The sequence below is a fragment of the Eubalaena glacialis genome, chromosome 2 (assembly GCF_028564815.1).
Source record: "Eubalaena glacialis isolate mEubGla1 chromosome 2, mEubGla1.1.hap2.+ XY, whole genome shotgun sequence".
NCBI classification, from domain to species: domain Eukaryota; kingdom Metazoa; phylum Chordata; class Mammalia; order Artiodactyla; family Balaenidae; genus Eubalaena; species Eubalaena glacialis.
The window spans coordinates 147349518-147421606 of NC_083717.1; the positions used below are offsets into that span (position 1 = coordinate 147349518).

The window sequence follows — 72089 nt, forward strand, 5'->3', positions numbered from 1 at the left end:
GGAGCCAGAGAGGAAAAAAACAGGTTTTAAATGTCATCATAAAAAGCCAGAATCTTATTCCTATGGTAACTGTAAACCATCAAAGTAGTACCCTAATGAGATCTGCACTTGAGAAAAAACTCACTCCAGGAGATTCCCATTTCCAGTAAGATAGCAGACTGAGATAACCAGAAAAAATTCCAGGTACAAAAACATAAAATGGGTTAAAGTTTTAAAATTAGTTTAAAAGTATAGTCAAAAGTCACAAAAGACTAAGTGAAATCGCTAGGTAACAAACACAAAGAGGGAACTGAAAATTCAAGTGGTGAGTGCCTCAGCTGATGCAACACTCAGTTAAAAGGGTGGGAAATTTTGTCCTATTTCAGGAACTTGAGCTTAACTGACCCCAGGCGAGGTGTGGGCCTGGGAGAAGCAAGGAGTTGGAGCGAAGACTCTTTGAAGAGCTTCCCCCTTCAGTGACCTCATCCTTTCTCACCTACTCAACAGCACTCCAGCAGTGCTTCACTTTCTGCTTACGACATCAATGTTTTATCCTTACTGGGTCATTCCTATCAGCACACTAATAATATGCTGTTATCTTGAATATCTTAAGAATCCTGTCTTTGACCTCAGTTCTCCTGCCAGCCACTGCCCCATTTCTCAGTTCCTCTGTGCAACACACCTCCTCAATAAAGTTGCCTCTACTTAGCATCTCCAATTCCTGAAAAAATTCTAGGTACAAAAACTTGAAATGGTTTTTGTATTCTCTCTTAAACCCAGGCCAATCAGGCAGCATCCACACCCTTCACTAAAATTGCTCTTGTCAAAGTCACCATGAGCTTCATCTTGCCAAACCCCTGATCCTTAGTTGACACAATCTGGCAGCATCCTTGACATAGTCAATCATTCCTTTTCTCGGGTACACTTTCTTTACTTGGTTTCAAGAACACCGTATTCTCTTGGTTTTTCTTCTACTTTGCTAGCCACCTCTTCCTGGTCTCTGTTGTTCACTTTCCCTCTCTTTCACTCAGTGCCAGAGAGCCCCAGAGTTCAGTTCCCTTCCCGTTTCTATCTGCACTCACAACCTTCAGCATCTCACCCAGTCTTATGGGCTTAAATACCAAGAAGCAGACACCAAGCTGGGATTAGATGTGCAAGAGATTTGTATGCTGTGAAGCATAAAGGAAGTAGGAGTAGGCTGGGAGAGGCTTCAGATCATGATGACACCCCTATGAAAACAGAGAAGGAGGGAGGTTTGGGTAGGAAGAGTCTCAAACTGCAGCTCAGTTCCAAGAAAATTTGACCAGGCTGATGGGGAGTCCTTGACTTTCCCATTAGAGTTAGTCCATGCCCTACAGGAATGGGTCTGCACTAGTACCCAGCTGTGCTCCATTACAGCTGGAACAGCCTCTGTGTGAACATGGTGGTGGATACGGAGGGGTTGTCAGTCAGGAACATTCCCCACAGCAGGAGATCTGAGTGGTCTGTTCCCATGGCAGCCACAAGTCCACCCTTTAACTTACATAGGTCTACTTTTCCAGGTAGGTTTGGGGAGCAGCTCTTCCATGGTTCCCATGGCCTCCAGTCTTAAGGGAAAACTTAGAGGAGAGGGAATTGTTGGAGTAGTTTCCAGGGCATAACTGGTACTCATCATCTCCTTCCTCCATTATCCAGTCTAAATTTCCCTCGCCCTCAGCTATCACCTTAGCAGGTCTTGGTGGCTTCCTTGGTGGTGTGACCCAAACCTTCATTCCTGAGGCATCTTCTCAGGTTGGGGTAGCTGCACGTGTCCATTCACAAGTAACAAGGAGCCAGGGAGCACCCAGAGGCTCCCTAGTGGATCATCTAGCTCCACATGTCTTCCTCCTGCCCCCCTGTGTAACAGCAGCTCCACTTCCTGCCAAGATAGCGACACCTCTCCTTGCCTGCTTGGCCCTGGATACAAGAAATCCAAAGGGCTTTGACGGTGGCCGTAGTCCCTGGCAAGGGGGAGCCTCTTTGGGAGACAAGGATCTCTAACCCTGCAAATCCCAGAGTTGCAGCGTCAGGAAGGACAATACCTGCCAGTGGATCATTGGGAGTGATGGGGTGGGGGGGTCACTCATGCTTCCACCCTTTGGTTCCCCAACCCATATATTATTTCAAATGGGGACACAGTGCCATACAGAGGTCTCTGATTTAACATATACGCTGCATCCTAAAGGATAACGCCCCATCCTCTCAGAGTATTGTCTGAGCTGATTCTTCAGCTGTGCCTTTGGAAGACAGTTTCAGAATTCTCTGACGCCTGCTTCTTCTGGGAAATGTGGTTTGTGATACAACCAATGGATCCCATGGGCATGGGTTCACTCCCATATGTTCTTCACTATGAAATGATTCCCCTATGCTGCGTGGGATCCTATGCCTGTGGATCGGACATTCTACAAGCCCCCAAATAAGGATGCTGGCTGAGGCTTGCTCTATGGGCAGGCGAGGCAAAGCACGCCTAGAATAAGCATCTAACCCTGTGAAAACCAATCACCGATCGATCCTTTCAGGATGAAAGGAGCCTAATGTAATTGACTTGCCACCAGGTGGCTGATTGGCCTTCTCAGGGAATAATACCATATCCAGGTGCTCAGCGCTGGTCTCTATTACTAACAGGTCAGACTTTCAGAGGCCACAGTAGCTAAATCAGGTCAGTAGCCCTCATCTCGATCACTGTGGCACACTCCATTTGTGTGCCCATCAGCCAGTTCTGGGGTGGCTGTTTATGAAGTCTGCCTAATGCCATCTGGCTGAGCCAATTTGTCTACTTGATTGTTCAGAGTCTCTTCCATGGGGGATGCTTTCTGGTGGGCATTACATGTGACACAAAGATCATCACACTTTGTGCCTCCTCCCGTCAGTCCATCCATACATCTTACACCAGATTTTCCAGTACATTTCCTGTCCAGAGAGCCAGCCCATTGGCCACTGCACAGGAATCTATGTGCATCCTCACCTCAGGCCATTCCAGCACAAAGTAGATGAACAGGTGCACCTCTCACATTCCATCCTTGGGAAGATTTTCACTCTCTAATGTCTTTCAAGGTGACTCCTGAATGTGGCTATAATTTTCAGCTTACACAATATTCCAAGCCAACTCATTTGTAAAACAAGCTTGGGATTATGCCTCCACCTTTGGCTGCTCACAAGGATCTCTCCATATGGCCACAAGTATGAGCTGGGGCAGAAGCATTGGTGCAACTGTGGGGTGACATGGGGCTCTGGACTATCTGCTCATACAGCTTATTCATGCCCTCTGGTCCTACCTGGACTTGATCCCAGATGTACCATTGCCCTCTCACTATGCACTGCTGCTGGGCTCCTCTGAATTTAAGACTTGATGGGTTTGATGACAGGAATCTTGGTCACTTTTATTCACTGATTTATTTATAGCACCTAGAAAATGCCTAGGATATAGTAAGAGCTCAACAAATATTTATTGAGGAAATAAAGAACAGAAATGAATGTAATAGTGAACAAAGAGTTAAAAGAATTTTTTTCAAAAGTTAGTTCCTTGAAAAGACTACTAAGTCAATAAAACTTTAGTAACATTTATTAATTTAAAAAGGGAGACAGTAAAATAAACAATGTTAGGAATCAAAAAATGAGACAGAGGTACAGACATGGTAGTTGAAAAAATTAATCAACCACTTCTCATCTTTACTGCTACCATCTTTACTCTTCCAAACCACATTTCTTGAACTGCTACTTATTTTCACTGTGTCCAGTCTGTCCCCACCCCCAGTCTATTTTCTACATAGCTACCAGAATCATCTCTTTTTTCAACTTTTTACTTTAAACTAATTTTAGACTTACAGAAAAGTTGCTGAAAATAGAAGAGTTCCTCCACCAAGCTTCTCCCCATGTTACATAACCATAGTACAATTATCAAAACTAAGAAATTAACATGGGTACAATACTATTAACTAAACTGCAGACCTTATTCAAATTTCACCTATTTTTCCACTAGTGATCTTTTTCTGTTCCAGGATACTATCCAGGACCCCAAATTACATTTAGTTGTTGTTTTTCCTCAGTCTGCTCCAGTCTATGACATTTCCTTAGCCTTTACATGTCATTTATGATCTTGACACTTTTGAAGAGTACTGAGCAGTTAAAGAAGTAAAATATATCACATTCAGAGAGAGAAAGCCACTAAGAAAACTTTTATGTTTATTAATTTGAAAGCTTGGATTTGGGAACAATTCCTATAAAATCTAGTCAAAGCAAACTCAAGAAGAAATGCTGCATAGGCCTAGAGCTTTTCAAGAAATTAAAATCTACCTCCAAAAAAAAAAAAAAGGAAAGAAATAAACAAACTTTAGATCTAGTCAGTTTTATAGGTGAGTTCTAGCAAAACTTTAGGAAACACATACATAATCTCAACCTTTCAAACTGTTCCAATGAGTCAAAAAGGGGGTCAACTCACCCATCTCATGTTATGAGGCAAGTAAATGCTTGATACTAAACCTAGACAAGAGCAACAGGAGGAAAGAAAATCTAGACCAACCTCCTAGTGAATAGAGAAGAATGATTCTTTCTGATTTATGTGGGTCCAAAAATATGATCATCTCAAGATATATAGGAAGAACATTTGATAAAAGATGTATAGCCTTTTAAAAAAATCTCTTGGCAGGCTAGAAATACATGGGAATTTCCTTAACTTAATGAAGAGTATCCACCAAAAACCTAGAGCAAACATTATACTTAATGATGAATCGTTAGAAATATTTCCTTTCGAAAAGGAAATAAGGCCAAGATGCTGGCTATCACTGTATCCATTTAACATTTTACTGGCAGTCTGAGGAAAAGATAACAAGGCATACTTATTGCAAGGAAAGAAACAGAACTGTCATTATGCACAGATGATATCACTCTCTGCACCAGAATTCAAGAGACTGAATGGATAAATTATTTGAAATAAGAAAGCGGACTAATTTTAGAAATTAAGAAGCAGATCTGATTTGGTGGTTGAGTAAGAGAAAGAAGAAATAAGGATGATATCTGGTGTTCTGGCTTGGGAAAATACGTAATGTGGTACCATTTACTTAGATTGCTAATTCTACAGGAAAGTGAGCCTTGAGTCAGGGCAGAGTTATTCTAGGTGGGTAGCTTCCTGAAGAACTTATCTATAGCCCTAAAGATCACTGGAAATGCAAGGAGATGGAGGAAAGTGTCGTCAGAACCTCTACTGAAGAGATTACTACATGTAGTTGTACAGAATACTCTGATAAGCCACTTGAGATGCGGGTAAGACTCCTCTCCCCACAATGGAACATTCTAGTAAAAGTGGCAACTCACTGGACTGACTCCTAAGGAGGGATGTTCTGATTAGACCCAGGGGTTTTGCTTTTCTTAATGGGATATACAAGTTTGGGACAAGCTGAGTTGGTCAGGAAAATAGAAGAGAAGCTGGGGCTTTGGAACACTGACAATTCTTTCTCTGCCCTTTTCAAAAGTTCTCAGCCTCTGTTCTAAATAAAGGTTGAGAATATTAGCTAGACTTATTGTGGTGGTCATTTTGCAATATACACGAATCATTAGGTTGCACCTGAAACTAATATGTTATATGTTATAAATTATACAATTAATCAATCAATATTGAAAGGGTGACATGGAGGGACAAATTAATAACTAGCTAAGAGGCTCATGTATCTCAGTCTCATGCTGGGTGGTGGAAGCCGATGAGTTCTGCTCAGTATGTGACAAGTGAAATGTGACAACTTCACATAGTTTGTTGGATATGTGTGTCTGGAGCCTGGAAATGCATATTTGAGAGTTATCAGCATATGAAAGAGAGTTGAAACCATGGGCATGGATGGATGGATCATGCAGAAAGTATATAGAGAGCAAAATGAGAAGAGACACACTCCAAGAATGGAATGCTGAGGAAGAGAAACTGAGAATGTGTAGCCAGAGAAGTAGGAAGAAAACTATGGCAGTATCTTTTTTCTTTTTTAATTGAAGTACATTTGATTTACAACGTTGTGTTAGCTTCAGATATGCAGCAAAGTGATTCAGCTACATATATTTATAAATATATATATTCTTTTTCAGATGCTTTTCCATTATAGGTTACTAAAGGATATTGTATATAGTTCCCTGCTATACAGTAGGTCCTTGTTTTTTATCTATTTTATATATAATAGCAGGTATCTGTTAATCCCAAACTCCCCCTGCCTTTTCCCGTTTGGTAACCATCAGTTTGTTTTCTATGTCTGTGAGTCTATTTCTGTTTTATAAATAAGTTCATTTGTATCTTTTTTTAAGATTCAATATATAAGTGATATCATATGATATATGTCTTTGTCTGACTTACTTCACTTAGTATGATCATCTCTAGGTTCATTACAGCAGTATCTTGAAAGGATTCAGGAGAAGAGGGAACACTGAGGAGAAAATGTGCATCAGTGACAAATATTTGCAGAGTGAAAAGAGCTCACTGTCAAAGTCACACAGGCAAATTAATTAAATTCGATCTACTCTTGTTGAATATGGTGATCTTAAAGCAATAAGATTTAACCCTGACAGATTCATTTCCTAACTCATTTGTTCACTCATGTTTAACAAAGACCCACTGTGTGCAAGATGTGTACCATTATCTCTCTTTCCTTCTCTCATATTGAGCCAAATTCAAACTCTCTCAGTAGCTTCCTGAGATTCTGAGAACAGGCACGGACTCAATATATAAATTTTCCTTTTTTACTTGATTAATTCCTAAACAACTTCAGCTCAGCACTTCATTCTTATGTGTGTTAAAATCAAATAGCTTTTCTGAGGTTACAACCTCCAGTTTTCTATATATTTCCCCAGTGTTTTATATTCATTAAAAACATATGAAGAACCCACGTGCTCATGCTTTTGCTTTTCCCATGCAATCTTATTTCAGAATCATCGAAGCAAACTCTGCTCAGTATTCCCTTGAGATCATCTATATTCTTTATAAAGATATTTCCACTGAATCTAATGTAATGTCTTCCTCACTGGATTAGGATACATGGCCCCATATTAATGTTTTCATGACCACCTACTACTCAACACCTACTAGGTATCCTTTTGCAATCAAAGAACTTAAAATATTGTAAGGAAGATAAATTATAGAATTATAATACAAGGCAGAAAATGCCAGGAGAATGAGCAAGAGACTATGAGATTTCATTGGAGGAGAAATTAGCTTTGGCTTGAGCGACCTGGAAGAGTTTCACAGAGAAGGTGGCATTTAAGTGGGTCTTAAAGAAGCAGAGGGATTTCAATAGGTGAAGCTGGGAGGGGCAATGGTGTAAGCAAAATCAGCAAAGCACAAAGAAAGTCCAAGAAATGATATGTAGGTACACCTGGTGGAAGAAAATATATCAGAGACAAGAGGGGAGAGATATAAATGCTGACAGCTAACTCAGTACTTATTAAAGCCAGGCAGCCCGCAAAGTGCTTTATGTTCATCATACCATTGAATCCTCATACAACTCAAAAGGGCAGCTACCATTCCCACTTCTGTTTAGCAGACAAGGAAACCAAGGTACAGCAGGATCCAATGACAAATAGGAAGTGCCTGAGCCAGGATTTGAACCCAGGATGTCTAATTCCAGAGCTGCACCCTGGGCCCAACATTGCTGGAGAAGGGAGAGGGACTATAGGAGAAGTGGGCAGAGGTCCAGGAGAACGCTGGGTCATGGATGTGAAGGGAGGAGTTTCAAGAAGGCAAGGGTTGTTCATAATCGTAAATCTCTCAGATAATTCATAACCCCAGACTGAGAAAAAGTTTTTGAGGAGCTGATTAGTTGGTTCCAGGAGACTTCGGGAGCAATGTCAAAGGAGCCAAAACACAGAGGAGTAAAGAGGGAGTAGGTGGTAGGATTGCGAGGCAGCGACCATGAGCCATTTTTTTCTAGGGTTTTGATGCCCAAGGTAAGGAGCGAGAGGACAGCAGCTGGAAAAGAGTGATCAGTCTGTGATTTTGTTTTTCGGGATAATTTATGTGAAGGAACGTTAGTGGAAAGTGTTAGAGAGAAAAGACAACTGAAATGCCAAAGTCCTTTTGGGGAATGGGGGGATAAAGAGATCAAGGATGCAGGGGAAGGCTCGGAGAGCCATAGAGAGGAGGAGAGAAAACTTTTTCTCTGAGACAAGAGGAAGGGAAGACAGGAAGTGAGGTAGTGTGGAGAGGTTGAGCAAGCCTACTTCTGATGACCCCAATCACCCTGGTGAAGTAGGAGCCAGGTCCAGCTCTGAAAGAGGTAGGTTGGGCTGGAGGCAGAGACTTAAGAATTGTGGTCGTGATTGGAAACAGTCAGTGGAATGTCAACAAAAGTTGTGTTGCGGCTGGCCTGGCATAATGAACTGAGGAGGCTGGCATCTCTCTTCACCCTGCTGTGATGCTTGCTCAGGTAAGAGCTCACCTATAACAACTCACCTCTTTTTTTCTCCCTTCCTGAATGAGACACTCCCGCCACTCCAGCCCTCTACATCCTGCTTACTCCTGCTCTCTTTCTAACTCCTTCACTCATTGCTCAAATGGTCTCATTCCATAGATTTGGCTTCGTATTGCTTCTCTAGCCAGCTCTGACTTCCAGCTTCCATACTCAATTATAGCTCCTCCCTTTGCGGTCCCTGCTTTGTAGCTCATCACGTTGTCTGTCCAGCCCGAGCCCTGGAACCTTGAATGGCATATGCTCAAGAGGCAAGCTCCAATAAAGGCTAGCATGTAGAAGGGCTGCAAACAGCTACGATGGCTTGATTTAGAGAGCCTCTGTGCTAGATGATCTCAGGTTGCCTTCCAGATCCCCTCTCCACACTTTTCTACCTGCCCCAGCCCCGAGAAGGGATCCTGTTTACTATCCAGAGGTCACTCTATGGATAATAAACAGGAGCCCTTGCCCACTGATTTCCAGTAGGGTTAGGCCAATGGATAAGTAGGAAAGAGAGGGCAAGATATTTATTCCTTCGGCTCCCTCCTGTGTGGTTGCAGGCTGGCAGCGGCTGCATCCCTCCACCAAAGAACACAGCTTCTCTCCAGCAGCTTCTCCTACAGCTATAACAACAACCACAACTCCAGCTCCACTCTTGTAAATTCCAGTAACCGCTCCTTGTCTTTCAGGACTAAGAAATGTATTGGTAGGATGTGCTTCAACGTCCCTGTTATTTTCCCCTAATGTCTTTGAAAGCAGTCCATTAACCCCTCTTCAATTTTCCCACTTAAGGATGATGTCTTTTTTTTTTTTTTTAACATCTTTATTGGAGTATAATTGCTTTACAATGGTGTGTTAGTTTCTGCTGCGTAACAAAGTGAATCAGCTGTAGGTATACATATATCCCCATATCTCCTCCCTCTTGCATCTCCCTCCCACCCTCCCTATCCCCCTCTAGGTGGTCACAAAGCACCAAGCTAATCTCCCTGTGCCATGCGGCTGCTTCCCACTAGCTATCTAGTTTCCATTGGGTAGTGTATGTATGTCCATGCCAGGATGGTGTCTTTTTCTTGCCACAACCTAACTGATACAGTTCCAAACCTGAATGGATCCAATTAGCATCATTTTAAGACACATGTAGCAGCCACTATGAATCCTGGAGGGATATCAGCGATAACTTAGACGATGGAGAATCTTTACCTGGATGTCCCACTGGTATCCTCAAATTTAATGTATCTAAAATCAAATCCATTGTTACCATCCCCTTATCTAAATTTGTTCCTTTTTTCCCATTCATTCTTTTTTTTTTTTTTTAATTTTTATTTATTTAATTATTTATTTTTTGGGCTGTGTTGGGTCTTCGTTTCTGTGCGAGGGCTTCCTCTAGCTGTGGCAAGCGGGGACCACTCTTCATCGCGGTGCGCGGGCCTCTCACTGTCGCAGCCTCTCTTGTTGCGGAGCACAGGCTCCAGACGCGCAGGCTCAGCAGTTGTGGCTCACGGGCCTAGTTGCTCCACGGCATGTGGGATCTTCCCAGACCAGGGCTCGAACCCGTGTCCCCTGCATTAGCAGGCAGATTCTCAACCACTGCGCCACCAGGGAAGCCCTCCCATTCATTCTTTAATTTATTTAAGTATTCTCTGTTTATAGAATGCTCTCCATGTGCTGGGCACTGTGCTATGCACTAGGGGTTCAAAGAGGCCCAGAACAATGTTCCATCTCTCTAGGGGCTCACTTCTATGGGGGAGACGCATCCCACAGTTGTTGGGCTGGCCATAAATAATCGGATACATGCCTTTTTTTTAACAGTAGGAACTACCTGCTGGCAAAGCATAGAGGAAGAATCCAGGATGAGGCACATGCCAGAAGACTTCCACAAGGAAGTCATATATCAGCTGAACCTTAAAGAATAAGTAAGCTTTCAGCAGTGGAGAGAGTAAGAGGGTGAAAGAACACTCTAGGCAGAGTCAGCATGAGCAAAGAATACAGGTATGAAAGTGCATAGCATGCTCAGGAAATGAAAAGCTGTCCTATACAGCTGGACCAGAGGGTACATGGTGAGTGAGCAGGCAGGCTGGGGTGGGGATGGCAGGGTAAGGGAAGGCAGGGAATAAGTGATAAGGTTTAAAAAAAAAAAAAGTAGGCCTGGTCAGATTATGAAGGGTATTAGTTGTAAAAATATTTGTAATTGTTATGACAGCTAATGTGGTATCAAAGGTCTTCTTAAGTCTTGTACTTCCGGCCCATCCCCCAGAACAAACAGACAGGGCTTTCTATCTTTGCCTTAGGGAAGAGATGTAACAATGAGAGCCAGGAAACAGAGAAAGTAAGGCCTGGCTTTTGGTTTCTACTGAGGATTTTGAAAGTATGTTAGAGCTTATAGTTCTGAGGAAAAATGTCTTCTGAATTTCTAAAATCTTGGGCCCTAAAGGATTAAGGGTGTAGCTTTTACCATAAACTATACTTTAGATAGAACAGTTGGAGAGTCATGTTGGCTGCCCTTAGGGCTTTTCCTTTCCCATTTCAGATGCCAGACCTACAGGTCACAGTTGGGAACAGGAAAGAATAGAAGAACAGAAGAGGCCTAATGTGAAGGAGTATTCCTGCTTACAGTGACTTAGTCATCAGGGGAATATCCAGATGAAATAGTGCAGGGCACAGGGCAAGACCTCTGGATAGGATACAACCACATACATTAAGGAAGAAGGAAAAATCATGAAAGAGACTTTTTTTGCAGACTTCTTTCATATTTAGGTATGTCTAATTGGAAATTCATAGATTACTGGTATGAACTTGCATCAATGTGCAAGTATACATGCTAGAAGCTACCAATAAATATCTCCTGAAAATAAACAACTGAAAAACGCAATAGAGGCTACAGCACCTTTCTGTTTCTGCTTCATGTCACTTACCCTAATTTACTAACTCATGGAAAATATTATATAATTGCAAAGTTGTTTGGGGTGAAATCAAGTGGTGCTTCCTTTAGTGAAAACATACTGCAAGAGTTACTTCTAAATAATATCTTTGATTTGGGGGCCCAAATGTCCATAAATAAAGTGATTTAAATAAGGAAAGAAGTCATTTGAACAAGCGTATGTCTATTGTGGGCCAGGCTGAAAGCACCATATTAGATGAGGCAGCCTAGTTTCTAGCTTTGGCAGAAGTTCTAAGTATTTACTAGGTCTGCTACTCTCTTTGCTCCCATCATCTTGAAACCAAGAAGGTTTATAAATGTCCACTGAACATACCTGTGGGATTTTAGAGAAAATTTGCCTATCACTCTTCAGAAAGCATCTATTCTGTATTCTGGCCCCTTTGTCTTGATACTTGCCACTCCGTACTGCTCTGAATTAATTAGACATCTAAACATCTCACGACAATGTTTTTGTTTTGTTTTACAAAATTATTATAAAAGTGCAGACTTGATGCATCACAACGCCACTTTCATGTTTTTTTTAATGGACTGGTGCTTCTCTTTTCAGTTAATTTGCCTTATAAGTTTCTTGGAATTTCAGAACTACAAGTTTTGGAAGACCATAACCATAACTGAGGTTGCCATAAGAGACCTACTCGTTTACATTCCCATTTTGCCTAAAAGCGACAGTAATGAGAACAGCTGAAAATGGGCAACTACTTAGCCCATATGCATACCTTTGTATGAACTGAAAAGATCACGCTTTTTTTGGGCAGATGTAGAGCACAATAGGAATCATGGCTTAGGGAGCAGAGTTACAGCTAGATTTCAGCCCCCACTCACTCCCTCAGCCAAGGTTGCTTCAAAAAGACTTCAACCCAGCCTCAAATCAGCTCAGTCCCTGATGGATTAAGGTAATTTGCCCTCGTTCTAATTATCCTCTAAAAGATAGGTGAAGCCTCCCTGGAGAAAGATAACTTCATTAAAGCTTCTACAGTATTTTTACACAATGCTCAGCATTTAATCAAAAACTGTCAGGACCAAGAGAAAAAGAGGACCATAGAAATGTACTTACAGATGACTCAGATATTAGAATGATCTGCCATGGACTTTAAAGTAACTGTGATTAAAATGTTCAGTAAAATACATGATAGGATAGAGAACTTCACAAAAGGACTGGAATGTATAAAAATCACAAACATAAGTTCTAGAACTCTAAAATTTGGGGTCAATATATGTAGATTGCAAATTACCAATATTAAGGACTATTAATATTAGTGGAAAAGTTGTGAAGAGAAAAGGGAGGTCAAGTATCTGGCAGAGCATAGGAAGAGGCCTTTGGAATGCAGCCATGGGAAAGTAAAAGAACCTCAAGCAAAGCCCTCCTGGGTCTTGCACCTGCATTCCTGACACCACAGTGGAGAGACAGCTGAGCTGCCTGAGCACGAGTGTGCCGATGCATGCTGGAAGGAAGTTTTCAGGGGAGTGCCAAGTTTTTTTAAATCCTAGGAACAGCAAAAGAAGTTTGAAACATATACCTGAGTCGACACAGAGAGCTGTTAGAGTCCAAAACCAAATCTCTCAGGCCATGATGGGGCCCAGAAAGAGGCTGTGATCAATTCCAACCATAACACACAAAAGGATCTGAACTTTTGAATAAACCACCAGATAGGCAAAGAAAGCATCTCTGTCTCAAAAGCAAGCAACTTCTCTTCCATTTCACCTACTAAGTTGTGTTTGTTTGACACTCATGTTTTTAATTTCAGAAAATCTTTTCTGAGCTATACCCAAATCTCCTGAAGTGCTGTTATTATTTTTGTTGTTATCACCATTCCCCGTCTGTGCCTCTGGTGTGTTAGAGCCTGTTTTACTTGTTCTTCCTCTCCTTGAAAGTTTGGCTCTTTAGGTTTATTGTTCTTTTTCTTGGAGTTGGTCATAGAGACTCAGTTTACCTACATGCCTTAAATAGTTTGCTGCTGTTCTATAGAAAGCAGCTCCCAAGAGGAAACATTTTTGTTTCTTGGCTTCCTTGACCTCTCAGGGTTAACAAGGTTTCACCCTTCTTCAATCTCCTAAGGACCCAAAGAGTCTGGGCATACTCCCGTCAACTGATCTTGATCTTCCCTAGAACATCAAGGATTCCCTTGAGTCAAGATACCCTAGGCATGAATGCTTGTGGTTGCTTGCTTGGGACATTCTTACGGTTGTTGCCTAGCTCTCTCGTTTGGACCATAGAGAAGGGAGCCCAGCTATAGCTCCCTACGACTTTGTTTTCAAGGTGATGAACCATTATCATCATTATGTTTTGTTTTTTCCTTTTTTTTTTTTTAAGGTAATTACCTTTTATTTCAGTACTTTTTGTTGTTGTTGTTGTTGTTTCCTTTTTACAGTGAACTCATTTTAAGCCACAGATCTATTATTTTGATGGCTCATTTTTTTGTGTACCCTGAAATACAAATTTAACAGAGAAGTCTTCATTGGGTTTTTACTACTGCATTTACTGCTGATTGAATTTGCAAAGTTGGTATGCAAGATCTATTGTACAAAAAACATCTATTCAAAATATAAATATGGAATTGACTATTGCCTTGAAGGTTCTATTGGATTCTGTGGGCCTATATCACTATGTGCCATGTGGTAGAGGGATGCTTCCACAGCTTTTCTTTATTGGAACAAGTGTGAAACATTTCTTTTACGCTGTGCCATGACATCATAAGGCCTTGGGACCATGTGATTATGAACAGAAACATACTGGAACAGTACTAGGTCACACTGACTAGCCAGAATAGATTTATATAAATGTTTTAAATTATTTAAATACAAATGTAAAATTAAAAGTTCTTACAAGCTTGTTAATCTTTGGGCATATGAATAGGAGTCCAAGTTTGAGAAACTTGCAGTGAAGATTGCTCCCAAATGGTCTCTGTCTAGCCATGAGTCCCAGAACCTACATTCAAAAGCCTTACTAATGTTCATTTAACTGATGTGAATTGATGTGCTAACTTCTAATTTCTTTTTCTTCAGTATCTTGAAAATATTAGTTACCTGGTTTTTATTCAATATTTAAGCACCAGCCTTTCACAAAAGCTATAGAAGTCAATTTTTTAAAGAGTTGTATGTAAGTCCTTTCCCTTTTTTGGTGTAGTGTCCTCTCATTCATTCTATCTCTTCACTGCCAGTTGACGTTTCAAAACATGAAAGACCTAATTTGGAAAAACAAGAGGCAGAAGAGATGACTGATTTATCTGTAGTTTCCAAAAAAAATTTTACATTTAAATTCATTGTAAATGATGCACAAATAAATTCCTAATTTGCTTAGTTCCACTGTACCGACTATGTGCTGTGTGCGTCTATCCAATGAGAAGCAGCTTAATTTTTTTCAAAATTAAAAGTCTGTAATGACTTTGGTTCACTTACATTTAATATTATTGATGGTATATTTGAATTTGTATCTACCATCTCACTATTTGTTTTCATATTTTATATTTTTTCTTTTTTCCCTTCTTTTGAAATAGATGAATATTTTATGTTATTGCATTTTCTTCTTTATTAATTATATATTCTTTTACTATTATTTAGCTGTTACTCTAGAGAGTATGACATGCATTATTGACTTATTATTGTATAGTGTATATTAATACTTTTACCACTTCCTAGATGATGCTAAAACCTTAAAACATTTTAACTCCATTTATCCCCATGCCTTTTGTGCTATTGTCGTCATGCATTTAGTTCTATATATATTTAAACTACACAAGGCATTACGATTGTTGTTTTGTATAGTGTGTATTTATTTAGATTTACCCAAGTGTTTACTCTTTCTTTCCTGCATTTCTGTTTTTTCTGCCTGTGATCACTTTCCTTATGCCTGAAGAATTCTCGTTATTCCTTCTTTTAGAGTGAGTCCTCTGGCAATGAATTCTCTTAGATTTTCTTTGTTGAGAAATGTCTTTGTTTTGTCTCTGATTTCGGGAATATTTTCACTGGGTATAGAATTCCAGGTTGGCCCCCAGGAGTATTTCTCAAACTCCTTTCCCTGTACCTAGGATTTTAAAAACTTGGCACTCCCCTGAAACCTTCCTTCCAGCATGCATCGGCACACTCGTGCTCAGGCAGCTCAGCTGTCTCTCCACTGTGGTGTCAGGAATGCAGGTGCAAGACCCAGGAGGGCTTTGCTTGAGGTTCTTTTACTTTCCCATGGCCGCATTCCAAAGACCTCTTCCCAGCCTTTGCCAGATACTTCACCTCCCTTTATTCTTAGCAATTTTTCCATTCATCTTCAATATTAGTGACTTGAAATCCACATATACATTATTCAACATTTTCATAATTTTAGGACAGATATTAAGTAAATTGTACTAAAATTTCATGTAAAGAAATTTGAGGTTGGGAAGGGCTTGCTATACAGTTGGCCCTTTGTATCTGCAGGTTCCCCATCTGTGAATTCAACCAACCATGATCGAAAGTATTTGGAAAAAACAAATTTTTTCCCAGAAAGTTCCAAAAAGCAAAACTTGAATTTGTCATGTACAAACAACTATTTAGATAGCATTTACACTGTATTTACAACTATTTATATAGCATTTACATTTGTATCAGGTATTATAAGATATCTAGAGATGATTTAAAATATGAAGGAGGGTGTACATAGGTTATATGCAAGTAATGTGCCATTTTATATAAGGGACTTGAGCATCCTCAAATTTTGGTATCTGCAGTGGTCCTGGAAACAATCCCCCATGGATACCTAGGGATGACTGTATTTCAGACTACAAAACTGCATTATTATTAAGTAATCCAACTTCCCATCTGATTGATAATTTTATTAGTTAGATGAAGCTAGGTGCTATCACCAACAAGCCTCAGAATCTCACAGGCCTGACACAGTGGTTTACTTTACACATTTACAGTTCAGTTGGGTTTTCAGTGGGCAGCGTTCCATGTGGAATTCAGGAACCCTGGTTCCTTTAATCCCTGGGCCTCAGAGTCCTCCACTGGATGTTCTGCATTCAGCCAGTAGGCAAAAGAAGAAAGTAACTAGAGGATCACGAATGGCTAAGTTTTCATAGGCTGAATCTGCAAGTAGCATACATCACTTCCACCTCCACTTCATGGGCCAGAACTCAGCCACCAGCCACATCCAAATTTAAGGGAGGCTGGGAAATGTCATTTAGCTGTGTCCCTGGGGAAAAGAGGAAACTGGTATAGTGAGCAGTTCATCTCTACTAGAGCAATTAGTGGGAATTCAATTTAAAATCATTAACTTTTTCCAAACCAAGTTCAAGGAGCTAAGAATTCTTTAATGGACTTTTAAGTTGTGCTCAAATTAACTCATGTATGATAAAAATTAATGTTTACTAAATTCTAAAGTGTAATTTATCCTTACTAGTGTTTTTTTTCTCTTTAACTAACTTATACAAAAATAATAAAACTAATGGCTTTTAACTAGGTTATTGTATAGAATTTTCACTTATTTGGACCATTATTCCAAAATTTACTACACTTAACATTGGAGACAGAATACTCCCTGGACTGACCCATGTGTTTCCTCTGCTTTCCTGCCTTGGGGTCACAGAGTGTGAATGCTGAGAAAGTAAGGAACTGTGCTAAAGGACCCACTATGAATTCATGCTAATTTCAGCTGTGCTCTCACTCTTGTCTGTCAACCACCATCACCATGACCACCACCCCATCACTTCCTAGTGGTGCTTTAGGGCCTTCCCCACATTGGCTCCTCCATCCTTCTCCAAATTCCTCATACCCCTGACATTCCTTACTTTCCAGACAAACTCCTCACCTCATTCTTCTTATTTAATTGTAAGTTTTTGCTCAATGGTCATCTATCCTCATTCCACGTAGGCAGGGACCATATCTTTCATGTTCACAGCTTTATTTCCAGTGATATTTGGTGAATGAATGAATGAGGCTCTCTGGGGTCAGCTCTATCTTGTACCCTACTTTTCATCTCAAAATATCTCTGTCTCCATATACACCACCTTCAGATTCTTAACTCCCATCATGGGAGAAGATCTTATCTTTCTAGGGCTCACTTCTTCACCACTATTTCCCAACCCAATATCTTTGAGTCTTGCTCCTTCAATCATCTCCTCTTCTCCAGCAGCTTTACTCTCTCCTTTGTCAGCTCTCAAAATAGGAACAATTTTCCCCCAGCTTGAAAAAGGCTTTGTTTTCCCCTCTGCCTCTTTTAATTTCTTTCTTTCCTTTCACAGCCAAAACGAATTGCTGACTCCAATGACTCCTGACCCATGCACTCCTTCATCTTCTACAATCTGATAATTGCTCTACTCTGGGCTCTTGAAGGTCATCAGTGACTTCCTACGTGCCAAATTCAATGATCTTTTCTTAGTCTTCATTTTCCTCATTCACTCTGCAATATGTGAACTATTACATACCATGGCAGAGACTGTTGGTTGACCACCAAATATCCCATTCTCCCCTTTTCCTTACCAACACAACTCCAATTTTATTTGAAGTGGTAGCATGTCCAACTAAAGGACAAAATTTCCCAGTCTTTCTTGTAGTAGAGATGGCCTTAGGAAACATAAGCTTACATGCTTGAATTCATTAGGTTAATGTCAGCTGCTGTAAAAGATAAATTCTAAATTCTCATCAGCTTAGACAATAGTACTTTCTTGCTCACATAATACTCAAAATGTATGTTCCTAGCCAGCAGAAAAACTCCTACATGGTCATTCTGGGACCCAGGTCCCTTCTATGTATTGGTTCATCTTTTTCTAGGACCTCAAAGTCCTCTACATTCAGCTAGTAGATGGAGAAAGAAGATGAAGGATAGCATTTAGGAGGCCAGAACTCAGCTATATGATGAGACATAACTGCCGAGGAGGCAAGAAAATGTAGTACGTGTGACTGCCCAAGAGGAGGAAATGGATTTAGTGGGCAACTAGCTAGTCTCTGGCCTACCGTTACAGTTAAGCCATTCAGTAATAGATTCGGCCCTAACCCAACCATCAGGCATGAATGGAACAGGCCGTAGTCACTGCACCCTGACTGGGTACATTCTAGGGCAGAAAATCTTACTCGTTCAATCCTTTAAGCCAAAGATGAGCATTTCTTCTTTACTGTCTTCCATAACAAGTTTATTACTCTTAACATTTTTTTTCTCTTATTGTTGTTGTCATAAAGCATGAATTAATTTGCATTCTTCCATAATAAGAACCATTTCTAATCACAATTAGACTTGTTCGCCTTTATAGCTGTGAAAAGTGAAGTCTGAAAAATACTGAGATAAAGAAACAGGTGAGATAAGATGTACTATTAGTTTGTACTTTAAATCCCCCAAGAAAGCCACAATTGCAAAATGTGAGTCATGTTGGTTATTGTCAACAATAATGCTTTTTTGCCAAGTACAAAAAAAGTATCGATGAAGTTTATAAGATACACGGGGATCACAGTGTCTTACTGCCCAGATTAATGACTCCCCTGTTAGTTTAATTCTCTCTGTAGACTGTAAATCAGTCTTCCCCAGCATTTCCTTACCATGGTTACTGACTGATGACATTTACTGTCTACTCTTGACCAGCGGTTAAAAATGGCCTGCCTATAAATTATCCTTCGTTCAGCTCAGATTATTCTCTAATAGGAAGACATTTATCTGTATTGAAATTCAAGGTGATCACAGAAACGTTTGAACCACAAAAATTTTCCTCCTCTCTCTCCAACCTTATTAACAGTAATAATAGTAATTCATTCTTAAAGTTGGAAGTTTCCAACTTTTCAATTGTTTGTTCTCAACGCTCTCCTGCTAAGAATGTGTGTTATTTCAAATAACTCATCTTTCATACAAATTAGCACAGACACAGAGAAACAAGTGATTTCAAAAGCCAGTCTCCATTTTTTCCAGATCCACATACAGGTATACAAAATAATTTTGACACCCAGACTTACATAAGCATACAACTTAAATTTGTTTGACCTGGGCTTTCTGTCTGGCAGTTGAACACAGAAGAATATCTTAGCTTCTTAGAATGAGAGATCAAAATTGTTTCTGACTCAGGATAGAGTCTTTCAGGAAAAGGAAAAATAGTATCTTGGTTATTCGTTCATTTAGTAAATATTTATGGAGAGCCTACCATGTGCCTAGCAGCATGTGCTGGGACCTGAGGGAGAAAGTTAAATAAGACACAGCCTCTGCCCTTGAGAGATTCACACCCCAACGTGCAAACACACAACACAATATAATACATTAAATGTGATGGGGCTTTCAGCGAGCCCAAGAAAGTGGGCTTCTTAGGTTCAGGGATGAGGGTGAGGAACTTCTGGGGAGAAGCTGAAGAAGACTGTTGAAATAAAAATCCAAGACTATGCTGAGGAAAGCAAGATTAAAAAAAGGTATGAATAAAAAAATAGCATTGGAATGCTGTGACCTAGGCATTGACCTAACTTGCCTGAGGTCACCAAAAAGGGGTTTAGGGAGGCTTCTTTAAACCTGAGGTAAGTGTAGGTGGAGCTTAAGGGCCCACTGCCTCTGGGTCTCAACTGAGATGCCCACCAGTACCATCCTGGTAGTGGATGCTGGATGCACCACCCAGATCCCCCTCCAGACTAAAGGGCTTACTTCGCTGGCTACTGGCACACAGTCCTCACTATCAGCCCCCTCTAGCTGTTGCCTTGTCTCAAAAGAATTGCTGCACTCAAGGTCATGTGCCCTTCCCTGGGCCCCCAGTGCCTGGCCCACCCAAGGTGATAAGGCCCTCACCCCCAGCTCGGGGCAACTCCGAAGACCCCTTTCAGCTTCTGAGCTACCAGTCGGGTTGGTTCAGGCCTTTTACTGAAACTCTATCACAGCCTGACTTCGCCCTCTGCCCAATCCTGCTTCTGTTCCTTCCCTTTCACAGGTGTTAATCACCAAAGCACTCCCTAATAAATATCCTACACAGTAGCCTCCAGCTCAGAGTCTGCTTCACAGGGAACAAACCGGCCACACCTGCCAACAACATCCCTTAGAACCACAAGCAAACTGCTAGAAAATCTCAGTAATCAGTGAACCGTCAAACCTATAATTGGATTGACAAATGTATTATTCCACCATTTATTTATTCCCAGGTCATCACCCAAAGGCATTTTCAAAAATTCATTCTGATCTTTAGAGTTTAAACTACAGCCAAGCTATAATTGAGAATAGGTTTTCTCCAAGATCCAAGCATACAGAGATCCTGATCCTGATTTATACGTAGACGCTGAGGTTGGCCAGGACACACCCACTCCCCAGAATCTCTGGAGGATTTAATTACCTGCTTTGGCAGCAAAAGATATCAAAATGAAACTTCTTGCTGGACAAGAGGTTGGGGAACCCAAAAAGCAGAAATCAGAATGGGACAAAATAAAGAGTTTACTAAACCACCTGCAAACTTCAGCCAACAGATGCTAAGATGATGTTTGTGCAGACTTGGCCACGTGACATATGCAACCAGCAGAAATGTAGGCAACTGGCATGCTGTCTGACCCTGGGGGAGTTCTGCCTCCCCACCTCTGAGCAAATAAAGGAAATCGCAGGGTCCTTCCTTTCTCTCCCACCCTCTTGTCTTCTCTGCTCTTCTCTTCCTCCAAAGCAGTGGCCTGGGGAATCCAAAAGATCTGGATGCCATTCTAGCCTCATCACTTACTAATTATGTAAACTTGGAGAAGTTATTAACCTGAGTCTCATTTTCCTTATCTGAAAAATGGGAGAAAAAGAAAGAAGGCTTCTCGCGTGCTACTGACAGGAATAAGAACATTGACACCACTGATAGAGCCATGCAGAGCAAGTCACAGCACTAAGCTTAAATTCTAGTCCAGTGGTTCTTACTGTAACTGCACAGTGGAGTGAAGCCTGGAGGGAGCTCCCAGAGAGTCTGATATAATTGGTTTAAGGTGTCGAATCATCAAAAATGTTTACAGCTTTCTAAGTGATTCTAAAGTGCAGCCAAGGATTGCAGCCACTATGGAAAACAGTATGGGGGCTCCTTAAAAAACTAAAAGTAGATATGATCCAGCAATCCCATTCCTGGGCATATATCCAGAAAAGATGAAAACTCTAATTCGGAAAGATACGTGCACCCCAATATTCATAGCAGCACTATATACAATAGCCAAGACATGGAAGCAACCTAAGTGTCCATTGACAGATGAATGGGTAAAGAAGATGTGATATATATATACAATGGAATATTACTCAGACCTAAAAAAGAATGAAATAATGCCATCTGCAGCAACAGGGATGGACTTAGAGATTACCATACTAAGTGAAGTAAGTCAGACAGAGAAAGACAAATATTATATGATATCACTTATATGTGGAATCTAAAAACAATGATACAAATGAACTTATACTTACAAAACAGAAATAAACTCACAGACATAGAAAACAAACTTATGGTTAAAAAGGGGAGGTGAAGGAGGGATAAGTTAGGAATTTGGGATTAACAGATACACACTACTATGTATAAAATAGATAAACAACAAGGACCTATTGTATAACACAGGCAACTATACTTGATATCTTGTAATAACCTATAATGGAAAAGAATCTGAAATATATATATATATATATATATATATGTATATATATAACTATAAACAGAATCACTTTGCTGTATACCTGAAACGTTGTAAATCAACTATACTTCAATTAAAAAATAATAAATAAATGAATAAATAAATAAAGTACAGCCAAGGTTGAGAATGATTGCTCCATGAAGATTATTTTCTATTTAAGGCACATAACTACCATATGAGTTCAGTATAAGTACTCCTCCTCCCTCCATTTCCACAGACAAGGAAACAGGTTTAGAAAGGTTAGAAGGTTGCTCAAGGGTACAGAGCTAGCAAGGGGGCAAAGCTGAGATCTGAATTCACACAGTATGACCGCAAAGACCCTTCCCATCACCACCACACTGCTGTACCACCACCTCACCCCCTGCATGTGAAGAGTATCTAGCACGGCCGCTAGCACACAGCAGATGCTCCAAAATTGGTAGCTAAGTTTGTTCTTTACTTTTTAGCTTTCCTCCTCTCTATTCTCTGCTCTTCACAATCCCCAGCCCAAAATATTGCTTAGAGTTCAGTAGGAGTGACGGATGGATAAAAACAGTCAGTATGGATCCAGGAAATCCTATTCTTTTTCCTGCTCTCCCCTTCCTAAAATCTGGCCATGAGCATACACTTGTTTTCTGTTTAAAATAGTTGTAGATAATTATTACAGATACCATACTGAAAATATCACAAATCCAAGGAGAAATTTTTCAACCATCCGTTCTCAAGTTTAAGTCAATGTTTTATTTGCCTATGTCAACTTCTAGTTCTTTTCCATGAGCATATATGGTTTTTATATTTACAAAATCATAATATAATTATATATTTAGATGTGTCTGTTCACATTATACCATATATATTTTTCCAGAAGATTTGTCTTATAACCCAATTAAGCAACCTGCAAATAATGAAGATAACTTTACTATGTAACTGGGCCCAAGATATTTTCATTAGAAGTTTCCCTCTAGGCGGAATGGGGGGGAACCTTAGTCTTGTTACTATGAAAACTGATATAAAAGTGTATAACCATGTAAAAGTCACATGACATGACATTTGCCTTCCCTTCTTTGCTGTATGTTCCTCAAGGCCCACACACCTCATTCCCATGCCTGGCACAAAGTAAGAGCTCAAAAAATACTTGATGTATGAACAAATGATACTTTTCTGGGCTGAACAGTGAAGTTGTACAATAAGATTTCTTAGGCGGAGGGACAGGAGACTCCAAAGTTAACCATGAGAATAGGGCAGGGTGAACCAGAGCAAACAGGCAGGAAAGCAGCTGGAAACCCCATGGTAAAGGCCAGCTACATTTGCCAGGAGGAAGCATGTGGTTTCCTGAATTGTATCCGTTCAAAGCCATCAGCCTTGAAGCATGACATATATAGACCATGTCAAGAATCGACAGCTGCCCCTTCAGTCCCACTTGAGAGTTGTTTCTAAAAAGTTGTGTACATTCTTGGAAGGGGTATGAAGGTCAAGACAGCTGGAACAGAAAAATAAGACTGCAAAAAATGGGAGTCGGTACACTTCAGAGAACATCCCGATACAACGTCATTAGAGGAAGATTCTTAACCTAGAGTCTATTGGGCCTCCTCCAGGCAGCATAGCGAGACTTCAGGAAACTGTGAACACACTGAAATTGGTATAAATTGTGCATATGTGTGGCTGTCTGTCTAGAGAGGAGACCTCAGATTCATCAGATTTTTGTGCCCTTTGGTTATCGGGCCTGCTACTTCTTCCTCTTCATCAACTCAAATGGAGCTCCTCTAAGTCCATCATTATTCGTTAGGGGCTGGAGGTGGGAATAAGAGGTGGTGGGAATGAGAGGGAGAAGGGAACTAAGCCCTCGGAAGACCTTCTATTAATTGAGTCAATAGATGTGAAAGGATTAGACAGTGTTCAGCATATATAAATAGGGGCTTATAAATGTTAGCGCTCACTATTTTTATTACTCTATGCCAAAAGCCTTATGCTTTCTCAGCTTCACAATAACCCTACAAGGTCAGCATAAGTCCCATATCCTATTTAGAAGGAAACGAACTCAGAGAGATTAAGTAAACTAACCCGCGGGTCACAGCTAGTGGTGGAATTCAGAAAGATCTAATTCCAAAGCTTGGACTCTTTTGTCTCCACCCCAAGACCTGAATTACTGGCCAGGCTTTCAATCTGAAAGCAGCCTCTCCAGCTACCCTTTAGGCTTTTACATCTAAAGCCCGGTCTTACTCTCTCCCTGAGTCTGTCCATCAGAACAGGCACTGAGCCACAAAATGAGCTTCTTCAAGCCAAGGCATAATCTACTTGCTTATGTAATAGGGTCCTGGTCATCCCCCTGAAATTCCACACTCAAGCCAGTTTCTTTCCCAGGGTATCAAGTGTTAATTAAAGAAATAAGTCACGCTAAGCACAATTAACTCCCTCCACTCTATCATGCAGCCAAGTGAAAGGCCAGAAGGGCAGAAATGTTTTCTAGTAGTCACAAACCAGAGTGAAAAAGCTCCAAACTAAGTCTCCTATTCTCTGGTTTCAAAATCCATGCTCAAAATTGCAGTTAAACATTAGCTACTAAAACAGCCTTCCTAAAACATGGGTGAATCCTGACAACTGTATGTACTTAGCGCTTCCTATGTGTTTGCACTTCACACGTGTTATCCCTATGTTTCAAAAGAGCCAAACAAGCTGGTTAGATGTTACTTCTTGCGAGGTTAAGCAAGTCTCTCAGGGTCACACAGTGAGTAACAGAACCAGGACTTAAACCCGGGTCTGAAATCATCAGCACTCTTAACCATCCTCCTCCCACCATGTCTACACAGCCACCGTGATTCATGCTACCCAACATCTGCTGTTGGTTTTCCCTGGAGCCACTTGCCTGGAATCTTGAGAGGAGAAGCCACGGAAGCAAGACAGATGGACTCTATAAATAGAAGATCCGGGTTCCAGGTCCAGCTCAAGTACCAGCTCTGTCACCTTGGGAGATGATTTAACCTTCCAAGATCTCAGTTTCCTCACCTAGGCAATGAAGCTCATTGTTCCTGTTTCAGGATCTATAAGAGAATGGAGCTAAGGCTTAGGTGTTATGCGAAGGTTGGTTACCTTTTCCCCTCCTTAAAGCACTAATGCGAAAACTAGTGGTAGCGCTTTCTCAGCCTCCCAGCCGCGCTCAACTTCAGAGTTCTTCTCGGCCACCACCAGAGTCCCACCACGCCACCACCTCCTCCTCGGGCCCCTCTCCTCCCAGTGGCTGCGGCTTAATTTCCCCTCCATTTCAGTAGTTCTCTTGCCTCGCAGGAAGGACTGGTCTTGGATGCTGGGAGTCTCCTTCCTTCCTTCCTCCTTTCCTCCCTCCCTCCCTTCCTCCCTCCCTGCTTCCGACTCTGGGCTTGAGGATCTGTCTCTCCTCAGGACCCGGCGCGTCGGGGCGGAGCTCTTCACTCGGCTGCCGGGGGTCTCTACGAAGCCAGCGCGGGGTGCGCACCCGGCCGTGCGTCCCGCCCCGAGGGGCGGGGTGTGACCCGAGAGTTGAGATAAGAGACGCCTGCGCTTCCTTGGCGGCTCAGCCTCTCCGGCGGAGCCGCGCGCGCGGGGCGCTGGGGGGGGGGCCTCCTCTGCACCCAGACGCCGTGGCCCCAGCCCTCCCGCAGCCTCCGCTCCGGCTCGCCGCGCCTCCCGCCATGAGGCCGCTGTTCTACCGCTGCTGCAACACCACGTGGGTGGAGAAGGGAAACTCAGCGACGATGGGCGGGGTGCTCTTCAGCACGGGCCTCCTGGGCAACCTGCTAGCCCTGGGGCTGCTGGCGCGCTCGGGGCTGCGGTCGTGCCCGCGGCGCTCGCCGCGCCCGCCGCCCTCCGTCTTCTACGTGCTGGTGTGCGGCCTGACGGTCACCGACCTGCTGGGCAAGTCCCTCGTGAGCCCCTTCGTGCTGTTCGCCTACGCGCAGAACCGGAGCCTGAGGGGCCTGGTGCCCGCATCCGGCAGCTCACTGTGCCAAGCCTTCGCCTTCTTCATGTCCTTCTTCGGGCTTGCCTCGACGCTGCAGCTGCTGGCCATGGCCCTGGAGTGCTGGCTCTCCCTGGGGCATCCCTTCTTCTACCGACGGTACATCACCCCGCGCCGGGGCGCACTGGTGGCGCCTGTCGTGGGCGCCTTCTGCCTTGCTTTCTGCTCGCTGCCCTTCGCGGGCTTCGGGAAGTTCGTGCAGTACTGCCCCGGCACCTGGTGCTTCATCCAAATGGTCCACGAGGGGCGCTCGCTGTCGGTGCTGAGCTACTCAGTGCTCTACGCCAGCCTCATGCTGCTGCTGGTCCTCGCTATCGTGCTGTGCAACCTGAGCGCCATGCGCAACCTCTACGCGATGCACCTGCGGCTGCGGCGGCTCCCGCGCTCTGGCCCCAGGGAACGAGCGGAGCTGGCCGCCGGCGAGAGGGAAGAGACCCCGCCGCCCCTGGAGGAGCTGGATCACCTCCTGCTGTTAGCCCTCATGACTGTGCTCTTCACCATGTGCTCCCTGCCTTTAATTGTGAGTCGCTTGGCGCTAAGGCTGCGGGAGACTGAAGCGCGTCGGGCCGCAGCTGCCGGGAGGGAAGGGTGGAGCGCATTGGACGCGGTGCAAGAGGAGCTGCGCCCTGAGCCAGGAGGGTTTGTTGCTGCGTTCCCCGGATCAGGTTCCCTCCAAAGCCCCCAGGAGATAGAACCCAATTTGTTGAGCCAAAAGAGGTAAAGCCCCAGAAAGGTAGGGAAAGCCGGAGCCGGATGGTGTTCCCTTAGCCCCGCAGAACCTCTCCAGTTAGCAGAACCCCCTCCTCCCTGCTTTCCTCTGGGAAGATCTCGGGGTTATTTATGCACCTCAGGACTTTGAGGAGCAGACCTTGGTTCCTCCTTGGCAATACGAGTCCTTTACCACTTCTCGATGGCTACGCGAGGTTTTATTTCGTTACACCTGCCTATGATTTTAGTGGCATCAGAAATGGGCAAATGGCATCTGGGAGTTCTCCCCGGTGTTGGCGTGGAAAGGGAATAAGGGAAGGTGTGCTCCTGCCAAAGTGATTTGCAGATGTGAGTGACTGAAAGCATAGGTTTAGGTTTTTGTTAACTCGTGCGTAAACGTTGAGGAGTGGCGGATGCCGTTTCTGGTGCTGCAGCTGCGGGGGATGGTGGCGGCAGAGGCGGAGAGGATTTGGATTAGCAGATGTGTAGGAACGTTTCCGCTGGTGGTGTCGTTCTGATAACCTGTCTCGACAGGTTTTGTTTCTATCTTGCCAAGCGAGGTGACCTGAAAGCCATTATCTTGGGTTTCAATCACTAATGGGGGTGGTGGTGCAGATTGAATTACTTCGTCGTTTTGCAGGTATTTCCTCTTGTGACCCCGGCCAAGACACCTAGGAGTGGCTGAGGCTTGAGAAAACTTTTTCAGCCTTGCTCCTCTCCCTCTCCAGACCCCACAGTGTACTTGTTCAACGTGAACAACATTTAAATAAATTCGTTGCCAAGTCCATGTCATTGGAGTCCTGAGACTTAATGTGAATAGGAAAGTTAAGTTTCTCATGGCAGTGTAGCAGTTTTGGACATTACTTTAAAGGGTGGATGAAAGTTAAATATAGTGTGATTTTTCCCTTAAATGAAGGCCTTAATGTGTTGGGCAAAGAGCTCTCTGGGTTAGGATCAGAACTCCCCAAGATAAATAAATAAATCTATATCTATATAAACAGAGAGATAGAGATATAGGTATAGATATTTGGCAGTGGTTTTCAAACTTTAGCACGCTCAGATTCATCAGCAGTGCTTTTAAAAACAGAGCTGGCTGGGCCCCATTCTCCAGAGCTTCTGATGCAGACATTTTTGAAGAATTCAGCAGCCTCTTCTTCACCTGCTGATGTGGGGATCACATTTTGAGAACCACACTCTAAAGCAAGCCTTAGCAATCACAGCCCACAGGCCAAATACGTCCTGCCCACTGTTTTAGTGCAGCCCTGGAGTTAAGAATAGTTTTTATAAATAAACATTTGCCATAAATTTGATGATAGGGCACATGAACTCTGAACCCCAGCTAAGTCAAATATGATTCCAAGAAAAAGACTCACTCTTCTCCTTAATAGACATGTATTACCAAAAATTGTACTCAATTATTATTACTATTATTATTACATTTTTAATTTCATCAATTACAATTGTAGAAATGTGTTTTCTCTCTTGTTAATAAGTACCTACTAAATATTCACTATTTGCCTCTTGGCTCATAAAACCTAAAATGTTTGCTCTTCGGCCCTTTACAGAATATGTTTTCAGACCCTTGCTCTAAAATAAGAGCTTTACTTACCTGTGCTGTGATAAAAGCAGAAATTAGCCAAATGCCTGGACATTATGTCCTGAGTTTGAATGTTTTAGTAAGACTAATGCAGAAAGCATAATACATTGGAAAGAACATTGCATTTGACGAGTCTCTAAGGAGATTTGAATAACTCATAGGCGCTTGTGAGGATTGAAGGAAATAATGGATTTGAAAATGATTTTCTAAAAAACTTGTAAAGTTTCAAAGACATGCAATGCGGACAGCATTCTTCACGGGAAGTATCATTTCTAGAAAGGATAAGGGCTTTAGCATGGGTTTGAATCAGATCTCATCACTTACTAACTATAAAAGCGCTTACTTATCCTTTCTAACCTCAGTTTCCTCATCTGTGATGAGGATAACTATTCTTGCTCTGTAAGATAGTTATGAAGATTTGAAGTGTTATATATACACATATATATATATATATATATGTGTGTCTATATATATATATATATATAGACACACATACATACACACTAACCAGGTGCCTGGTGGCCTCAAAAATTATTATTACTAATTATTATTACTAATTATAACTTCCATTTATTATAATTGCCTGCTAGACATAGAAAATTAATTAAGAAATATGATCTCCGAAGATAGTATAATATTTTAAGGCAGTGGTTCTCAAACTTGTTCTAGTCTAAGGACCCCCTTTTCACTCTTAAAAATTATTAAGGACCCAAAGATCTTTTATTTATGTGGATTATATCTATTAGTATTTACAATATTAGAAATTAAAAATAAGAAAAATTGTAAATATTATTGTAAAACAAGTTACAATGTACTTATTGCTTGTGTTTTTGCATAGGTGAAAGAGAAGTTTGAGATTTCAAAATTATTTAATGAATGATAATAAAGTGTAGGAATATTAGCAGGTAACATGGGAAAAAGCATGTTAAGAGCACAGAAGCACTGAGAACAGTCTCTGAAAATGCACATATGTATACCCTATTACCTTAGAAAGGTCTAGAAAATGCAAGAGTACACAGCACATATTCCATTAGCCATGGGAGTGATGATGTCATTCATTACACATCAGGCAGCTTCTGTGAAACTCACTGTACACTTATGAGAGGATGAAAGTGAAAAAAAGACAAGTAACATCTTTTTATGAAAATAGTTTTGACCACATAGACACACTGAAAGAGTATTAAAGACCCCCATTCTTTGAAAATCACTTTTCTAAGGAAAGGATTTAGTGATTGGAAAAAATAAGGCTGTATGTGAAGGTGGGTAAACTTAAAAAAAAAATCTTGCTCATCACATAAATATTGTATTTCATTAAGCCGGTGAAAAGTTTGTTAGAATATGATTTTCTAATTAACTTTGTTATAATGCTGGATTAGAGCAAGATGTTTAGATTGAATTCTCAAATTTCCAATTTGATACGGTAAAAAGAAAGTATAGAGAATATGGGAGGAGCTTTAGCGGCAGTTTGCAGCATGTTCTTTAATGTATACAAAGTATTTTCATCAAATTTTTTTTTACCTTAGAAAACCACAGTGTTTTGGAGGTTGGTCGGGGAGCAGGAATGGCTGAAAGAGGGTTTTCACGTATAGATTCAACGTAGTAGTTGAGAGGTTTAGAAGCCAGGTAAAGGTATGCACAAGCTTGTGTAATCACATATATCAGAATCCATGGAGTCAGAGAAGTGGTTAGAGAACCTCCTGCATGCATTGAGATAACTCATGTGTGTGTTTCATTTTGTTGAGCAGAAAGAATGGGTGGGATGCTCCATCCAAAGGAGGCTGTTACAAGTTGTGTAAGGGATGGTAGCAAGAGACTGGCCCAGGGAAAAGGGTCAGAAGTGGATTTAAAGAGCTAGAGCAGAGGGTGAGGTCTAGGGTGTGGTGATGGATGAACTGAATGGGAGAGGGCGTTGGAATCAATGTTGCTGTCCTAAGCAGGGATGTCCAGCCAAGCTGTCGCCAGAGAACAGGCAACAGCAACATTTTTTTGTGGACCCCTAATTTCAACAGAGGGCGCTCTTCTCACACCAGTTCTCTTTGTGTAATGCCCTGCATGCGTTGAACAAGTCAGTTGTGTATTCTGAGGGTATTCCGTATTCAAGCCCTCTGTCAAAGGAGCAGTTTATAAAGTGTCTTCTAGGGAATACCATTGATCATGAGAGGATTTTTCGAAAGTCTAGATTGTGTTCAAACGGATATCTTGTGAGAATTAATAGAATATGTACTTTGATCACTGTCACGAGGGAATAAATTTGTCATATTTTTAGTAAACTCAAAAAATAAATAAAATTAAAAGGCTGTTTGTAGAATATTACATTTCTAATACAAGTCAAGTGACTTGAAAGTACAAATAACCTAATAATATGCAATAGAATTGATATGGATAAATAGTGTACAGAAATAAAATTTGTCTTAATTATATAAACATCATTCAGTTACCCAGATCGCAACTAATCAAGCATTCTCAAATAGTAAGAATTATATCTTGCTGCACTCCACTTTGAGGAGAAAGGAGCAAATATAAAGATTAAAGTTATATAAAGTGTTTGCTTTTTCAATCAACTCAAGTGTGTAGCTTGTTGTCATCCATTTATTCATTCATCTCAGATCTGGAACCTACAACATTCCAGGCACTGTAATTCATTGTGGGGATATAAAATGAGAAAAACATCACATCTGCCCACAGAGCTATAATACTGGGGGTGAGAGGGAGTGACTAGGGCCAGAAAGGAGTTAGAAAAGGAAAGGGATTGACTCCTAATTGATAAAATAATAATACTAGCTAATTATTGAATTATTATTAATACAAGGACCTGTTCTCAAGGTTGTACTCATACCATCTCATGCAAATTTCATAACAATCCTGAAAGATAGGTGCACTTATCCCCATTGTATAGATGAGGAAACAGAGTAACTTGCCTGAAGTAACACAGCCAGTGAGGCAATTCTATCTAACCTGGATGGTCGGACTCTAGAGCTGATGAGCTTAACCACCACCTTAACCATCACCAGAGGCTTCGTGATGGGGGTAATATTTTAGGTCAACCTGGAAAAGAAGGTAGGATTTGGGCATGTAATCAATTTCCACATCTGTAAAATGGAGATAATGAACATACTTACTTCACAGGACTTTCGTAAGGATGAAACAAACTTTTAAAAGTAAAACGGAATGGTGCCTGAGAATATGAAGCTCTGTGTGGACATTAGCCATTTTTATTACTCTTAGTGTTATTAAGCAGTGATGATGGGAGAGGGCTTCCAGATAAACTCTTGTCTTCCTAAGTGCACTAGATGGGCGTATCTGAGCCTACAGAAAAGAGAATTAAAAGGTAAGGAAACAATTATGGGAACATACATCTTCTCATATCCCTGATTGCGTTGAATGGGTCTGGTCGGTGTACTTATTCATATCCCCTCCCATTAATGTTGAGTTCGCATATTTTCTGGTCCATTAGAGTCCATTTTGTCCCATTATGGATTTAGAATCTCAATGAGCATGGACGATGTAAGAGCACGGAGAAAAAGTGGCTGGCCCCCAACCGAGTGGGAGACACTTGTAGAGCTGGTCTAGACAGCAGTGTCGGCTGAATGGCAGGAAAGGGGTGAGGCAGTTTGCAGGGCCCCCAAGAGGCCAGAGAGCTCAAGGAAGAGCAAGACAATACAGGAGTGGCTGGGCACAGGTAAGTAGGCTTATTGCTCTGTGTATGTTTCTTTTTTCTTCCTAGTCTGAAAAGAGGATGACAACCACAGAATGATAAGCATCTGTGCTAAAAATGAGTAGTTTACACAAGTTGTCTTCTGTCTTTCCACTGGAATATGTCCTGCCTCTTCACGTTGATTAAATGTTTCTGTTTCAGATGGACTCACAGACATAGAAAACAAACTTATGGCTATCAAAGGAGAAATCGGGGGCAGGGATAAACAAGGGATTTGGGATTAACAGATACACACTGCTATATATAAAATAGATAGACAAGGACCTACTGTATAGCACAGGGAACTGTATATCTTGTAATAACCTATATTGGAAAAGAATCTGAAAAAGAAAAAATATATATTTATATGTATATACATATACATATATATGCTGTACGCCTAAAACATTGCAAATCAGCTATACTTCAATAAAAAGAAAAATTCAGAGAAAGAAAAAACAAGTTTCTGTTTCATTGGTGTCTCCACACATGTGACATTTCACAAGTGTGACTTATTTCTGGGCTAACTAAGAATCGAGGATAGGAAGGAGGCAGAGGAAAAAGCAAAGAGAATCAGTATCTACGGGAGCGAGGTGACTCTGTAAACGACTCAATAGACTAGATTTGTCCCACTTCAGCTCTTCCTCTACACCGCCAGGCAGGGAGCGGGCAACTCCAGCCCTGCCACACTCACCGCAGGTGGACCAGCTCCAGGGACTTAGCCAGGGGCTCCCAGGAGGACCTGGCTTCCACTGAGCCTCCCAGGTCGGCCCTGCACCTCCCTGGCTTCTCACTTGCACCCATCCGCCGTGGTGGCCTTAGCTGCTTATAAATTTACCCAAATGAATACTCCAAGCCAAGCTGCCATACTCTTACGGAAAAGTAATGTTTCCTAAGTGAAGTAAGTGAATTTGTTGCAGCCATCGACCTTCCGCTCTCCTAATTGAATGTTTTTCTTTAAAACAGTATCGTGCTTACTATGGAGCGTTTAAAGCTGTTCACGAGAAAAATGGAACTGCTGAAGAAATTGAAGACCTCCGAGCCTTACGCTTTCTCTCTGTGATCTCCATTGTGGACCCTTGGCTTTTCATCATTTTCAGAACATCGGTATTTCGGATGTTTTTTCACAAGATTTTCATAAGGCCTCTTATGTATAGAAACTGGCAAAGCAATTCTTGCGGAACTAACATGGAATCCAGCCTGTGACAGTGTGTTAACCTCTCTGGTGAACTCAGGAATATATCACATTTTCTGGCAAAGAACCATGATCAAAAAAATCTTTCAAGTTATATCCTTAAAAGCTATGTCCCATAACAAAACATCTAAATGTATTTTCAAAACTATTCGATCGATCTTAATAATGTGTTGTCACTCTATGTTCATGAACCGGTTCAGTGGGGTTTTTCATTTTAAGTATAATAGCAACTACAGTTTCATATATTGTAAACAATGTTAAAAGTCTTAAAGCAATGATAGTAATTGTTCCAATGTTTGTACTTGGTGTCCCTAATTTTTAAAGGCAGTCTTGAGACCTCTGGGTCTTTATTTACATTCAGTAGAAACAACACAGTTTACAATTATGTGATAGGTGTTCTTAAATTTTCTTACCCTCCTTATTTCTAGTGGAACCTGATTTGTTTATTTTGCATCACAATTGCCCCTGTTTAATTCTTTCCTTTGCCAACTGATACAAGTATAGCCTGAATTATAGATGCTCCTCTGAAAAGGGTGGTAGAAAATATAACTCGGTGAGGTGTTTGGAGGGTCCTTCCCCAGCCACCCGCTGGGAAAACGCTCACCACCTTGTGTGAAGAGGCGAAGCTGTAAATAAGTAAACGAAAGGCAAGATGTGACTATGGTCTACACCCTAGAGAAGAAAAAGTTCTTTTTACCCTTTGAAGTCCAGTTTCTTGTGTGTTGAGGTAGAGGTGTCAGTAGGCATGAAAATTTGGAGTGGGCTACAAAATGTTGTTTCAGTTTTTGGAACCTCCATCTTGTAGGTTTATCAAAATAATGGATTCTTTGGTGGGGAGGGATTTATGGTCTTTGGAAGACAGGGATGTATGACTTCCCAGAGAGCATGTTTACTAAACATGGCTGTGACACAGCCGGGCATTCAGCACAGGGACAAACTCACCCGGGACTCAGTCAGCTGAGAGCAGTGGCAATGACCTTAACATCTACATGTTAAAGCCATATTCTGCCCTTGGTGGAGACAGTAAGACCTTATTGAGGTTCCTGAGAGATACGCTTTCAATCTGGAGAGCAGAATATGGCCCAGACAGAGCACCACCAAGCACTTTAATTGTACATAATGTTTACAAAGGTTAGCAACACTATGACCAAAAGGGAAAAGTGGGGAAAATACAGCTGCAACTGTTAAACTAAGCAAGAGACTGTAGACCCGGCCTGCAGGGAAGAACTTTCACCTTGGGTAAAAGATGAAAGTTTTTTCATGGGGGCGTCAGAGGAGTTTCAGCATCTGTGGGGTACCTGACACACTCAGACTCTGAGCTGGAGAGCCGGCTACATCTGAAGAGCCTGAGACCCCCATTCAGCCATCCCTTCCAAAGATCAGAGTATTTGCCTTATTTTCAGCTTAGCAGCAGCCCCATTTTTTTCACCTCTGGTTTATCGCAGAGGTGGTATTAACCTGGAAATATATGTGTAATTTTTGTGTGTAGCAAAACTGTGAAATGGCCAAATTAGGAATACAGGAATTATAATCTGAGAGTATGATGTGATGAAAAATGCACTTGTTTTCAAGTTTAACTCTCGTTTGTATATTTAATTTGTAAGTACCTGTATGTGTTTCATTGTCAGAGGAAGTGCGTCTGTTTCATGCTCTCCTTTTGGAAGGTGTGTTATGATCATTGTCAAGATCATTTGAAAAGTTCCCAGATACATCAATAAACATAACTTTATGATATTTTGCAAAGAAAATTACTTTTCTTCAAATGAAATAAAAGGGTTTAGTTTTTTTATTTTGTTTTGTTGTGTTGTTTTAAGTAAAGGGCTACCAGCAGTCTTTCATTCTCTAGCAGTTTAACAGTGAGGATTTTTATAGGCTATTCTGTTAGCATATGTATTCCTTTAAACAAGTTTGCACAGATTTATCCAAGGAGTTAGTGGTGCTTTCTGTTTAACACAGAATGTAGATATAACATCTGGATGAAATCCATGTTAAGTTAAAAGTCAACTCTTCAATGATCTTCATTGATTTACTCATTAGATCATTAAACATTAAATAAGTGTTAATTGACACATACCTTGGGTCAGGCAATTAGTTAGGTGCCGAGGAAAAAAAATACATAAGACTTAGTTCTGGGGGGCTTCCCTGGTGGCGCAGTGGTTAAGAATCCGCCTGCCAAGGCAGGGGACACAGGTTCAAGCCCTGGTCCGGGAAGATCCCACATGCCACGGAGCAGCTAAGTCCGTGCGCCACAACTACTGAGCCTGTGCTCTAGAGCCCGTGAACCACAACTACGGAGCCCACGTGCCACAACTACTGAAACCCGCGCGCCTAGAGCCCGTGCTCCTCAACAAGAGAAACCACCGTAATGAGAAGCCCACACACTACAACGAAGAGTAGCCCCCACTCGCCGCAACTAGAGAAAGCCCACGCGCAGCAACAAAGACCCAATGCAGCCAAAATTAAATGAATAAATAAATAAATTAAAAAAAAAAAAAAAAAGACTTAGTTCTGGTGCATGATTCGCTTATTGTCCAGTGGGGGAGACAAGCACGTAAACAGTTACAATAGAGTATGGAAATCCCAGTAATAAATGTGCACACACAGTCCCATTACAGAAGAGGAAACCTGAACTAGGGGTGTTGTGTAGGGTTATCAGAACTTCACAGTGAGAAAGATGCTTAAATGAAATATTGAAGATGAGTAGGAATTTTGACTCCAGTTGAAAACTAAAGAAAGGACTAAAATAGTCTACATAAGAGGAAATACATATGGTTAATAAATGTAGAAAAAATTCCTGTCTAATCAAAGAAATGCTAAATTAAAATCAAATTATCAAGGGCCACACACAAAAATAATTATGACTGTCAGTAACAGAAAGGCTGTTAGTAAATAAAAGGAACACTTGTGCTCCCCTGGTGAGTTTGTAAATTTGTCCACCTTTTCTTGATAGCAACCTGACACGGCATATCAGGAGCCTACAAGTGTTCTTTTCTACCATTCCAGTGACTTCACTCTAGAATTCTCTTCCAGAGGGGCTGTCACAGTTATGTGCAAAACTCTTCTTTGTAGCATTATTTATAATAGCAAAAAGATGAAAAGGAATCCGTCTACCTGACCGAAACGGGTTAAACAAACTCTTCAGGTATAATATAGATACACACACAAACATATATGAAAATTATGTAGCCATTAAAAAAAGACATTTTCAAATAATTTATAAAAATTGAGAAGAAAGCTTACAGTGCAATACGAGGTGAAAAAAGCATGATACAATGTATTTTAAGGTATGATCCATAATTAAATATGCATATAAAATACCTTGAAAAAATAAACCAAAGAATCAAAGTGTGAACCACAGTTATCTTTTTTATGGACACTTTTTCCCACAATTCTTCATATTTTCCAAGTTTTAAAATAATACGTCAAAATTTCTTTTATGTGAAATTCTTTTTTTAAAAGAATGAATAGAAATGGACTGAGAAGACAAGGGGGAAAGGCACGAAGGGAAATCTTTCACGTCTATAAAGGACCAGTATGTGCAAAGCCATGCAGGAATAAAGGAGTGTGGCATGTCCAGGCTTAGTTAGTAGCTTCATTTGGCAGAAGCTTGGGAATTATGAGCAGAGGTGGCAGGAAAAGAAGCTGAAAAGAGAGGCAAGTTTCACACCATCAGGGGTGTTTGTTGCAGGGGGTGGAGGTTTGGAGCTCTCGTGGGGCCCGTATACACGCTGGAGACTTTGAAGCCAGGGTGCAGTTGGAATGGAGTTTGAGGAAGGTCATGCTGGTGGTATGGATTGTGGATGGTCAGGTGGGAGGCCTCGTGTGGTTGTGCAGTCCGTGCACTAGACCAGGGTGCTGGTTAAGGAAGAGAGTGGGACTCACTTGCCTGGCTGCTTGCCTGGACGTGGAGTGCATCACCTCAGAAGAAAGGGCCCCCTTTGATGATCTTTCTACTGGGAGGAGGCACAAAAATGCCAAATAGGCAGGCCCAGGAGGGCCCTGCTGCCAGGGAGGGAAAGGGGTGAGAAGGAGCTGAATTCAAGCAGTGCCAGGGAGAGGTAAGTTGCACAGCTTTTTAGTAGGTAGAGCTGATAGCGAGGATTCCAACTTATGACTCAGTTGTGCCTTTATTCTTCTTTCAATATACTCAGGCACAAGTTAGGGAAGGGAAAAATTCTGAAAAAAGTCTCTGTTTCTTTTTCTTTTTTTCCTGACATTCCCAGTGTACCTGGACAGAAGATTGCAGTTATGACTCTAATGAACTTTCTGGGTCATCTATGGATTTTAATTACATGCTACCCAGCCACGTTAATAAAGGGCCAATGATTAGGACTGTTAATTTAGTTCCAGAAGTCTGTCAAAGGCTGACTGGGCTAGGTACTCCTGAAGCTTTAGGGGAGAGAAGGGATCCCACAAATAAAACCACTGGGATGATCCAACTAGTGGATCCACTGCTCCACCCAAAAAAGAAAAAGAAAAAAGAAAATACCAGCCAGAAGACCAAAAAATATGCAAAAGACTCCATTCATAATGTTTCTCTGAACTCTGATTCTCAGATCTTTTCAGTTGCAGGTAATCACTGACACCTAACTCCCAAAAGCATTTTATCTGTAACGTTCTCAAGGCAGTTAACAATATTTCCATATAGGCAGCCATCACGGATCATTGTTTCACATGCTCATAGTACTAATGGCAGTGAGGAGCCTTTGGCCCATGCAGGGAAAGATGCTCCCCCAGACGTGCTGCTTCCTTCATCCTCTTGCAGATGCTTATTGGGCCTAAGCCTGCCAGTTGTTCTGTTGTGAAAGAAAGCCAACTAAAGGGCATTCATCACAGAATAACATTACCAGAGATTATGTCTGAAGGTGAACTTTCATTAGGGGACTGATTATATAATTTTAGCTCTATATAGAATAGAAATCTCCATTAAAATATGTAGTTATTTTTTAACTTTTGTAATTTGACCTTTTTATAGATTTTTGGAAATATATTTTATGTTTCATCTTCTTTTCCAGGCTTCAAAATATTTGAGGACTAGATATTCACCTATTTTTTTTTTTTTTGTCTTTTCCCATAATGGCATGAACTGTGGAAGGGCAAAAATACATTATAAATATATGTTGATTAAAAGGTTCTCTCTCCCATGATTTCCCCAAAACATAAGTGTACTCGATAAGAGGCTGCTATAACTTGGTCAGAGATTCCGCTGTATCTGAGAGGAATGTTCTGACTGCAGCATATAAGGACTTTTTTCGTAGGTTACCCAAAGGCGAAAATAATAAAATGCAGGAGAAAATATTTTTGCTCCCTATTTTTCCTACTGTCATAGACATTGTGGAAATTAACATGTTTCAGTTTTATCCAGGACCTAGAAATTCATAATTAACAAAATTAACAGTATGAAAAGTTTCTTAGGCAATTTAAAAATTGTAAAGACAACTTTGTTTTACTGGCAAAGAGAATTTGGCGCCTTCTCTTGTAATTCCTCTCAGGAGTGAGGCTGGGATTGCCAGTCTGGGTATTCCCAGTATGGCCTTTGCGTGGAGGAAAGCTGAGCCTACAGGTGAGGAGTGGTATGTAATTAGGGCTTGCTTTCCCTGCCTCTCCACAATTGCCTAACTTGTTGAAACAAATCAGCAGATCTCACCTGATATCAGAAAGGTAAAAATTTCAATCTGCCAGACAATTTAACAAAAAAAAGACTGCATGTACTCAGGAGTCAGTCCAGTCTTAAAAATATTTGAAATGAATCCATCCATGCTCTGGTTACAGAGTAAATGAAATCAAATACAAAGAGAAGAAGAAATGAACTTGGTTGGTTTTTCGTTTTTTACTTTTTACTACTTAAATCCTAACACCAGTGAGAATAATAAAGCATAAAGTCAAATCTTATAAGAAAGTATACTTTTAGTCAAGCTCATAGGGCCTTATAATGATTCTTAATTCATAGGAACCTCTTACAAACCAATCAGAAACCCAGGACAAATTAGAATATAAAAATAATACAATTTAGGGCAAATGTTACCAAGTGCTGCAGTATGGGGCAAAGATCTGAAAGCAAAGCCCCAAATCAAAGATAAGTGACATTCAAGATTAGCCTAGTAGTGCATTATATAGACACCCGGACAAACAATGAAGTTGATAGTTTGCTGATATCAATTTCTTATTGGTACAAAATAGGATATGGAAACAGTAAGTGCCACACAGCACAATTCATTATGAATTGGGAAGACTTGTTTAATTCCCCCAATTTAAAAATCACTCAGAGTTCTCAATTATGTTAAAAAGACAAAGTGCAATGATTTACTCATAATGATTGACACATCCAAAATAAAATGACCTCCCCCCAAAACTAAAATGGGACCAAAGAGCTATGGAAACAAATAGTAATATCAGGCAAAGTAGAATTTAAGGTAAGTTTTAATTGGTTAAATGGTTTAAAAGTTCATCTGTGGCTGTAAGATAGAATCAGTAGTGAATACCTTACAGCCTTGACTCATTTTTACCAAACAACATGTCAAAAGTACAAAGGAAAAAACACTAGAAACAGGAGAAATTGAAAAATCACTGTTGTCATGGATGATTTTCATGCCCCACCAGCAAAAATAGATCAAATGATAAAAAGACATCTGTTTAAATATATTGCTATTTCTGTTATCACATCATTCAAAACTCAGATGGATTTTTATTCAATAGGCAGAGTATATTTAGCATGGTCTGTTTTTAAGCATAGACTATGACATAGTCCTGTAATTCACTTTGGGGAGGCCTTAGAAACACCTCCAGAAAGGCATACTGTGGTCCTCCAGAGTAGCTCAAACCCACCCTCAACAAGAGGCTTGGACGACTGCAAAAGATACAGTCCTTATGTATGTGCGGGCAGAGAAAAAGGACAGTGTTTCAAACATGAACCCCATACTCAAAATCATACTGTTACCACCCTTTTGAGTCAGACCTCAACAAGGTCCTCCTGACACATATCACTGGAGCCAATAGAATGAGACCAAACTTGGTTCAGAAGCACAGGAAAGCTTTATTCTTTGATGGAAGAACTGAGAGGTGCGAGCTCCCATTCTAGAGCATGTGCTCTCCTGGATAGGCTGTGGGCGGAGCTTCTTGATCTGGCTCTTGACAGCGGGGGAGGAGGCGAGTTCTCCAGGGACTTAGGCAGGTGTGCTTCTCAGGCTCCAGACTGCAGTGCCTCGGGCAGCGTCTCTGCACACGGCCCGCCACTGCCATCTTGAATTGTGTCGTGTGCAGCGCTTCTGCACTGCCCAGTGAGACAGCAGAGCATTCAGGTGCATGGGTTTTGTGCTGGTAACTAATCCGACGTGTTAGGTGCAAGGCCTCTGCATATGGTCCCTTATAGGCCAGCGAAACTAGACTAAGCACAAAAGAAGAGGTTAGACCTTATCACCTGGATTCCATCTTATTTTTCCTGGGGATGCCAGGGGGCTTTACTGGTGACAATAAGGACGGATCCTCTGTCTGTTAGCTGTTAATTTGTGATCAGCTGCTTTGTGCACGCAAACTCTGTATACTGCGAGCCAGGATGAGTATCAGTCAGGATTTTATTTATTTGATAATAGCGATTCACCAAAGCAGCAAAGGAGAAGTCAGCTGGTGAGTTATATCATTGTAACAGGCAGCGTCTAACAGAGCTGCCAGTGACTCCTGTCTCCTGGAATTCATGCCTTTGTGAAATCTCTTCCCCTCCAGTGTGAGCTGGACCTAGAGACTTGCTCTTAAGGAGTGGAATACAGCAAAAAAACATCTGGGATGTTACACTCCAGCTTTGGTAACAGAAAAGACTGTGGCTTCTGCCTCACGTGCTTGCTCTGATGGAAACCAGCTGCCGTGCTGTGAGACGCTCACATGGGCAAAAAAACTGAGGGAGGTCCCTAGCCAACAGCCCGTCCAGAGCTGGAGGCCTCAGTGCAACAACCCACGAGGAACTGAATCCTCCTACAGCCACGTGAACCTTCTTGGAAGTGGAAACTTCTGAATCCAGCCTTGAGATGGCTGCAGCCCCCGCCAACGCCTCTGCTGCAACCTTGAGAGAGACCCAGAGGAGCCAGGTAAGCGGCGCCCAAACTCACCCAGAAACCGTGAGAGAAATGTTGTTTTAAGTCACTAAATTTGGGGGCAATTTTTTCTGCAGTCATAGATAACTAATGCAATCATGACTATTAAATTAATGGGTATACAAATTATACACAAATCCATAGCATACTTTGTTGATAAATATGATACATGAAACAGTTATAAGCCTTGATGTTATACTAGGCTACAAGGGAAATCTCAACAAATGTAAGAAGGCAGAAATCGAACATTTCATCTTCTCTGGTTAGGAAACACATTTTTATTTAAGTGGAAACCAAAAACACTCTCCAATTACTTGGAAATGTTAACTTTTTTGTATCATATTAAATGGTGCATAAAACGTGCATATACTGTTTAAATAATAGTTATAAAGTGAACATTCAAGAAAACGCCATGCAGGTCAAGAAACAGAACCAGAGGTGAACACTATCCTGACATTGGGATAACCATGTCTTCACTTTTCTTCATTCTACCACCTAAACGTGTATCATAACACATGTACTCTTTTGTGTCTTTCTCCCTAGCTTATTAGCACTGTCTCAGATCAGATTCCTCCCATGCAGAGGAGAGACAGGGATTCAGGTGTGTGTGATTTGTGGAGCTCCTGCCCTCAGGAAAAAGGTGGTAAAGGACACAGGGACAGGGCAGGGACAAGAGCTAAGCAAGGATGAGGTCTCAGCTTCAGCCTGATCCCCAAGGGACCCTGGAGCCTGGAAAGCACCACTATGTTGGTACCGCGTGTCATAAGCAATCTTGGGCCTGGGTGTACTGGGGGTGGCCTTCAGGTCGGGCAATTTTCCAGAGCAGGGGCCACCTGTGAACCATTAGCAGCCAATACTCATAGGAGCTGAGGAGTGGGTGCCCTGGCCTGGAAAAAGGGATGTGGGCAGCATCCACTATGTATAATGTTTGAGATTCACCTTACTGTCTGTGTGGCTGCAGTTCGTATGATATCATTGCCAAATAATATTCTATTATATGAATATATCATATGCTGCCAATGAACATTTAGGTTGTTTCCCGATTTGTTTATTACAAACAATGCTGCTTTGGCTATTTTATCATGTATTATGTCAGGCAGGTAAAGGAGTATGTCTAATACCTAGGAGTGGAATTTTGGGATTGTAGGGTATGTGCCTCTTCTAGTTTATTATATTATAAAAAAATTGTTTTCCAATTTACAGTACCACCAGCATTGTTTGGTAGCATTGCTCCACTTGTATTTCTGGACTTTTTATTTTAGCCATTCTGGTAACTTTTAATGGTATCTCACTGAGGTTTTAATGTGTTTTCCTTTTTATTAATGATGTCGTACACCTTTTCATATATTTATTGGTTTGGAAATTCTCTTTTTATAAAACTTTTGTTTGTCTTTTGCCTAGGTTTATCATATGTCTTTTTTTTCTTATTGATTTGTAGATGTCCTATCTACTGTTACTTTGTTATATGTGTTGCAAAAATATTTTCCTATTCTGTAATCTGTCTTTTCAGTCTCTCTATGGTGACTTTTAATGAACAGAAGCTTTTATTTATTGGAATCTAATTTATTAAAGTTTTCTTTTATGGTTAAGCTTTTTATGTCCTGATTGAAAATTTTTTTCCTAACATGGAATCATGAAATATTTTTCCACATTATTTTATAAAAGCTTTATAGTTTTACCTTCACTTTTGGGTGTTAATCCACCTATAATTTATTTTGTGTATGGTGTGATGTAGATATTCAATTTTATATTTTTTCACTATATAAATAACCAATTGTCTCCAATTGAACTTTTAATGAAAAAATTCATCCTTTCCTCATTAGTATTAAATATTTTCTCTGTCACATATCAGTTTTCCAAATTTGTGTCTTTTTCTAGTCTCTCTATACTATTCCATTGGCCTGTTGTCTTAGTTACTGTAGTTTTACGGTACCTGGTACACTAATTCTTCTACCTAATTCTTTTTCAAGTAGACTCTGCTAATCTTAGTGCTTTGTGTTTCTGTATAAAATTTAAAATAAGCTTGCCAAGTTACACCAAAAACAAACAAAAAAACCTGCTGGGAGTTTTACTGGGATTGCACTTGATCTATTGATCAATTTGGTATATCTCCCAATTTACTTTTTATTAAATTATAATATACATACAGAAAAGTATAGAAATTATAAGTAGACAAATTAAACACACTAAGTAACCAGCACCCAGATCAAGAAACAGAATACCACCAGAATCTCAGGCCTCTAAAGATCCCGTTTTAGCTACCATCCTCACCCACAACAGGTACTAATATCATGTATGAATTTTGTCTGCTTTTGAACTTTATTGAAATAGGAAAAAAAAAATCACCCAGTATATACTTGGCTTTTTTTTCATTCAGCGTTATGCTTATGAAATTCATCCATGTTGTTCAGATAGCTATATTTTGTTTACTGTCAGTGTTATAGTGTGTAGTCTTCCACAGTATGAATTTATCACAATAGGTTAATCCATTCCATTGTAGATAGACATTTGAGTTATTTCTAATTGGGGCTATTACAGATAGTAGTATACATTCTTGTACACATCTTTTAGGAACGTAAGCATGCATTTCTCTTAAGGAAATAACTGGGAATGTAATTGCTAGGTCATAAGTTTTGTCTTTGGCACATACTGCAAGCGGTCTTCCAAAATGGAGTGTATTAATTTATACTTCCATGGCAGTGTGTGAAACTTCTAGTCGATCCACATGCTAATCAATACTTTACATATTGTCTATTTCAGTTTAGCCGTTCTGGTACTGTATAGTGGTATCATGTTGTGGTGTTAATTTGCGTATTCCTATATGCACTTTTTCATGTGTTTATTGGCCTTTGGATATCCCTGTCTGTGAAGGCTCTGTTAAAGTCTCTTTCCCATTTATAAAAGGTTGTCTGCCATTTGCTTATTGATTTATGCCATCTCGTCACCCGAATCTATTAGGTTCTTAAATTTAGGCAGTATGTGGCAAAATTTTGTACAGAGAAGGAATTCTATTAAATCCAATCTATTTGTTTTCTGGAATTCAAAATAAGAATTTAGAGAATGAAGGATACCTGAAGCCACTGTAGGTGTGTTTCTGCTGAATCTGGCTTCTGGTGTCTCATCTCCTGATGAGCTTGATAGTATGCTAACTGCTCATATTTCTGAGATTCTCTGATGCCTAAGATGATGGTCCCTTCCTCCAGAGAGGTTTTGTATTTGCCGGGCAATTAGAGTCAGTCCAGGATGACTTTAAACCAATTCACGGCATAAAGCTTTTTTGGACGAACCAGGAAAGTTGAATTGGGGTTACAAACACACAATCTCTGCCAGCATGTGGTTATAACTAGCCGGAGACAGGGTTTTCTTTTCTTTACTCCCTCTGCACAGTTCAACATCAAAGGACTTTATTTTTCATGTGTCTCTTGGGGATGAGGATTAGAGGGTGACAGCAGGTTTACTTCCTTTTTTTTTTTTTTAATTTTTTAATTTAATTTTATTTATTTTTTTAAACAGCAGTTTCTTATTAGTCATCAGTTTTATACACATGAGTGTATACATGTCAGTCCCAATCTCCCAATTCATCACACCACCATCCCCCCCCCCCCCCGCAGCTTTCCCCGCTTGGTGTCCATACGTTGGTTCTCTACATCTGTGTCTCAGCTTCTGCCCTGCAAACCAGTTCATCTGTACCATTTTTCTAGGTTCCACATACATGCGTTAACATACGATATCTGTTTTTCTCTTTCTGACTTACTTCACTCTGTATGACAGTCTCTGGATCCATCCACGTCTCTACAAATGACCCAATTTCGTTCCTTTTTATGGCTGAGTAATATTCCATTGTATATATGTACCACAACTTCTTTATCCATTCGTCTGTTGATGGGCATTTAGGTTGCTTCCATGACCTGACTATTGTAAATAGTGCTGCCATGAACATTGGGGTGCATGTGTCTTTTTGAATTATGGTTTTCTCTGGGTATATGCCCAGTAGTGGGCTTGCTGGGTCATATGGTCATTCTATTTTTAGTTTTTTAAGGAACCTCCATACTGTTCTCCATAGTGGCTGTATCAATTTACATTCCCACCAACAGTGCAAGAGGGTTCCCTTTTCTCCACACCCTCTCCAGCATTTGTTGTTTCTCGATTTTCTGATGATGCCCATTCAAACTGGTGTGAGGTGATACCTCATAGTAGTTTTGATTTGCATTTCTCCAATAATTAGTGATGTTGAGCATCTTTTCATGTGCTTCTTGGCCATCTGTATGTCTTCTTTGGAGAAATGTCTATTTAGGCCTTCTGCCCATTTTTGAGTTGGGTTGTTTGTTTTTTTAATATTGAGCTGCATGAGCTGTTTATATTTTTTGGAGATTAATCCTTTGTCCGTTGATTCGTTTGCAAATATTTTCTCCCATTCTGAGGGTTGTCTTTTTGTCTTGTTTATGGTTTCCTTTGCTGTGCAAAAGCTTTTGAGTTTCTCTAGGTCCTATTTGTTTATTTTTGTTTTTATTTCCATTACTCTAGGAGGTGGATCAAAAAAGATCTTGATGTGATTTATGTCAAAGAGTGTTCTTCCTATGTTTTCCTCTAAGAGTTTTATAGTGTCCAGGCTTACATTTAGCTCTCTAATCCATTTTGAGTTTATTTTTGTGTATGGTGTTAGGGAGTGTTCTACTTTCATTCTTTTACATATAGCTGTCCAGTTTTCCCAGCACCAGTTATTGAAGAGACTGTCTTTTCTCCATTGAATATCCTTGCCTGTTTGTCATAGATTAGTTGACCATAGGTGCGTGGGTTTATCTCTGGGCTTTCTATCTTGTTCCATTGATCTATGTTTCTGTTTTTGTGCCAGTACCATATTGTCTTGATTACTGTAGCTTTGTAGTATAGTCTGAAGTCAGGGAGTCTGATTCCTCCAGCTCCGTTTTTTTCCCTCAAGACTGCTTTGGCTATTCGGGGTCTTTTGTGTCTCCATACAAATTTTAAGATTTTTTGTTCTAGTTCTGTAAAAAATGCCATTGGTAATTTGATAGGGATTGCATTGAATCTGTAGATTGCTTTGGGTAGTATAGTCATTTTCACAATATTGATTCTTCCAATCCAAGACCATGGTATATCTCTCCATCTGTTGGTATCATCTTTGATTTCTTTCATCAGTGTCTTATAGTTTTCTGCATACAGGTCTTTTGTCTCCCTAGGTAGGTTTATTCCTAGGTATTTTATTCTTTCTGTTGCAGTGGTAAATGGGAGTGTTTCCTTAATTTCTCTTTCAGATTTTTCATCATTAGTGTATAGGAATGCAAGAGATTTCTGTGCATTAATTTTGTATCCTGCAACATTACCAGATTCATTGATTAGCTCTAGTAGTTTTCTGGTGGCATTTTTAGGATTCTCTATGTATAGTATCATGTCATCTGCAAACACTGACAGTTTTACTTCTTCTTTTCCAATTTGTATTCCTTTTATTTCTTTTTCTTGTCTGATTGCCATGGCTAGGACTTCCAAAACTATGTTGAATAATAGTGGTGAGAGTGGACATCCTTGTCTTGTTCCTGATCTTAGAGGAAATGCTTTCAGTTTTTCACCATTGAGAATGATGTTTGCTGTGGGTTTGTCATATATGGCTTTTATTATGTTGAGGTAGGTTCCCTCTATGCCCACTTTCTGGAGAGTTTTTATCATAAACGGGTGTTGAATTTTGTGAAAAGCTTTTTCTGCATCTGTTGAGATGATCATATGGTTTTTATTCCTCAATTTGTTAATATGGTGTATCACATTGATTGATTTGCATATATTGAAGAATCCTTGCATCCCTGGTATAAATCCCACTTGATCATTGTGTATGATCCTTTTAATGTGTTGTTGGATTCTGTTTGCTAGTATTTTGAGGATTCTTGCATCTATATTCATCAGTGATATTGGTCTGTAACATTCTTTTTTTGTAGTATCTTTTTCTGGTTTTGTTATCAGGGTGATGATGGCCTCATAACATGAGTTTGGGAGTGTTCCTTCCTCTGCAATTTTTTGGAAGAGTTTGAGAAGGATGGGTGTTAGCTCTTCTCTAAATGTTTGATAGAATTCATCTGTGAAGCCATCTGGTCCTGGACTTTTGTTTGTTGGAAGATTTTTAATCACAGTTTCAATTTCATTACTTGTGATTGGTCTGTTCATATTTTCTATTTCTTCCTGGTTCAGACTTGGAAGGTTATATCTTTCTAAGAATTTGTCCATTTCTTCCAGGTTGTCCATTTTATTGGCATAGAGTTGCTTGTAGTAGTCTCTTAGGATGCTTTTTATTTCTGCAGTATCTGTTGTAACTTCTCCTTTTTCCTTTCTAATTGCATTAAGTCCTCTCCCCCTTTTTCTTGATGAGTCTGGCTAATGGTTTAGCAATTTTGTTTATCTTCTCCAAGAACAAGCTTTTAGTTTTATTGATCTTTGCTATTGTTTTCTTTGTTTCTATTTCATTTATTTCTGTTCTGATCTTTATGATTTCTTTCCTTCTGCTAACTTTGGCTTTTGTTTGTTCTTCTTTCTCTAGTTCCTTTAGGTGTAAGGTTAGATTGTTTATGTGAGATTTTTCTTGTTTCTTGAGGTAGGCTTGTATAACTATAAACTTCCCTCTTAGAACTGCTTTTACTGCATCCCATAGGTTTTGGATCATCGTGTTTTCATTGTCATCTGTCTCTAGGTATATTTTGATTTCCTCTTTGATTTCTTCAGTGATCTGTTGGTTATTTAGTAACGTATTGTTTAGCCTCCATGTGTTTGTGTTTTTTACGTTTTTTTCCCTGTTATTCATTTCTAATCTCATAGTGTTGTGGTCAGAAAAGATGCTTGATATGATTTCAATTTTCTTAAATTTACTGAGGCTTGATTTGTGACCCAAGATGTGATCTATCCTGGAGAATGTTCCGTGCGCGCTTGAGAAAAAAGTGTAATATGCTATTTTTGGATGGAATGTCCTATAAATATCAATTAAATCTATCTGGTCTATTGTGTCATATTAAGCTTCTGTTTCCTTATTTATATTCATTTTGGATGATCTGTCCATTGGTGTAAGTCAGGTGTTAAAGTCCTCCACTATTATTGTGTTACTGTCGATTTCCTCTTTTATAGCTGTTAGCAGTTGCCTTATGTATTGAGGTGCTCCGATGTTTGGTACATATATATTTATAATTGTTATATCTTCGTCTTGGATTGATCCCTTGATCATTATGTAGTGTCCTTCCTTGTCTCTTGTAACATTCTTTATTTTAAAGTCTATTTTATCTGATATGAGTATTGCTACTCCAGCTTTCTTTTGATTTCCATTTGCATGGAATATCTTTTTCCATCCCCTCACTTTCAGTCTGTATGTGTCCCTAGGTCTGAAGTGGGTCTCTTGTAGACAGCATATATGTGGGTCTTGTTTTTGTATCCATTCAGCAAGCCTGTGTCTTTTGTTTGGAGCATTTAATCCATTCCCGTTTAAGGTAATTATCGATATGTATGTTCCTATGACCATTTTCTTAATTGTTTTGGGTTTGTTTTTGTAGGCCCTTTTCTTCTCTTGTGTTTCCCACTTAGAGAAGTTCCTTTAGCATTTGTTGTAGAGCTGGTTTGGTGGTGCTGAATTCTCTTAGCTTTTGCTTGTCTGGAAAGCTTTTGATTTCTCCATCGAATCTGAATGAGATCCTTGCCGGGTAGAGTAATCTTGGTTGTAGCTTCTTCCCTTTCATCACTTTAAGTATATCATGCCACTCCCTTCTGGCTTGTAGAGTTTCTGCTGAGAAATCAGCTGTTAACCTTATGGGAGTTCCCTTGTATGTTATTTGTTGTTTTTCCCTTGCTGCTTTCAATAATATTTCTTTGTCTTTAATTTTTGCCAATTTGATTACTATGTGTCTTGGCGTGTTTCTCCTTGGGTTTATCCTGTATGGGACTCGCTGCACTCCTGGACTTGGGTGGCTCTTTCCTTTCCCATGTTAGGGAAGTTTTCGAGTATAATCTCTTCAAATATTTTCTCGGATCCTTTCTCTCTCTCTTCTCCTTCTGGGACCCCTATAATGAGAATGTTGTTGCGTTTAATGTTGTCCCAGAGGTCTCTTTGGCTGTCTTCATTTCTTTTCATTCTTTTTTCTTTAGTCTGTTCCGCAGCAGTGAATTCCACCATTCTGTCTTCCAGGTCACTTATCCGTTCTTCTGCCTCAGTTATTCTGCTATTGATTCCTTCTAGTGTAGTTTTCATTTCAGTTATTGTATTGGTCATCTCTGTTTGTTTGTTCCTTAATTCTTCTAGGTCTTTTTTAAACATTTCTTGCATCTTCTCGATTTGTGCCTCCATTCTTTTTCCGAGGTCCTGGATCATCTTCACTATCATTATTCTGAATTCTTTTTCTGGAAGGTTGCCTATCTCCACTTCATTTAGTTGTTTTTCTGGGGTTTTATCTTGTTCCTTCATCTGGTACAATGCCGTCTGCCTTTTCATCTTGTCTATCTTTCTGTGAATGTGGTTTTTGTTTCACAGGCTGCAGGATTGCAGTTCTTCTTGCTTCTGCTGTCTGCCCTCTTGTGGATGAGGCTATCTAAGAGGCTTGTGCAAGTTTACTGATGGGAGGGACTGGTGGTGGGTAGAGCTGACTGTTGCTCTGGTGGACAGAGCTTAGTAAAACTTTAATCCACTTGACTGCTGATGGGTGGGGCTGGGTTCCCTCCCTGTTGGTTGTTTGGCCTGAGGCAACCCAACACTGGAGCCTACCTGGGCTCTTTGGGGGGACTAATGGGAGACTCTGGGAGTGTTCACGCCAAGAAGTACTTCCCAGAACTTCTGCTCCCAGTGTTCTTGTCCCCACGGCGAGCCACAGCCACCCCCTGCCTCTGCAGGAGACCCTCCAACACTAGCAGGTAGGTCTGGTTCAGTCTCCTATGGGGTCACTGCTCCTTCCCCTGGGTCCCAATGCGCACACTACTTTGTGTGTGCCCTCCAAGAGTGGAGTCTCTGTTTCCCGCAGTCCTGTTGAAGTCCTGCAATCAAATCCCACTAGCCTTCAAAGTCTGATTCTCTAGGAATTCCTCCTCCCGTTGCCGGACCCCCAGGTTGGGAAGCCTGATGTGGGGCTAAGAACCTTCACTCCAGTGGGTGGACTTCTGTGGTATAATTGTTCTCCAGTCTGTGAGTCATCCACCCAGCAGTTATGGGATTTGATTATATTGTGATTGCACCCCTCCTACCATCTCATTGTGGCTTCTCCTTTGTCTTTGGATGTGGGGTATTTTTTTTGGTGAGTTCCAGTGTCTTCCTGTCGACGATTGTCCAGCAGCTAGTTATGATTTTGGTGTTCTCACAAGAGGGAGTGAGAGCACGTCATTCTACTCTGCCATCTTGGTTCAGGCCGAGAAGATCACTATATTCTTCATGAACAATTTTTATTCTTTACATCATCAGACTTGACTCCAAAAGCTTCGAGAGTCATCTCAGACTCATATAGGATGGCAAAGTATATGCAGGTTTACTTCTGGTTCATTCCTTTTTTTAATAAACTTATTTATTTATTTATTTTTGGCTGAGTTGTGTCTTTGTTGCTGTGCACGGGCTTTCTCTAGTTGCGGTGAGCAGGGGCTACTCTTCGTTGCAGTGCTTCTCATTGTGGTGGCTTCTCTTGTTTCAGAGCACGGGCTCTAGGCGTGCGGGCTTCAGTAGTTGTGGTACGTGGGCTCTAGAGCACAGGCTCAGTAGTTGTGGCGCATGGGCTTAGTTCCTCCACGGCATGTGGCATCTTCCCAGACTAGGGCTTGAACCTGTGTCCCCTGCATTGGCAGGCGGATTCTTAACCACTGCACCACCAGGGAAGCCCACTTCTGATTCATTCCTAACATGAGGAAATAACCCTTTGGGATCCTAGCCTTATGTGGGAAGGTTTCCTCTTAAATTCTCCACCTTTGCCACAACTAAACCTTTAATTTCCAAACTCATGTGCCCTCAGAGGACTTAAAAAATAACAACCAAGTTTCCTTAGTTGGCACATGTCTTCAGAGGCAAAAGCAATGCCAGTGTTCTACTTTTCCCTACATATTTCCATTTTCATTTGGATTTTGGCCTGAAAAATCCTTGCTATCTTTTTTATGCTTTTCAGACTTTTGAAATCTTTGCACAACATTTTTTAGTTGCTTTCATCTGGAGGATTAGTCTAAATAGTCTAGTCTGTTACATTACTGAAAATATGACTTCTTTTAAGTTTTCAGACTATCAAACAACCATGGGAACAGGGAGGGAAACTCTTAAATGAAATAATTAAAATTGTTTTAGTAAATAATTAAAACAAACTGATTAATGTAAAAAAAAACATATAGGATCCTGTATTTTAGAGGCAAAGCTATAGCAACAAGTATTTTTAATATGGAAAAGGAGAAAGAGATTACATTATTTACAGTTTAGGAAAAAGAACACAGTTCTTAAGCAAAATGGGATTTAAAATGATAAAGACAAATAAATGAAAGAATGAGAAAAAATATAAGTAAACCAAAAGCTGATTCTTTGGGTGAGGGGGAGAGGTAGGAAACACAAATTTTACTAATTAATTGGGAAAATAGCACAAAATAAAATTAAAGATCAAAGAGATATGACACTTATAAAAATCTGCAGTTGTAGGAAGACACTAGGCACCAGTAATTTTCATGGTCTACTTTCCAGAGCCCCAGAGGGTAGGGCACAGGAGAGGAGCTGGCAGGAAATCAAATCGGTAGGGGGTCCAAACCTTTCTCCATCTGAGTCATCCAGAGCAGGTCCATTTATATTGATACCTAGGCTTGACAAAAAATACCACACAGAAGAGATACAAATTGTACCAATTTTGAGGATTCTCTAGAAGGACTCACAAGACTCACATATAGGCTAAAAAACACAGTCAACAATGGGAAAAAGCACATGGGGTGAAATGCAGAGAAAACCAGGCACAAGCTTCCTAGAGTCCTTGCCAGTGGGGTCACACAGATGTGCTTAATTCCTCCAGCAATGAACTGTGACAACATCTGTGAAGCGGTGTCCACCAGGGATGCTCATTAGGGATATAGTGCCCTACGTTTCTATTGGAGTTGGTCACATAGGCAGCCTCTACCTGGCACATAACAAAAATCTTAGACTTTTTGAAGGAAAACAGGTGTTCAGCGTAAACCATATTTTTGCACAGTCTAAAAATATTAAAGCACCCTTATCACTTAGAGAATGATGAAAACTCTCCCAAAGTCCAAGTTCCCAGAAGCCAGCCAAGGGCCAACCATGCAAGCAGGCCTGTCTAATGATAACAGTCTCAGGCCTGCAATGTTAACTCTTTTCTACACACAGAATTTTCTAAGAAGAAAGAAAGGCATCATTCTAAACTGATACTATTATATATCTAGAAAATATAAAGGAATCATCTGATAAGCAATTAAAACGAATAAAAGTTTATAAATACGGCTTAATATAAAATATATAAAAGTCAATAACATCTTTATATACTAGAAGCAACCTATACAAAAATGAACCAAAAATTTTAAAAAAGGTCCTGTTTGCAATAGCTAATAAAACATACATAATGCCTGGGAATAATCTTAACAAGGTATGTAGTGATGTCATGAAGAAAACAATGCAAATTATATTGAAAATATAAAGTAAGACTTGGAAAAATAACTAGGTGTTTATTCCAAGTTATATTCCTAGTTAGGAAGACTTCATATGAAAGTAACTATGTCCAAATTAATTTATACGTTTAATGTAATGCCAATTAAAATGTCTACTCCTTTGAGTTCCTTCTTTTCTTTTTTTTTCTTCTTTTTTTTTTAAACATTTTTATTGGAGTATAATTGCTTTACAATGGTGTGTTAGTTTCTGCTTTATAACAAAGTGAATCAGTTGTACATATACATATATCCCCATACCTCTTCCTTCTTGCGTCTCCCTCCCTGCCACTCTCCCTATCCCTCCCTTCTAGGTGGTCATAAAACACCCAGCTGATCTACCTGTGCTATGCGGCTGCTTCCCACTAGCTATCTATTTTACATTTGGTAGTGTATATATGACCATGCCACTCTCTCACGTTGTCCCAGCTTACCCTTCCCCCTCCCCGTATCCTCAAGTCCATTCTCTAGTAGGTCTGTGTCTTTATTCCCATCTTGCCCCTAGGTTTTTCATGACCATTTTTTTTTTTTTTAGATTCCATATATATGTGTTAGCATATGGTAATTGTTTTTCTCTTTCTGACTTACTTCACTCTGTATGACAGACTCTAGGTCCATCCACCTCACTACAAATAACTCAATTTTGTTTCGTTTTATGGCTGAGTAATATTCCATTGCATATATGTGCCACATCTTCTTTATCCATTCATCTGTTGATGGACACTTCGGTTGCTTCCATGTCCTGGCTATTGTAAATAGAGCTACAGTGAACATTTTGGCACATGACTCTTTTTGAATTATGGTTTTCTCAGGGTATATGCCCAGTAGTGGGATTCCTGGGTCGTATGGTAGTTCTCTTTTTAGTTTTTTAAGGAACCTCCATACTGTTCTCCATAGTGGCTGTATCAGTTTACATTCCCACCAATAGTGCAAGAGGTTTCCCTTTTCTCCACACCTCCAGCATTTACTGTTTGTAGATTTTTTGATGATGGCCATTCTAACTGGTGTGAGATGATATCTCGTAGTTTTGATTTGCATTTCTCTAATGATTAATGATGTTGAGCATTCTTTCATGTGTTTGTTGGCAATCTGTATATCTTTTTTGGAGAAATGTCAATTTAGGTCTTCTGCCCAGTTTTGGATTGGGTTGTTTGTTTCTTTGATATTGAGCTGCATGAGCTGCTTGTAAAATTTGGAGATTAATCCTTTGTCAGTTGCTTCATTTGCAACTATTTTCTCCCATTCTGAGGGTTGTCTTTTTGTCTTGTTTATGGTTTCCTTTGCTGTGCAAAAAAGCTTTTAAGTTTCATTAGGTCCCATTTGTTTATTTTTGTTTTTATTTCCATTACTCTAGGAGGTGGGTCAAAAGGGATCATGCTGTGATTTATGTCATAGAGTGTTCTGCCTATGTTTTCCTCTAAGAGTTTGATAGTGTCTGGCCTTACATTTAGGTCTTTAATCCATTTTGAGTTTATTTTTGTGTATGGTGTTAGAGAGTGTTCTAATTTCTTTCTTTTACATGTAGCTGTCCAGTTTTCCCAGCACCACTTATTGAAGAGGCTGTCTTTTCTCCACTGTATATTCTTGTCTCCTTTATAAAAGATAAGGTGACCATATATGCGTGGGTTTATCTCTGGGCTTTCTATCCTGTTCCATTGATCTATATTTCTGTTTTTGTGCCAGTACCATACTGTCTTGATTATTGTAGCTTTGTAGTATTGTCTGAAGTCAGGGAGCCTGATTCCTCCAGCTCCGTTTTTCTTTCTCAAGATTGCTTTGGCTATTCGGGGTCTTTTGTGTTTCCATACAAATTGTGAAATTTTTTATTCTAGTTCTGTGAAAAGTACCAGTGGTAGTTTGATAGGGATTGCATTGAATCTGTAGATTGCTTTGGGTAGTAGAGTCATTTTCACAATGTTGATTCTTCCAATGCAAGAACATGGTATATCTCTCCATCTATTTGTATCATCTTTAATTCTTTTCATCAGTGTCTTATAGTTTTCTGCCTACAGGTCTTTTGTATGTGTAGATAGGTTTATTCCTAGATATTTTATTCTTTTTGTTGCAATGGTAAATGGGAGTGTTTTCTTAATTTCACTTTCAGATTTTTCATCATTAGTGTATAGGAATGCAAGAGATTTCTGTGCATTAATTTTGTATCCTGCTACATTACCAAATTCATTGATTAGCTCTAGTAGTTTTCTGGTAGCATCTTTAGGATTCTCTATGTATAGTATCATGTCATCTGCAAACAGTGACAGCTTTACTTCTTCTTTTCCGATTTGGATTCCTTTTATTTCTTTTTCTTCTCTGATTGCTGTGGCTAACACTTCCAAAACTATGTTGAATAATAGTGGTGAGAGTGGGCAACCTTGTCTTTTTTCTGATTTTAGTGGAAATGGTTTCAGTTTTTCACCATTGAGGACGATGTTGGCTGTGGGTTTGTCATATATGGCCTTTATTGTGTTGTGGTAAGTTCCCTCTATGCCTACTTTCTGGAGGGTTTTTATCATAAATGGGTGTTAAATTTTGTCAAAAGCTTTCTCTGCATCTATTGAGATGATCATATGGTTTTTCTCCTTCAATTTGTTAATATGGTGTATCACATTGATTGATTTGCATATATTGAAGAATCCTTGCATCCCTGGTTTAATCCCACTTGATCATGGTGTATGATCCTTTTAATGTGTTGTTGGATTCTGTTTGCTAGTATTTTGAGGATTCTTGCATCTATATTCATCAGTGATATTGGTCTGTAACATTCTTTTTTTGTAGTATCTTTTTCTGGTTTTGTTATCAGGGTGATGATGGCCTCATAACATGAGTTTGGGAGTGTTCCTTCCTCTGCAATTTTTTGGAAGAGTTTGAGAAGGATGGGTGTTAGCTCTTCTCTAAATGTTTGATAGAATTCATCTGTGAAGCCATCTGGTCCTGGACTTTTGTTTGTTGGAAGATTTTTAATCACAGTTTCAATTTCATTACTTGTGATTGGTCTGTTCATATTTTCTATTTCTTCCTGGTTCAGACTTGGAAGGTTATATCTTTCTAAGAATTTGTCCATTTCTTCCAGGTTGTCCATTTTATTGGCATAGAGTTGCTTGTAGTACTCTCTTAGGATGCTTTTTATTTCTGCTGTATCTGTTGTAACTTCTCCTTTTTCATTTCTAATTGCATTAAGTCCTCTCCCCCTTTTTCTTGATGAGTCTGGCTAATGGTTTAGCAATTTTGTTTATCTTCTCCAAGAACAAGCTTTTAGTTTTATTGATCTTTGCTATTGTTTTCTTTGTTTCTATTTCATTTATTTCTGTTCTGATCTTTATGATTTCTTTCCTTCTGCTAACTTTGGCTTTTGTTTGTTCTTCTTTCTCTAGTTCCTTTAGGTGTAAGGTTAGATTGTTTATGTGAGATTTTTCTTGTTTCTTGAGGTAGGCTTGTATAACTATAAACTTCCCTCTTAGAACTGCTTTTACTGCATCCCATAGGCTTTGGATCATCGTGTTTTCATTGTCATCTGTCTCTAGGTATATTTTGATTTCCTCTTTGATTTCTTCAGTGATCTGTTGGTTATTTAGTAACGTATTGTTTAGCCTCCATGTGTTTGTGTTTTTTACGTTTTTTTCCCTGTTATTCATTTCTAATCTCATAGTGTTGTGGTCAGAAAAGATGCTTGATATGATTTCAATTTTCTTAAATTTACTGAGGCTTGATTTGTGACCCAAGATGTGATCTATCCTGGAGAATGTTCCGTGTGCACTTGAGAAAAAAGTGTAATCTGCTATTTTTGGATGGAATGTCCTATAAATATCAATTAAATCTATCTGGTCTATTGTGTCATATTAAGCTTCTGTTTCCTTATTTATGTTCATTTTGGATGATCTGTCCATTGGTGTAAGTCAGGTGTTAAAGTCCCCCACTATTATTGTGTTACTGTCGATTTCCTCTTTTATAGCTGTTAGCAGTTGCCTTATGTATTGAGGTGCTCCGATGTTTGGTACATATATATTTATAATTGTTATATCTTCGTCTTGGATTGATCCCTTGATCATTATGTAGTGTCCTTCCTTGTCTCTTGTAACATTCTTTATTTTAAAGTCTATTTTATCTGATATGAGTATTGCTACTCCAGCTTTCTTTTGATTTCCATTTGCATGGAATATCTTTTTCCATCCCCTCACTTTCAGTCTGTATGTGTCCCTAGGTCTGAAGTGGGTCTCTTGTAGACAGCATATATGTGGGTCTTGTTTTTGTATCCATTCAGCAAGCCTGTGTCTTTTGTTTGGAGCATTTAATCCATTCCCGTTTAAGGTAATTATCGATATGTATGTTCCTATGACCATTTTCTTAATTGTTTTGGGTTTGTTTTTGTAGGCCCTTTTCTTCTCTTGTGTTTCCCACTTAGAGAAGTTCCTTTAGCATTTGTTGTAGAGCTGGTTTGGTGGTGCTGAATTCTCTTAGCTTTTGCTTGTCTGGAAAGCTTTTGATTTCTCCATCAAATCTGAATGAGATCCTTGCCGGGTAGAGTAATCTTGGTTGTAGCTTCTTCCCTTTCATCACTTTAAGTATATCATGCCACTTCCTTCTGGCTTGTAGAGTTTCTGCTGAGAAATCAGCTGTTAACCTTATGGGAGTTCCCTTGTATGTTATTTGTTGTTTTTCCCTTGCTGCTTTCAATAATATTTCTTTGTCTTTAATTTTTGCCAATTTGATTACTATGTGTCTTGGCGTGTTTCTCCTTGGGTTTATCCTGTATGGGACTCACTGCGCTCCTGGACTTGGGTGGCTCTTTCCTTTCCCATGTTAGGGAAGTTTTCGAGTATAATCTCTTCAAATATTTTCTCGGATCCTTTCTCTCTCTCTTCTCCTTCTGGGACCCCTATAATGAGAATGTTGTTGCGTTTAATGTTGTCCCAGAGGTCTCTTTGGCTGTCTTCATTTCTTTTCATTCTTTTTTCTTTAGTCTGTTCCGCAGCAGTGAATTCCACCATTCTGTCTTCCAGGTCACTTATCCGTTCTTCTGCCTCAGTTATTCTGCTATTGATTCCTTCTAGTGTAGTTTTCATTTCAGTTATTGTATTGGTCATCTCTGTTTGTTTGTTCTTTAATTCTTCTAGGTCTTTTTTAAACATTTCTTGCATCTTCTCGATCTGTGCCTCCATTCTTTTTCCGAGGTCCTGGATCATCTTCACTATCATTATTCTGAATTCTTTTTCTGGAACGTTGCCTATCTCCACTTCATTTAGTTGTTTTTCTGGGGTTTTATCTTGTTCCTTCATCTGGTACAATGCCGTCTGCCTTTTCATCTTGTCTATCTTTCTGTGAATGTGGTTTTTGTTTCACAGGCTGCAGGATTGCAGTTCTTCTTGCTTCTGCTGTCTGCCCTCTTGTGGATGAGGCTATCTAAGAGGCTTGTGCAAGTTTACTGATGGGAGGGACTGGTGGTGGGTAGAGCTGACTGTTGCTCTGGTGGACAGAGCTTAGTAAAACTTTAATCCACTTGACTGCTGATGGGTGGGGCTGGGTTCCCTCCCTGTTGGTTGTTTGGCCTGAGGCAACCCAACACTGGAGCCTACCTGGGCTCTTTGGGGGGACTAATGGGAGACTCTGGGAGTGTTCACGCCAAGAAGTACTTCCCAGAACTTCTGCTCCCAGTGTTCTTGTCCCCACGGCGAGCCACAGCCACCCCCTGCCTCTGCAGGAGACCCTCCAACACTAGCAGGTAGGTCTGGTTCAGTCTCCTATGGGGTCACTGCTCCTTCCCCTGGGTCCCAATGCGCACACTACTTTGTGTGTGCCCTCCAAGAGTGGAGTCTCTGTTTCCCGCAGTCCTGTTGAAGTCCTGCAATCAAATCCCACTAGCCTTCAAAGTCTGATTCTCTAGGAATTCCTCCTCCCGTTGCCGGACCCCCAGGTTGGGAAGCCTGATGTGGGGCTAAGAACCTTCACTCCAGTGGGTGGACTTCTGTGGTATAATTGTTCTCCAGTCTGTGAGTCATCCACCCAGCAGTTATGGGATTTGATTATATTGTGATTGCACCCCTCCTACCATCTCATTGTGGCTTCTCCTTTGTCTTTGGATATGGGGTATTTTTTTTGGTGAGTTCCAGTGTCTTCCTGTCGACGATTGTCCAGCAGCTAGTTATGATTTTGGTGTTCTCACAAGAGGGAGTGAGAGCACGTCATTCTACTCTGCCATCTTGGTTCAGGCCGAGAAGATCACTATATTCTTCATGAACAATTTTTATTCTTTACATCATCAGACTTGACTCCAAAAGCTTCGAGAGTCATCTCAGACTCATATAGGATGGCAAAGTATATGCAGGTTTACTTCTGGTTCATTCCTTTTTTTAATAAACTTATTTATTTATTTATTTTTGGCTGAGTTGTGTCTTTGTTGCTGTGCACGGGCTTTCTCTAGTTGCGGTGAGCAGGGGCTACTCTTCGTTGCAGTGCTTCTCATTGTGGTGGCTTCTCTTGTTTCAGAGCACGGGCTCTAGGCGTGTGGGCTTCAGTAGTTGTGGTACGTGGGCTCTAGAGCACAGGCTCAGTAGTTGTGGCGCATGGGCTTAGTTCCTCCACGGCATGTGGCATCTTCCCAGACTAGGGCTTGAACCTGTGTCCCCTGCATTGGCAGGCGGATTCTTAACCACTGCACCACCAGGGAAGCCCACTTCTGATTCATTCCTAACATGAGGAAATAACCCTTTGGGATCCTAGCCTTATGTGGGAAGGTTTCCTCTTAAATTCTCCACCTTTGCCACAACTAAACCTTTAATTTCCAAACTCATGTGCCCTCAGAGGACTTAAAAAATAACAACCAAGTTTCCTTAGTTGGCACATGTCTTCAGAGGCAAAAGCAATGCCAGTGTTCTACTTTTCCCTACATATTTCCATTTTCATTTGGATTTTGGCCTGAAAAATCCTTACTATCTTTTTTATGCTTTTCAGACTTTTGAAATCTTTGCACAACATTTTTTAGTTGCTTTCATCTGGAGGATTAGTCTAAATAGTCTAGTCTGTTACATTACTGAAAATATGACTTCTTTTAAGTTTTCAGACTATCAAACAACCATGGGAACAGGGAGGGAAACTCTTAAATGAAATAATTAAAATTGTTTTAGTAAATAATTAAAACAAACTGATTAATGTAAAAAAAACATATAGGATCCTGTATTTTAGAGGCAAAGCTATAGCAACAAGTATTTTTAATATGGAAAAGGAGAAAGAGATTACATTATTTACAGTTTAGGAAAAAGAACACAGTTCTTAAGCAAAATGGGATTTAAAATGATAAAGACAAATAAATGAAAGAATGAGAAAAAATATAAGTAAACCAAAAGCTGATTCTTTGGGTGAGGGGGAGAGGTAGGAAACACAAATTTTACTAATTAATTGGGAAAATAGCACAAAATAAAATTAAAGATCAAAGAGATATGACACTTATAAAAATCTGCAGTTGTAGGAAGACACTAGGCACCAGTAATTTTCATGGTCTACTTTCCAGAGCCCCAGAGGGTAGGGCACAGGAGAGGAGCTGGCAGGAAATCAAATCGGTAGGGGGTCCAAACCTTTCTCCATCTGAGTCATCCAGAGCAGGTCCATTTATATTGATACCTAGGCTTGACAAAAAATACCACACAGAAGAGATACAAATTGTACCAATTTTGAGGATTCTCTAGAAGGACTCACAAGACTCACATATAGGCTAAAAAACACAGTCAACAATGGGAAAAAGCACATGGGGTGAAATGCAGAGAAAACCAGGCACAAGCTTCCTAGAGTCCTTGCCAGTGGGGTCACACAGATGTGCTTAATTCCTCCAGCAATGAACTGTGACAACATCTGTGAAGCGGTGTCCACCAGGGATGCTCATTAGGGATATAGTTCTACGTTTCTATTGGAGTTGGTCACATAGGCAGCCTCTACCTGGCACATAACAAAAATCTTAGACTTTTTGAAGGAAAACAGGTGTTCAGCGTAAACCATATTTTTGCACAGTCTAAAAATATTAAAGCACCCTTATCACTTAGAGAATGATGAAAACTCTCCCAAAGTCCAAGTTCCCAGAAGCCAGCCAAGGGCCAACCATGCAAGCAGGCCTGTCTAATGATAACAGTCTCAGGCCTGCAATGTTAACTCTTTTCTACACACAGAATTTTCTAAGAAGAAAGAAAGGCATCATTCTAAACTGATACTATTATATATCTAGAAAATATAAAGGAATCATCTGATAAGCAATTAAAACGAATAAAAGTTTATAAATACGGCTTAATATAAAATATATAAAAGTCAATAACATCTTTATATACTAGAAGCAACCTATACAAAAATGAACCAAAAATTTTAAAAAAGGTCCTGTTTGCAATAGCTAATAAAACATACATAATGCCTGGGAATAATCTTAACAAGGTATGTAGTGATGTCATGAAGAAAACAATGCAAATTATATTGAAAATATAAAGTAAGACTTGGAAAAATAACTAGGTGTTTATTCCAAGTTATATTCCTAGTTAGGAAGACTTCATATGAAAGTAACTATGTCCAAATTAATTTATACGTTTAATGTAATGCCAATTAAAATGTCTACTCCTTTGAGTTCCTTCTTTTCTTTTTTTTTCTTCTTTTTTTTTTAAACATTTTTATTGGAGTATAATTGCTTTACAATGGTGTGTTAGTTTCTGCTTTATAACAAAGTGAATCAGTTGTACATATACATATATCCCCATACCTCTTCCTTCTTGCGTCTCCCTCCCTGCCACTCTCCCTATCCCTCCCTTCTAGGTGGTCATAAAACACCCAGCTGATCTACCTGTGCTATGCGGCTGCTTCCCACTAGCTATCTATTTTACATTTGGTAGTGTATATATGACCATGCCACTCTCTCACGTTGTCCCAGCTTACCCTTCCCCCTCCCCGTATCCTCAAGTCCATTCTCTAGTAGGTCTGTGTCTTTATTCCCATCTTGCCCCTAGGTTTTTCATGACCATTTTTTTTTTTTTTAGATTCCATATATATGTGTTAGCATATGGTAATTGTTTTTCTCTTTCTGACTTACTTCACTCTGTATGACAGACTCTAGGTCCATCCACCTCACTACAAATAACTCAATTTTGTTTCGTTTTATGGCTGAGTAATATTCCATTGCATATATGTGCCACATCTTCTTTATCCATTCATCTGTTGATGGACACTTCGGTTGCTTCCATGTCCTGGCTATTGTAAATAGAGCTACAGTGAACATTTTGGCACATGACTCTTTTTGAATTATGGTTTTCTCAGGGTATATGCCCAGTAGTGGGATTCCTGGGTCGTATGGTAGTTCTCTTTTTAGTTTTTTAAGGAACCTCCATACTGTTCTCCATAGTGGCTGTATCAGTTTACATTCCCACCAATAGTGCAAGAGGTTTCCCTTTTCTCCACACCTCCAGCATTTACTGTTTGTAGATTTTTTGATGATGGCCATTCTAACTGGTGTGAGATGATATCTCGTAGTTTTGATTTGCATTTCTCTAATGATTAATGATGTTGAGCATTCTTTCATGTGTTTGTTGGCAATCTGTATATCTTTTTTGGAGAAATGTCAATTTAGGTCTTCTGCCCAGTTTTGGATTGGGTTGTTTGTTTCTTTGATATTGAGCTGCATGAGCTGCTTGTAAAATTTGGAGATTAATCCTTTGTCAGTTGCTTCATTTGCAACTATTTTCTCCCATTCTGAGGGTTGTCTTTTTGTCTTGTTTATGGTTTCCTTTGCTGTGCAAAAAAGCTTTTAAGTTTCATTAGGTCCCATTTGTTTATTTTTGTTTTTATTTCCATTACTCTAGGAGGTGGGTCAAAAGGGATCATGCTGTGATTTATGTCATAGAGTGTTCTGCCTATGTTTTCCTCTAAGAGTTTGATAGTGTCTGGCCTTACATTTAGGTCTTTAATCCATTTTGAGTTTATTTTTGTGTATGGTGTTAGAGAGTGTTCTAATTTCTTTCTTTTACATGTAGCTGTCCAGTTTTCCCAGCACCACTTATTGAAGAGGCTGTCTTTTCTCCACTGTATATTCTTGTCTCCTTTATAAAAGATAAGGTGACCATATATGCGTGGGTTTATCTCTGGGCTTTCTATCCTGTTCCATTGATCTATATTTCTGTTTTTGTGCCAGTACCATACTGTCTTGATTATTGTAGCTTTGTAGTATTGTCTGAAGTCAGGGAGCCTGATTCCTCCAGCTCCGTTTTTCTTTCTCAAGATTGCTTTGGCTATTCGGGGTCTTTTGTGTTTCCATACAAATTGTGAAATTTTTTATTCTAGTTCTGTGAAAAGTACCAGTGGTAGTTTGATAGGGATTGCATTGAATCTGTAGATTGCTTTGGGTAGTAGAGTCATTTTCACAATGTTGATTCTTCCAATGCAAGAACATGGTATATCTCTCCATCTATTTGTATCATCTTTAATTCTTTTCATCAGTGTCTTATAGTTTTCTGCCTACAGGTCTTTTGTATGTGTAGATAGGTTTATTCCTAGATATTTTATTCTTTTTGTTGCAATGGTAAATGGGAGTGTTTTCTTAATTTCACTTTCAGATTTTTCATCATTAGTGTATAGGAATGCAAGAGATTTCTGTGCATTAATTTTGTATCCTGCTACATTACCAAATTCATTGATTAGCTCTAGTAGTTTTCTGGTAGCATCTTTAGGATTCTCTATGTATAGTATCATGTCATCTGCAAACAGTGACAGCTTTACTTCTTCTTTTCCGATTTGGATTCCTTTTATTTCTTTTTCTTCTCTGATTGCTGTGGCTAACACTTCCAAAACTATGTTGAATAATAGTGGTGAGAGTGGGCAACCTTGTCTTTTTTCTGATTTTAGTGGAAATGGTTTCAGTTTTTCACCATTGAGGACGATGTTGGCTGTGGGTTTGTCATATATGGCCTTTATTGTGTTGTGGTAAGTTCCCTCTATGCCTACTTTCTGGAGGGTTTTTATCATAAATGGGTGTTAAATTTTGTCAAAAGCTTTCTCTGCATCTATTGAGATGATCATATGGTTTTTCTCCTTCAATTTGTTAATATGGTGTATCACATTGATTGATTTGTGTATATTGAAGAATCCTCACATTCCTGGGATAAACCCCACTTGATCATGGTGTATGATCTTTTTAATGTGCTGTTAGATTCTGTTTGCTAGTATTTTGCGTAGGATTTTTGCATGTAGGTTCATCAGTGATATTGGCCTGTAGTTTTCTTTCTTTGTGACATCTTTGTCTGGTTTTGGTATCAGGGTGATGGTGGCCTCATAGAATGAGTTTAGGAGTGTTCCTCCCTCTGCTATATTTTGGAAGAGTTTGAGAAGGATAGGTGTTAGCTCTTCTCTAAATGTTTGATAGAATTTGCCTGTGAATCCATCTGGTCCTGGGCTTTTGTATGTTGGAAGATTTTTAATCACAGTTGCAATTTCAGTGCTTGTGATTGGCCTGTTTATATTTTCTATTTCTTCCTGGTTTAGTGTTGGAAGGTTGTACTTTTCTAAGAATTTGTCCATTTCTTCCAGGTTATCCATTGTATTGGCATATAGTTGCTTGTAGTAATCTCTCATCATCCTTTGTATTTCTGCAGTGTCAGCTGTTACTTCTCCTTTTTCATCTCTAATCCTATTGATTTGAATCGTCTCCCTTTTTTTCTTGATGAGTCTGGCTAATGGTTTATCAATTTTGTTTATCTTCTCAAAGAACCAGCTTTTAGTTTTATTGATCTTTGCTATTGTTTCCTTCATTTCTTTTTCATTTATTTCTGATCTGATCTTTATGATTTCTTTCCTTCTACTATCTTTGGGGTCTTTTTGTTCTTCTTTCTCTAATTGCCTTAAGTGTAAGTTTAGGTTGTTTATTTTAGATGTTTCTTCTTTCTTAAGGTAGGATTGTATTGCTATAAACTTCCCTCTTAGAACTGCTTTTGCTGCATCCCGTAGGTATTGGGTCATCGAGTTTTCATTGTCATTTGTTTCTAGGTATTTTTTGATTTCCTCTTTGATTTCTTCAGTGATGTCTTGGTTGTTAAGTAGTGTATTGTTTAGCCTTCCTGTGTTTGTATTTTTTACAGATATTTTCCTGTAATTGATACCTAGTCTCATAGCGTTGTGGATGGAAAGATACTTGATATGATTGCAATTTTCTTAAATTTACCAAGGCTTCATCTGTGACCCAAGATATGATCCATCCTGGAGAATGTTCCATGAGCGCTTGAGAAGAAAGTGTATTCTGTTGTTTTTGGATGAAATGTCCTATAAATATCAAATTAAGTCCATCTTGTTTAATGTATCATTTAAAGCTTGTGTTTCCTTATTTATTTTCCTTTTGGATGATCTGTCCATTGATGAAAGTGGGGTGTTAAAATCTACTATGATTGTGTTACTGTCGATTTCCCCTTTTATGGCTGTTAGTATTTGCCTTATGTATTGAGGTGCTCCTATGTTGGTGCATAAATATTTACAATTGTTATATCTTCTTGGATTGATCCCTTGATCATTATGTAGTGTCCTTCTTTGTCTCTTGTAATAGTCTTTGTTTTAAAGTCTATTTTGTCTGATATGAGAATTGCTACTCCAACTTCCTTTGATTTCCATTTGCATGGAATATCTTTTTCCATCCCCTCACTTTCAGTCTGTATGTGTCCCTAGGTCTGAAGTGGGTGTCTTGTAGACAGCATATATATGGGTCTTGTTTTTGTATCCATTCAGCCAGTCTATGTCTTTTGGTTGGAGCATTTAATCCATTTACATTTAAGGTAATTATCAATATGTATGTTCCTTTTACCATTTTCTTAATTGTTTTGGGTTTGTTATTGTAGGTCTTTTCCTTCTCTTGTGTTTCCTGCCTAGAGAAGTTCCTTTAGCATTTGTTGTAAAGCTGGTTTGGTGGTGCTGAAATCTCTTAGCTTTTGCTTATCTGTAAAGGTTTTAATTTCTCCATCAAATCTGAATGAGATCCTTGCTGGGTAGAGTAATCTTGGTTGTAGTTTTTTCCCTTTCATCACTTTAAATATGTTCTGCCACTCCCTTCTGGCTTGCAGAGTTTCTTCTGGAAGGTCAGCTGTTAACCTTATGGGGATTCCCTTGTATGTTATTTGTTGCTTTTCCCTTGCTGCTTTTAATATTTTTTCTTTGTATTTAATTTTTGATAGTTTGATTAATATGTGTCTTGGCGTGTTTCTCCTTGGATTTATCCAGTATGGGACTCTCTGTTCTTCCAGGACTTGATTAACTATTTCCTTTCCCATATTAGGGAAGTTTTCAACTATAATCTCTTCAAATATTTTCTCAGTCCCTTTCTTTTTCTCTTCTTCTTCTGGGACCCCTATAATTCGAATGTTGGTGCGTTTAATGTTGTCCCAGAGGTCTCTGAGACTGTTTTATTCTTTTTTCTTTATTCTGCTCTGCAGTAGTTATTTCCACTATTTTATCTTCCACGTCACTTATTCGTTCTTCTGCCTCAGTTATTCTGCTGTTGATCCCCTCTATAGAATTTTTAATTTCATTTATTGTGTTGTTCATCACTGTTTGTTTGCTCTTTAGTTCTTCTAGGTCCTTGTTAAACGTTTCTTGTATTTTCTCCATTCTATTTCCAAGATTTTGGATCATCTTTACTATCATTATTCTGAATTCTTTTTCAGGTAGACTGCCTATATCCTCTTTATTTGTTAGGTCTGGTGGGTTTTTGCCTTGCTCCTTCATCTGCTGTGTGTTTCTCTGTCTTCTCATTTTGATTAACTTACTGTGTTTGGGGTCTCCTTTTCACAGGCTGTAAGTTTGTAATTCCCATTGCTTTCGGTGTCTGCCCCCAGTGGCTAAGGTTGGTTCAGTGGGTTGTGTAGGCTTCCTGGTGCAGGGGACTAGTGCCTGTGTTCTGGTGGATGAGGCTGGATCTTGTCTTTCCGGTGGGCAGGTCCACGTCTGGTGGTGTGTTTTGGGGTCTCTGTGGCCTTATTATGATTTTAGGCAGCCTCTCTGCTAATGGGTGGGGTTGTGTTCCTGTCTTGCTAGTTGTTTGGCATAGAGTGTCCAGCACTGTAGCTTGCTGGTCGTTGAGTGGAGCTGGGTCTTGGCGTTGAGATGGAGATCTCTGGGAGATTTTTGCCATTTGATATTACGTGGAGCTGGGAGGTCCCTTGTGGACCAATGTCCTGAACTTGGCTCTCCCACCTCAGAGGCAGAGCCCTGACGCCTGGCTGGGGCACCAAGAGCCTGTCATCCACATGGCTCAGGATAAAAGGGAGGAAAAAAAGAAAGAAAGAAAGAAGAAGATAAAATTAAATTAAATTAAATTAAATTAAAAAGTTATTAAAATAAAGAATAATTATTAAAAAAAATTTTTTTAAGTAATAAAAAAAAAGAAAAAAAGGAAGAAGAGAGCAACCAAACCAAAAAACAAATCCACCAATGATATCAAGCATTAAAAACTATACTAAAAAAAAAAAAAAAGGACAGACAGAACCCTAGGACAAATGGTAAAAGCAAAGCTATACAGACAAAATCACACACAGAAGCATACACCTACACACTCACAAAAAGAGAAAAAGGGAAAAAATATATATATATTGTTGTTCCCAAAGTCCAACTCCTCAATTTGGGATGCTTCATTGTCTATTCAGGTATTCCACAGATGCAGGTACATCAAGTTGATTGTGGAGATTTAATCCGCTGCTCCTGAGGCTGCTGGGAGAGATTTTCCTTTCTCTTCTTTGTTCGCACAGCTCCTGGGGTTCAGCTTTGGATTTGGCCCTGCCTTTGAGTGTAGGTCGCCTGAAGGCGTCTGTTCTTCGCTCAGACAGGATGGGGTTGAAGGAGCAGCTGATCCGGGGGCTCTGGCTCACTCAGGCCGGGGGGAACGAGGGGTACAGATGGGGGGCGAGTCTGCGGCGGCAGAGGCCGGCGTGACGTTGCACCAGCCTGAGGCGCGCTGTGCGTTCTCCCGGGGAAGTTGTCCCTGGATTACGGGACCCTGGCAGTGGCGGGCTGCACAGGCTCCCAGGAGGGGCAGTGTGGAGAGTGACCTGTGCTTGCACACAGGCTTCCTGGTGGTGGCAGCAGCAGCCTTAGCGTCTCATGCCCGTCTCTGGGGTCCGCGCTGATAGCCGCGGCTCGCGCCAGTCTCTGGAGCTCCTTTAAGCGGCGCTCTTAATCCCCTCTCCTTGCGCACCAGGAAACAAAGAGGCAAGAAAAAGTCTCTTGCCTCTTCGGCAGCTCCAGACTTTTTCCCGGACTAACCCCTGGCTAGCTGTGGCGCACTAGCCCCCTTCAGGCTGTGTTCACGCAGCCAACCCCAGTCCTCTCCCTGCGATCCGACCTCCGAAACCCGAGCCTCAGCTCCCAGCCCCCGCCCGCCCCAACGGGTGAGCAGACAAGCCTCTCGGGCTGGTGAGTGCTGGTCGGCACCGCTCCTCTGTGCGGGAATCTCTCCGCTTTGCCCTCCGTACCACTGTGGCTGCGCTCTCCTCCGTGGCTCCGAAGCTTCCCCCCTCTGCCACCCGCAGTCTCCGCCTGAGAAGGGGCTTCCTAGTGTGTGGAAACCTTCCCTCCTTCACAGCTCCCTCCCACTGGTGCAGGTCTCGTCCCTATTCTTTTTTCTCTGTTTTTTCTTTTTTCTTTTGCCCTACCCAGGTATGTGGGGAGTTTCTTGCCTTTTGGGAGGTCTGACGTCTTCTGCCAGCATTCAGTAGGTGTTCTGTAGGAGCAGTTCCACGTGTAGATGTATTTGTGATGTATTTGTGGGGAGGAAGGTGATCTCCACGTCTTACTCTTCCGCCATCTTGAAGCCTGAGTTCCTTCTTTAAAAGAAGAATAGTTTTTGCCTACATTGACAAAATGATCCTAAATTTCATTTGGAGAATGAAAAGGGAAGAAAATGCTGAAAAAAATTAGTTGTGAAAGGATTAGCCCTCTTCTGTTTTAATCACAAAGATACGGTAATTAAAACAATGTGATGTATGTACAAAGAAAAGTCTAGATCAACAAAGTCCAAATATAGATCTTACTATATGAATGACAAAGAATGCATCTCACATCGATGAGGAAGAGAAAGATTAGTCAATATATGATATAGTAATAAGTTTTTAACAATTTGGAACACATTAATCTAGGCCCTAACTTGTTTTTAGAGAAAACCAAGCATGTCTTATCTTTTTATTATTTCCAATGGCCATTATTTGACACCTAATTAGAGCCAAGATATATTTGGCTTTGAAAAGGATTTACAGTTACAGTTTATATGCTGCTTCCATCCAAGGCCATGTGAACTTGGGTAAGTTGTTAGCTTCTGGAAGACTCAATCTCCTTCCTCCTTGCAGGATTGTGGTGAGGATTTAAAATACATGTAAAGCTCTTAGCCCAATATTTGACATATTATGGTTGCTCAACAAATGATGGCCAGTACTAACTACTAAGTGTTAGTACCACTACACAGTGGTGGTGGTAGTGGTTGTGATAGTAAGAGCTCACTAAGTAAGAAAACTGTAAGTCCCTCAAAAGAAATAGATAAAGAACATGAACAGAGGGAATTCCCTGGCGGTCCAGTGGTTAGGACTCTCTGTGGTGAGAGAGTTCTCTCTGCGGTGAGATCTACCGGGTTCAATCCCTGGTCAGGGAACTAAGATCCTGCAAGCCGCACAGCATGGCCAAAAAAAAAAAAATTCAATCAATCAATAAATAAGAACATGAACAGAGACTTCTCAAAAGAGAAAGTAAAACTCATAAACTTGGAAAACGGTTCAACCTCACCAAAAGCCAAAGAAGTGCAAATCAAAACAATGGGATGGCATTTTTTGGTCTACTAAATTATCAAAACATTTTTTAAAACAGTAGCATCCAGGGCTGGGAGGGTGTGCTGAAAGTGGTATTTTTGTACATTACTGATAATATGTAAATTGGTACAACCCTCTTAGGAAGTTATGTGGAAACATATACTGTCATTTCAAAAAAGATCATATTTTTGATTCAATAATTTCACAGCTGAGATTCAGTCCTAAGAACAGTTCCCCAAACATGGAAATACTACATGAATAAAAATGTTAAATGTAGTTGTTATTGAATAATTGGAAACAACCTAGCTGTCCAGCAATTGGAGGAATAATTAGGATTTACTCTGTAGATATGATAATACTACATAGAAAATACTTACAGTAAGAAAGAAAAAAGCAGGATGCAGCATTTTCTGTGTAGTATTGTACAGCAGACTAAACTGGAAGGACATATTTCAAATTAGAAACAGGAATCATATTAAAGTGGTACGATTATGGAGAATTATTAATTTTAAATTTTAAAATTATAGTTAATTAAAACTAGGTTTTCCTGACTATTTCCAAATGGGTTCTTTCTCTTTTAAATGACACCAAAGTTTAACTTCAAAACTCTTAAAAGCTGGTAGACCTGAGTTTTTACATTGCTCCTCTAGAGGGAGCAGAAGTACTTAAAATACATCCTCACCAAACCCATCTAACTCACCATAGTCAAGAATCTTAAAACTGGAAGTGACTTCAAAGATAATCCAGTGTGTTTTCTTTAGCGTTAGGGATATACAGAAGATAATCCCTAGCTATAAATCATTCATTTTCTATTATTAGTGCTGCTTTTAAATGACACAGACTTTCTCGAATTATAGTGTATATAATTTTTTAAAATTAATTTTTATTGGAGTATAGTTGCTTTACAATGTTGTGTTCGTTTCTATAGCAAAGTGAATCAGCTATGCGCATACATATATCCCCTCTTTTTTGAATTTCCTTCCCATTTAGGTCAACACAGAGCATTGAGTAGAGTTCCCTGTGCTATACAGTAGGTTCTTATTAGTTATCTATTTTATACATAGTATCAATAGTGTATATATGTCAACCCCAATCTCCCAATTCATCCCACCCCCCCTTGGTATCCATACATTTGTACTCTACATCTGTGTCTCTATTTCTGCTTTGCAAATAAAATCATCTATACCATTTTTCTAGATTCCACATATATGCATTAATATACGATACTTGTCTCTTTCTGACTTACTTCACTCTGTGTGACGGTCTCTAGGTCCATCCACATCTCTACAAATGACCCAATTTCGTTCCCTTTTACAGCTGAGTAATATTCCATTGTATATATGTACCACATCTTCTTTATCCATTCCTCTGTTGATGAGCATTTAGGTTGCTTCCATGACCTAGCTATTGTACGTAGTGCTCCAATGAACATTGGGGTGCATTTATCTTTTGGAATTATGGTTTTCTGCTGGTATATGCCCAGGAGTGGGATTGCTGGGTCATATGGTAGTTCTATTTTTAGTTTTTTGAGGAATCTCCATAATGGCTGTATCAATTTACCTTCCCACCAACAGTGCAAGAGTGTTCCCTTTTCTCCACACCCTCTCCAGCATTTATTGTTTATAGATTTTTTTTTAAACATCTTTATTGGAGTATAATTGCTTTACAATGGTGTGTTAGTTTCTGCTTTATAACAAAGTGAATCAGTTATACATATACATATGTTCCCATATCTCTTCCCTCTTGCATCTCCCTCCCTCCCACCCTCCCCATCCCACCCCTCTAGGTGGTCACAAAGCACCGAGCTGATCTCCCTGTGCTATGCGGTTGCTTCCCACTAGCTATCTATTTTACATTTGGTAGTGTATATATGTCTATGCCACTCTCTCACCCTGTCACATCTTACCCCTCCCCCTCCCCATATCCTCAAGTCCATTCTCTAGTAGGTCTGTGTCTTTATTCCCATCTTGCCACTAGGTTCTTCATGACCTTTTTTTTTTTTTTCCTTAGATTCCATATATATGTGTTAGCATACTGTATTTCTTTTTCTCTTTCTGACTTACTTCACTCTGTATGACAAACTCTAACTCCATCCACCTCACTACAAATACCTCCATTTCATTTCTTTTTATGGCTGAGTAATATTCCATTGTATATATGTGCCACATCTTCTTTATCCATTCATCTGATGATGGACACTTAGGTTGCTTCCATGTCCTGGCTATTGTAAATAGAGCTGCAATGAACATTTTGGACCATAATTCAAAAAGAGTCATGTTTATAGATTTTTTGATGATGGCCACTCTGATTGGTGTGAGGTGATACCTCATTGTAGTTTTGATTTGCATTTCTCTAATAATTAGTGATGTTGAGCAGCTTTTCTTGTGCTTCTTGGCCACCTGTATGTCTTCTTTGGAGAAATGTCTATTTCGGTCTTCTGCCCATTTTTTGATTGGGTTGTTTGTTTTTTTGATATTGAGTTGCATGAGCTGTTTGTATATTTTGGAAATTAATCCCTTG

At 40.0% G+C, this 72089-nt stretch overlaps 1 protein-coding gene across 2 annotated transcripts; it reads left to right on the forward strand.

Moving 5' to 3' along the window:
- The first annotated feature begins 25547 nt into the window (after positions 1 to 25547).
- PTGDR (prostaglandin D2 receptor) lies at positions 25548 to 33176 on the forward strand. Of its 2 annotated transcripts, none has more exons than XM_061182555.1 (2): positions 25548 to 26393; positions 32839 to 33176. In XM_061182555.1, exons 1-2 carry the CDS (start codon positions 25548 to 25550, stop codon positions 33076 to 33078), a joined length of 1086 nt encoding a protein of 361 aa, XP_061038538.1. In that variant the 3' UTR covers positions 33079 to 33176. The 2 variants fall into 2 exon arrangements, with proteins under 2 accessions (XP_061038538.1, XP_061038537.1); XM_061182554.1 differs by having other exon boundaries at positions 25548 to 26590; positions 32839 to 32935.
- Positions 33177 to 72089: the final 38913 nt, after the last annotated feature.

What these genes read in the sequence shown, in the direction of transcription:
- PTGDR (XM_061182554.1), top strand. Translation starts at nt 25,548, where the DNA reads ATGAGGCCGCTGTTCTACCGCTGCTGCAACACCACGTGGGTGGAGAAG. An exon ending in AATTTGTTGAGCCAAAAGAG is followed by an intron (nt 26,591 to 32,838) that starts GTAAAGCCCCAG and finishes TCTTTAAAACAG; the next exon opens with TATCGTGCTTACTATGGAGC.